The 72,089-nt window shown below is 41.4% G+C and overlaps 2 protein-coding genes across 3 annotated transcripts; one reads left to right on the forward strand and one right to left on the reverse strand.

The window, feature by feature from the left end:
• Positions 1 to 15,725: 15,725 nt before the first annotated feature.
• Positions 15,726 to 19,382, reverse strand: LOC113189932 (hibernation-associated plasma protein HP-20). Its single transcript, XM_026398984.2, has 3 exons — positions 19,251 to 19,382; positions 18,233 to 18,370; positions 15,726 to 16,208 (listed from the first exon to the last, which is right to left on the reverse strand). The coding sequence occupies exons 1-3, from the start codon at positions 19,255 to 19,257 to the stop codon at positions 15,763 to 15,765; spliced, it is 591 nt and encodes a 196-aa protein (XP_026254769.2). The 5' UTR covers positions 19,258 to 19,382; the 3' UTR covers positions 15,726 to 15,762.
• A 1,999-nt stretch (positions 19,383 to 21,381) lies between these two features.
• LOC113189294 (hibernation-associated plasma protein HP-25-like) lies at positions 21,382 to 28,519 on the forward strand. 2 transcript variants are annotated; one of them, XM_026398032.2, is made up of 4 exons: positions 21,382 to 21,438; positions 22,449 to 22,662; positions 23,996 to 24,142; positions 26,896 to 28,519. In XM_026398032.2, the coding sequence occupies exons 2-4, from the start codon at positions 22,620 to 22,622 to the stop codon at positions 27,351 to 27,353; spliced, it is 648 nt and encodes a 215-aa protein (XP_026253817.1). In that variant the 5' UTR covers positions 21,382 to 21,438; positions 22,449 to 22,619; the 3' UTR covers positions 27,354 to 28,519. The 2 variants fall into 2 exon arrangements, with proteins under 2 accessions (XP_026253817.1, XP_026253815.1); XM_026398030.2 differs by lacking the exon at positions 21,382 to 21,438 and having other exon boundaries at positions 22,417 to 22,662.
• Positions 28,520 to 72,089: the final 43,570 nt, after the last annotated feature.

Raw genomic sequence — 72,089 nt, forward strand, 5'->3', positions numbered from 1 at the left:
ATAAATCAAAGGCATTCCTGTATATCAGCAACAAAACTTCTGAAATGGAAATGAGGAAAACCACCCCATTCACAATATCCTCAAAAAAAAAAAATACTTGGGAATCAACCTAACAAAAGGGGTGAAAGATTTATACAATGAAAATTACAGAACACTAAAGAGAGATATAGAAGAAGACCTTAGAAGATGGAAAAATATACCCTGCTCATGGATAGGCAGAACCAACATCATCAAAATGGCGATATTACCAAAAGTTCTCTACAGGTTCAATGCAATGCCAATCAAAATCCCAACAGCATTTCTTGTAGAAATAGATAAAGCTATCATGAAATTCATATGGAAAAACAAAAGACCCAGAATAGCAAAAACAATGCTAAGCAGGAAGTGTGAATCAGGCGGTATAGCGATTCCAGACTTCAAACTGTACTACAGAGCAATAGTTACAAAAACAGCATGGTACTGGTACCAAAACAGGCGGGTGGACCAATGGTACAGAATAGAGGACACAGTGACCAATCCACAAAACTACAACTATCTTATATTTGATAAAGGGGCTAAAAGCATGCAATGGAGGAAGGATAGCATCTTCAACAAATGGTGCTGGGAAAACTGGAAATCCATTTGCATCAAAAAGAAGCTGAATCCCTATCTCTCGCCATGCACAAAAGTTAACTCAAAATGGATCAAGGAGCTTGATATTAAATCAGAGACACGGCATCTGATAGAAAAAAAAGTTGGTTATGATCTACATACTGTGGGATCGGGCCCCAAATTCCTCAATAGGACACCCATAGTGCAAGAGTTAACAACTAGAATCAACAAATGGGACTTACTTAAACTAAAAAGTTTTTTCTCAGCAAGAGAAACAATAAGAGAGGTAAATAGGGAACCTACATCATGGGAACAAATCTTTACTCCTCACACTTCAGATAGATCCCTAATATCCAGAATATACAAAGAACTCAAAAAATTAAACAATAAGATAACAAATAACCCAATCAACAAATGGGCCAAGGACCTGAACAGACACTTCTCAGAGGAGGACATACAATCAATCAATAAGTACATGAAAAAATGCTCACCATCTCTAGCAGTCAGAGAAATGCAATTCAAAACCACCCTAAGATACCATCTCACTCCAGTAAGATTGGCAGCCATTAGGAAGTCAAACAACAATAAGTGCTGGTGAGGATGTGGGGAAAAGGGTACACTTGTACATTGCTGGTGGGACTGCAAATTGGTGCGGCCAATATGGAAAGCAGTATGGAGATTCCTGGGAAAGCTGGGAATGGAACCACCATTTGACCCAGCTACCGCCCTTCTCAGACTATTCCCTGAGGACCTTAAAAGAGCATACTATAGGGATACTGCCACATCAATGATCATAGCAGCACAATTCACAATAGCTAGACTGTGGAATCAACCTAGATGCCCTTCAATAGATGGATGGATAAAAAAAATGTGGCATTTATACACAATGGAGTATTACGAAGCACTAAAAAACGACAAAATTATGGAATTTGCAGGGAAATGGATGGCATTAGAGCAGATTATGCTAAGTGAAGCTAGCCAATCCTTAAAAAACAAATGACAAATGTCTTCTTTGATATAAGGAGAGCAACTAAGAACAGAGCAGGGAGGAAGAGCATGAGGAAAAGACTAACATTAAACAGAGACAAGTGGTGGGAGGGAAAGGGAGAGAGAAGGGAAATTGTATGGAAATGGAAGGAGACCCTCATTGTTACACAAAATTACATATAAGAGTTTGTGAGGGGAAAGGGGAAATAAAAACAAGGGAGAGAATTGAATAACAGCAGTTGGGGTAGAGAGGGAAGATGGGAGGGGAGGGGAGGGGGGATAGTAGGGGATACGAAAGGTTGCAGAATACAACAGTCACTAAGATGGCATTATGTAAAAATGTGGATGTGTAACTGATGTGATTCTGCAACTTGTATTTGGGGTAAAAATGGGAGTTCATAACCCACTTGAATCAAATGTATGAAAGATGATATGTCATGAGCTTTGTAATGTTTTGAACAACCAATAAAAGAAAAAGATCCAGGGAGCTTGGTGGGCACTGAAGGTGCAGGAAGGCCCAGTCCAGAGGTGCCCGAGTCATTCTATGTTAGTCTGGCTTGTTGTGCTTCCTGCAGGCCGAGGTGCCATGGTCTGGCTAGAGACGCCTATAGCTCAACAGCTTTTCTCCCTGAACACTGTGGCCACAGGTGCCCTTCCATGTGTAGATGCTCCTAGAGCTTGTGCAGTGCCTAGAGCTGCTTCTCAGACTCAGTGAAGTTCGCTGATTCTCCCTTCTCACTGATGACTCCAGGAGTTCCACTCCTCTCTTCTCTTTGCTTTGCATTATCACCAACTACTCCATCCTTTGGTGGATTGAGAAAGTGGCATTTACTTTTGCCTGCTAGACCAGGTGTGACTCTGGGCCCTGAAAGTTCTGGCAGTCCTTGAGGTTTACATGGCTGAGGATGTACCAAGGATCCAACCTCAGCCACAAGTTCAGGGACAAGTAATTACCAAGTCTGGAAACATGGAGCAGAAGATTAGGAGATGATCGGCCACTCTTGTGGGAACCGCATCACCAACTTTATCAAGTAGCAGTATATTTTCTAAATTCTCAAAAACCAGTTATTTTGGAGTTTATTTCCATGAAATGCCACATGAGTCAAGGCTGGGGCTCACCCAGAAAAGATCATGAAGTACTTTGAGTTGTTTTCCTGTTGGACACAACAAAATCCAAGCAAACCAGCAAATACATATTGTTGGAAAACAATGCTGCTTTCTTAAACTCATGCCGACTCTAGTGTGTTTCTTGTGGGCACAGAGCCTGTTGTCATCTGTTTAGCAGTCATATTTAAATAATAATTGGAGTAATCTTATTCTTACGACAATTATGCACCTCCTTTTCCCAAGTGTTACTCTTATGTAAGTTTTATTGCTAATGCTGGCTCTCTATCTCAGTGGGCTTGCAGCAGAGCAGATGGGTGATGAATAGTTCTTTGATGGTAAATGAATAAAAACTACCAAACATTGAATTAACCATGATTCTTTGCCACTGATCTAAAAATTTTTATTTAGTGCAGTGTCCATTTCACTCTGAAGTATTAAGTCAGTTAGACCAATATACCAGAATTACACTTGCTCACTTTAATACATTTATTATATTGCCTCCTTTGTGGGACTACCAGACCCTTAAGGGCAACTCTCAATCTCTTATCTGTTCTCAATAATCTACCTAAAACATCACAAATTTTGTAACAATTTGTAACAATTATTGGAATTTATCTGAGGAAACATAATCAACTTTTGCATGATATATTACACTCTTGCTACTAAATGTTAACCTTTTTGTCAGTAATCATAATTTTAGAATATACCTTCAAATTCAAACAAGCCATCAATCAAATTTTGGGGTCACAAAATCTGGTCCTAATTTGTGATTCAAGTGATCTTACAAAACTGAAGGGAAGTCATGAATGGAGAAATATCACAATTATTGATGAGTCTGTTTTTAAAATTAGAGGATGTTGGATTCAAATCCCTGCTTTGCTACCTCCAAACTAAGAGACCTCGTCAGTTCACCTCACTTCTCTCTTGACCACATATGTACAAGAGTTTTGGGTTAATTATTTAGTAATTTTAAGGTTGAAAGATGATATCTGTAACTTTTTAATAAAGATAAGTGATATATATTTTAATTTCTCAAAAAGTTATTTCTTATTACTCTCATTCTTTGCTGCCATCTATGGAAAGTGCTATTCTAATTTTAAAACTGGGGAGGATATTATTTCCAAGAATTTTGACAACCTATCACATAAAAACCAAGGACACATCTCAAAATAACTTTAAAATGACTCTGAGAATATTATGAATGCTTAGACACATTCCATGATGTCAGACTTTCCAAACTCTTCCAGAAAATAGTGAGGCACTTGGCATTAATGAAACAACAGGAAAAAAGCGGGGGGGGGGGGAATGCAGAGGCCTAGAAGAGAGATGACTATACTTTCTCTAAACTTAATTTTCAAGGGTAGAATCAGGGCTGAAATGCACTTCTCCAGGCTTTTATTTGGTTTGTAATTTCATACCAATATGGTGCTGGGTTGCCTATGACTTGGTGGATATAAATGGGCAACGAATTTTGTTCTCAGTCTGACACTCTAATCCCATTTGAACTGTTCCCAACACACATATGCACACACACACGCACACATACGCAAATACATAATCAAACTTGAATCATAAAGACCCCTCAGTTGCAGAGGAAATATTTATTTTCCTGAACTAATAACAGCATTAGTCTCAAAACATACGATGTTAGGACAGTACACTGACTATAACATGAAGTCCCTCATTGATTTTATTGTAGGAAAGATGATTAGGACTTCAAGGTTTACCTTACTCATTGTCCACAAATGAAAATTTAGCAGGTTTTCCTTTTGACTTAAGTTCAAAATCTTCAGAGAAAAGGCAGACATGACCTTCACAGAAAATATAAATTGTCTTCTAATGACCGTATTTCTTTCCACGTTGTTTCATTACCAATCTTGGATCCAAATTTTCATGTAAATTTCTAAAGCTATCTTTACAACTATACTTAACATACATGTTTTAGGCTTTTCTGTAATGGATGGGTGTGTGTGTGTGTGTGTGTGTGTGTGTGTGTGTGTGTGTGTGTGTGTGTCTGTGTGAATGTGTGCTCTATTCATGCTTAAACTGTCAAATGATAATATGTGAATCCATATAACTCTCTAAAATACACAATTCACAATAGCTAGACTGTGGAATCAACCTAGATGCCCTTCAATAGATGGATGGATAAAAAAATGTGGCATTTATACACAATGGAGTATTACTCTGCATTAAAAAATGACAAAATCATAGAATTTGGAGGGAAATGGATGGCATTAGAGCAGATTATGCTAAGTGAAGCTAGTCAATCTTTAAAAAACAAATACCAAATGACCCCTTTGATATAAGGGGAATAAACAAGGACAGGGTAGGGACGAAGAGCTTGAGAAGAAGATGTACATTAAACAGGGATGAGAGGTGGGAGGGAAAGGGAGTGAGAAGGGAAATCGCATGGAAATGGAAGGCGATCCTCAGGGTTATACATAAGGACATACAAGAGGAAAGGAGGGGTAAGACAAGATAATACAAATCGAAGAAATGATTTATAGTAGAAGGGGTAGAGAGAGAAAAGGGTAGGGGAAGGGAGGGGATGGGAGGGGGGATAGTAGAGAATAGGACAGACAGCAGAATACATCAGACACTAGAAAGGCAATTTGTCAATCAATGGAAGGGTAACTGATGTGATTCAGCAATCTGTATATGGGGTATAATTGGGAGTTCATAACCCACTTGAATCAAATTGTGAAATATGATGTATTAAGAACTATGTAATGTTTTGAATGACCAACAATAAAAAAAAAGAAATATTTAACCTTCAAGTTAATCTACTGCAGAAAAAGAAGGCATGTATCAATATCAATTTTTTAAAAATCAGAAATCATTATGAAGCAGATATAAATAAACACTAAACAAAGATATCCTCATGAAAAAAAAAGTATAACGGACATCATTCATCTTTTTATTTATATCTTAGAGACACTGATTTTATTAGAATGATTTGACATTAATTCCTTATTCTAAGAGTCTTGATCTTCCCAATTGGGCTTCTATTTCTTCTAATCCTTTCTACAGGACAGATAAAATTGGTAAATTTAAACAGGTCTCTCTTTTTAGTCCAGCATTATGAGATGAATAATTACCCTTTAAGGATGTTCTAATTAAAAAATAGAAATCACACACAAGAGGAAAAAAGTACTTGGGAAACTGCTGTGTTGATACCATGGGTCAATTTCCTCAAAACAGACATTAATAAAAAACATTCCCTTCCCAGGGAGAGAGCTCTTCCTCTTCCACTGTGGACGCTCGTTCAATGATCACCTCCTGGCTGTCTTATTCCTGACTTCTCTGCTCAACCTTTGAAACTTTGCAGAGATGGTGATTTCTTATCTCAACTTTTGATTTTCTGTTCTCCTGGACCCTGAAGTCAGGGTAAATTTTCTAACCAAGCAGTGAAATACTCAAATACATAAAGGAACATAAACATGTGGACAGTCCAACTAAAACACACCCACTCTCTGGTAGCTCCTTTGATTATCATGGCCAAGCCTGGACCTCATAGCTGATGAACTTTGCTTGATTGTTCCCTCTCTACTGATCACTCAATCAACATCACCCTGAGAGTTCATCTCTGAGCTCAATATATCCAATATTCTATCGGTTCGGTTCACTTTGATTATGAGCATCATGGTTTTAAATATTAATATTGAGTTGGAAATAAAATATAATGGGGCTGGGGTTATGGCTCAGTGGCAGAGCGCTTGCCTAGCATATACGAGGCCCTGGGCTAGATCCCCAGCCCACAAAGTAGAGATATGGAACAGCCCTGATTTCCCCTAATCTAAATCTGTAATTTTATAGACTTAGAAAATGAGACGCAGGAAGAAGGGAAAACTCAGTGAGTGAAATGAGTGAAATCAGCATCAATCAAATCAGGACAATGGAGAGATTTTCCTCCTAACCTAGAACTCCATATGTCTTTTCCTGATTTTCTTTCTTGCTATCCATATTTTCATACCTTAACAATTCCTCCACTGATAACCTTGCATGTGCCAGGCAGCCTCTCTGTGCTTGCTGAGGTGAAATAAGTTAATTAAAATTCAATTAATTGAGGATGAGATATTAAAATGGCTGGGTAAAGAGTTTAACAATCCTTTTCTCTAAAAATAAAAATAAAACTGGACAAAAATAGTTAAAACAAACCTTTTAAACTTGGGAAAATGGCCAATCGTATACAAAAATGAGTATTTACTCAAAAAATTCCACTTAATCTCAGTAAGAACAGAGGAAATATGTACTTTCTTCACCTGGAATTATACTCGCCTAGCCCAAAGCTCTGTAGTACAGATATCCTACTAGGGTGTGATGGGGTGGGAGAACTAGTAGAGGTTAGGGACAGGCGGAACTTTGACCAGTAAGTAGAATGAATAATTCATCCCAAGGGCACTGTCAAAAATAATGTTTTTTAAGTATCAAACAACCAGGGAAGGCTGAACTTTTAGTTATCCTGAGATCCTGATACTAACTAGGTCAAGCAATAGACCAGCCATAAATTTAGCAGGGAGATTTGGGAGAGGGGGGATACTCAAAAATGGCTTTGAGAAGACCCCATCTATCTAGAAGGCAGTCTAGAGAACTGTGGACATAAACAGACTTCTTTCCAGCTCAGAAAGACCTGAAAGTGAAGTACCAAGCCAATCGTTCCTGGCTAAATATGAAAGTTTAGGGACGAGCAAGTAAAATCAAGGTCAGACCTGAAACTTGTCTGAACTTGATTTAAGTACAACTTCTAAAGAATCATTGACTGACTAGTCACCAGTTCTGACCCAGGGACAATCCCTAGAAACCCAGGCTTAGGAAATAAAAAGAGTTGAGAAAAATTGAGTAGATATCAGTGGCAGTACAGAGTGAGATACACTGTAATGACAATCAATCCCCAGGGGAGCGAGATCAGAATCCAGAATTATGGCAATCTCTTAGTGATAACATCCATATGCTAAAAAATCTAAAATGAACAAAGAAACAGGAAAGTGTGATCCTTACACAGGGAAAAGAAAGAAAAAAAAAGAAAAAAAAAAGAAGTCAATAAAAGCAGTCTCAAAAGGAGCCCAGGTATTTTAGACCTAGAAGATAAAAGTTAGAGAAGTAATTATGTTCAAATTATTAAAGTAACTTGAGTTTTAAGCATTACAGGAAAGTATGATGACAATGACCCATCAAATACACTATGTGAATTGGTTGAGAAGTTATTTTTAAAAATAACCAAATGGAAATTCTGAACCTTCAAGATACCACAACTGAAATAAAATATTCACCAGATGGGTTTACCAACAAATTGGAATTGTAAGAAAAATCCATCAGCTTGAGAGACCGAGAGACCTCATCTTATCTGAGAAACGTAAAGGAAAATAAAGAAGGAAAGAACAAAGAGCCCCAGAAACTAGAGAGACACTACCAAGCACACCAACATACATGAGACAGGAGTCCCAGAAGGAAAGGACACGTAGGAAGGGGGGAAGATATTTGAAGCAGTAATGGCTGAAAGCACCCAGATTTGCTGGAAAACATTGATCTGCATCTCCAAGGAAGTCCATGGGCTCCAATGAGGGTAAAACTAAATAGATCATCAACAAAACCAACTGTGGCAAGTTAAAAACTTTTTTAGAGTTCTTGAAAACACGAAAAGATTATTAAATCATCATGAAAAAGCAAACCACTATAATATGAACAGCTGTCTTGTCAGAAGAATCTTGGAAACCAGAAGACAGTAGAATGGCATGCAGAATTCTGAAGGAAAACTATCATTTCTAAGCTTTTGATTTGAAGTGAGAATGTGCAACTCTTCCTTAGAGACCATTATAGGATTCTTACTTGGTCTAATTTCAATATTATTGTATCTCAGGGATGAGAGGAGCTGGGGGAGGAGGAGGAAAGTGGGGAAACAGCTCATCGGTGTAACATCAACACACACACACACACACAATGTTTATCAGTTAAGTTCTCCATTTTACATGGGTGACAATTTGTGTTTTCCCCAAACAATTACAATATCAAAATCAAAGATATCCTGAGCACATGTCCCACGACAGTTACAATAACAATGAAGAAGTTTGAAATATTGTGAGAGTTACTGAAATGTGGTAGATGTGAAGCAAGCACAAGATGAAACAATGGCTCTGAATGAACTGCTAGATGCAGGTTGCACAAACTTTAAATTTAATTTTAAAAGCCCCACAAACCCTGCTAAGTACAATAAAGTGAAACACAATAAAATGAAATATTTATTTATTTATATTTTATTATACTATGATCTGAGTTAATCAATACAAGTTGTAGGTTATAGATTAGAAATATAGATTAATAAAATAGTATAGTCACAGCCACTCTATCTTTATGATTCCTATGTAAAACTGTTATATGAGCTATTTTTAAGATGATAAAAAATTGTCTTTCTGCACTTTGTGCACCCACAAATGTAAAGTCCCCAGGATGTGGTGGTCTGTATTTGCTCTGCTCACTGCATTCTCAGCCCCTGGACTCTGCTTGCTTACAATCTGCATAATTCCATAGGATGTGGTTTTAATATTTAAATATTTGGACCACAAACAGCTAGAGGTGCTTCTTTCAGAGAGACACTCAGACTCAGTCAGAAGCATTGCTGGCCAGGAAAAAAATAAATAAAATAAAATTCTTTGATTTGTTTCAAAATCAAACTTAGTGTGTTTTCTGAGCAGTTGCCTCATAACAATTATTTTTATTGTTTTCAGAGTTTGGGATTCATCATATAAATCTCATACATATTTTGTTACATTCATACATAAGTACTTCAGTTTTGGGAGTGCTAATGTAAAAAGAATCATGCTGGTCTAAATGTGTCCCCATATTCATGTTGAAACTTAATCACCAATGTGATGGCATTCACCTTCTTCAGGAGGTGATTCTTCATGAGGGCTGTCCTCATGGATGGGACCAGTGCCTCATAACTGGTCTTGGAGGTAGGGCCTGTTCCTTCTTCTGACAGGTGAGGACACACATTCCCCGTCCCTTGCCCTGCCACGCTTCTGCTAGGTGAGGATGCAGTAAATGTTTTGTCACCAGACAAAACATTCCAGGCCCTTGACTTTGGATTTCCAGGCCTCCAGGACTGTGAGAAATAGATTTCTGCTTTTTATGAACTACCCAGCCCAAGGTATTTTATTAGAGAACCCTGAACAGACTAAGGCAGCTGATATCCAGGTACATTCCCTTCAACAATGGAGAGGAAACAGACACCTTCAGACCAACCCAACCAGAAACACTGGGAATGTTTCTTGCCTATACAATTGCACTCAAAGAAATGCTTTCTTTAAGGTGGAAGAAAAATAAGAAAAATTATTTCAGAAACATGAAAATAAAGCAAGTAATAGTGAACAGCCTGATGGGGTAACTCAGTACATGAATACAACAAACACTGCACAAATTAATGTTTATTCATTTATTAAAATGCGTGTTCTAATATTCTACCCTCATGTAATAGGAACTTGTATTAAACTAAAGCGTCAGCTCCTTCCTGAGATGTGTCTTTTTATCTCTGTTTTAATAGCTGCAACTTGCTGGTTTCTGCTTCTGTGATCATGTTTGCTCAGTCCTTGTGGCAGGAACCAGAGCCACCTGGAGAAAGGGGGAGGAATCAAGGCTACTTTCTAAAGAAAGTCTTGAAACTAAGTCTGTACTGTATAAGAAAAGATCCTGAGGATAAAGCGTGGTAGAAGACTTGGCTGAGCCCACACCAGCGCTGAATAAACCTTGCTCTTTGCATCTCCAGGCCTGTTTATCTCTTTCCATTGCCATAATTTTCCATATTTTTTGTAACAAAAGTGTAATAAATAAAGCATGTTTGCAGTCTCAAAGAATATACTACATAAATACTAACAGGATATACGTCAACAAAGAGAAAACAGATAATCAGGCATATGTGATGGATTCAAAGAAAGGAAAACAAAATACAAAAGAATATAAAAGTAAAATACATAGAAACTGATGTGGATAATACAAAATAAAAATAATACCATGGATTTAGACAAAATTTTATGAGTATGTTGAATATAAATGGACACAATACTCTGATTTTAATAAAATGCTACTATAGAAAGAAACATTAATGATCAGAAGACACAGTCTCCATATAAAAAGATGAAGATTTATTGATATTTAAGGATAGAAATTATATACAATATAAATGTAAGTGTAACATTGATAAGGCTGTGGTGACGGACAAAAGGCACTAAACTGATAAAGAAGAACATTCCATGTTTTAGGGACTCCAGCTGAACCTACATTAGACCTTTCAATGACCACAGACCACTGATGGACCACTGGTAGTTTTATTTCTTATTTTCCTATTTGTTCCAAATCCAGCAGTCTTTTCTTCTGTAATATTTAATTTACTGCTAAACCCCTATTTTTTTTAATTTCATCTCTAAAAGACAAATTTGGGGCTTTTATAATTTCTTCTTTCACTAATTATGAACCTATGGAGTTTAGTCCTAAAAAACTGTCTTTTTCTATACTGATAAAGTCTTTAACTCCAGTAAACATTGTTTCTAGTTTATATAATAAACTCTTGTTTAAATTTTCAGTTGATTTTTGTTCTTTGTTTCATCCTGACATGAAGATCCTTCAACTTGCATTACTTCCTTCCTGCTTGAAGGACAGCAGTTTGTTTGTCTGGGTGACAAACGCTATGTTGACTGTATATTTGCTTGCTTAGGAATGTGCTTCCTTGCTTCTTTGAGAGATAGTTTTCATTTATTTTTTTATCTAATATCCAGTTCACTAACTCCTTTCTCTAATCAATTTACTGTAAAATGAGTTCTCTGAGTTCGTTGATGTTTGTTATATTTATTTTCATTTTTAAAAGTTCTTTTTGGATAGCTTACTATTTTTTATTTCAACTTTTATAATTGCACATTCCCACACTATTTTCCAACTCATTAACCTGTCTTTAACCATAATAAATTTAGATTTTTAAAAAACTGAGCTTAGGCTTTTAATGTTTCATTTTACTTTAAAAGCTCTATAGCATGCCCATAGTATTTATAAAATTATATTGTTTTAGAAGCACTTTCAAGTTTTTAGTTTTATGCTACTGATCTCATAAATTTTCATTCTGTACTGACTTTTGATATTCATTTTGTTTATTTATTTTTTGACTGACACATAATATGTGCACATATTTATGAGGTACAATGTGATGCTTTGATTATGTAAAGTTTTCTTCTGAAAATGTCCACATCTATTTAAATGCACAGATTGATTTCTGCTTTTTTTTTTTTCCCTTCAGTCACCTCCAACTCCTCGGCTCTTCTTTGCTCTTTATGTCCATCAACCTTGAAATTCTACTGACAAATCATTAGTTCAATGTCCTCAAGGTCTAGGAGGCAGGTGACTTCCTCCAAAGAGGATCATATTTTGCTTCAGCCAAATGCCTGGAGGACTTCAAGATCAAGTTCTTAATTTGGTGTCTGTGGTACCAGTTTAAGTGAGGCCAATCCACAGCTGGAGCTGTGCAGGGGTCTTCCTCCTCTGTCCTGTTCTCTCCCATCCCCATTTGCATTTGCTTTTACTTAAACCAAGGTAATATCCTCTTCTCATTTTGCTGGGGTTTAAAGAAGTCAGAAGGAAACTTAATTCTGCTTCTTTCTTATCTCATCTGGCTGTTCAAAGTGTTGTGGGCATCTCCTTCACATTTTGGGTAGTTTCTAGGTCTTGACTATCTTGCTGCCCTATGAAGCCAACGGTGGTTGCTCATATGCAGACATATTAGAAATGTCCCCTGGGAAGAAAAGCAGCCTCTAGAGTAGTTTTGTTTTTTTCCTTTCCTTTTCACTTCTCTAGGATCAGGTTTTCATTCACACCACAAACAAATATCAACTCAAATTGATATTAAATACGTAAACAAAAATCCTGGATATTTAAAACTCCTAGTGGGGGGAAACTTAGAGGGAAGGTTGAACTACGTTGGTGTGGGCAATCATCTCTTGGATACAACCCCAAAAGCATGAGCAACAAAAGCGAAAATACACAAAAGGGGTTGCATTGAACTAAAAAGTGGCCGCACAGCAAAGGAAACAATCGACAGAGTGAAAACCCCACAGATTGGGAGAAAATGTTCGAAAATCATGCATCTGATAATAAGCTCATATCAAAAATATCTAAGGAAGTCAAACAACTTAATAGTAAGAAAAAACAACCAATTTTTAAAATGTCCGTGGATACACATTTCATAAAAGAAGACATAAATGTCCAATAGGTATATGAAAAAATGTCCAACATCACAATCCTCAGAGAAATGGACATTAAAAGCACAATGAGATATCCCCTCAGACCTATTAGAAGGACTGTTGTCAAAAAGATGAGAGATACATGTTGGCAAAGATATATAGGAAAGGGAACACTGGTAGACTGTTGATGGTAATTAGTACAGCCACTGTGGGTAACATGATGGCGGTTCCTCAATTAAGAATAGGGGCTGGGGTTGTGGCTCACTGGTAGAGGGCTTGCCTTGTACATGTGAGGCACTGGGTTTGATCCTCAGCACCACATACAAATAAATAAATAAAGATATTATATCCATCTACAACTTAAAAAATATTTTTAAAACATTGTTTTAAAAAATTAAGAATAGCACTACCGTCTGCTCTAGCAATTCCACTTCTGAGTATATATACAAAGTATTTGAAAGCATCAGTACATGACCTATACCTCCCTGTTTCTTGTAGCATGATCCACAACGGCCGACCTAGGTACCCAGGGTAAATGGGTATAAAAAATGTGGATACACACAAAATGGAACACTAGTCTGCCTTCAAAAAGAAGGAAATCTGTCATTTGTGTCAATGCAGATGAAGTTGGAGGACATACGCTAAGTAAACCAGCCAGGCACAGAAAGACAAACACTCCACCATCTCACTTGTATATGAAATCTAAAATGTTCAACTCACGGCAGTAAAGAACAGAAGGGTGGTTCCAGGAGGCTGGAGGTGGGGAAAGAGAAGATGTGGATCAAAGGATAAAAGCTTTAGTCAGACATCAGGAATAAGTTTCAGGGGCCTGTTGTTATGTTAGACAACCTGCCATTGCTGTAGGGACATACCTGAGACAGTCAACTTGTAGAAGGGAAAATGTATTTTAACTCACAATTTCAGAGATTTCAGTCCTTAGTCTCTGTTGCTTTGGGCCTGAGATGAGGCAGAATATCATGGCGAAACGGTGTGGTGGAGGAAAAATACTCACCTTAAGGCAGCCAGGGAGCAGAGAGAGAAAGAGGAAAAAATATATCCTTTAAAGGCACCCCCTGTGATCCACCTCTCTCCAGTTTCCACCACCTCCCAGTAGCACCACCAGCTGGGACCAAGCCTTCAACATTGAACCTTGGGTTCACTCAAGAACCAAACTATAACAATTGACTAGCATAGTTACTATTGTTAATAATAACATATGTTTCAAAAATGCTCAAGAGTTGATTTTTACATGTTCTCATCACAAAAAAAATATGTGAGATGATGATGATAGTTAATTTACTCGATTTAGTAATTCCACAGTGTATAAATATATGGCAATGTTACATTGTATCGCATAAATATATGCAATTAGGTTTTGTCATTTAACAAAAGCCTCTTGAACTTAACCCAGGGACAATATGTCAGGAAATAAAAGACTCCAACATTACATATGTTAGAAATGTTTCAACTCAGTGATTCATTTCCCTTGTAACTGAAAAATACAAAACGAAACACAAGTAGTTTTTATTTTATATTTGCTGTACGGTTGAATATGTCTTATGAACTGAATAAGTCCTACCAAAATGAATAAGTGGAATCTCTTTGTAAAGAGCATAAGTAAAATTCAACCAGAAATGCAGAAAATGAAAAATAAACCCGGCATTTATCTATGTATCATAGAGTTAGCTTTGAATTGCTAATAAGGTGGAGATATCTATTTGTATTCATCTACCTAATCCATCAACATCTGATTATTTGATATAGATTGAGATTAAGTATCCATCTATACCTCCACCTTAACAGCAGTGTGACACCAATCAGGAAGGTCTGATTCCAGAGAAGTAAGAAAGAGATTAAGCCAGAGAGTCTGCCTGTTTCTCCCCAAGGACATTTTCCAACATAGACCCACAATGAGCAATCTTCACTCTGTTTCTGTCTCTCTTTCTACCTGTACCTCTGCCTCTGCTTCTGCCTCTGTTTCTACCTCTATCTGAGGCTCCCTGGCTGTTCACTGAAACTCTTTCCTCTTTATCTTAATTCCATATGCAAACTCCACTTTGGAGTTAGGAGGGACCATGCCCCTAATTGACCTCTGTCCCATATGACACAGGCCATAGAATGTGAGCCGCTCCCAAAACCTTGCTCACAGATTTCTCCTGGGTATTGCTATCTATGCTCTTTTCTCTTTTGCTCCTTTGAACTTGGAGACCTTCAAAGCATGTGTGGAAGAAGACTTCCATGTGTGGAAGTCAGGATCTTGGTTCTCCCACCTCTTGGAAGAGCTTCATTCTTTGTTGAGAAATACCTGTGGGTTTCAGGTGCACATGGCATTCAGCCACTGAAATCTGGGTGCATCCCTTGTGTTTGCTGCTGTCCCCTTTTCTAATACAGTGTTTCAGATTATCCCCATGTTTCTAGAAAAGGAATGGTCAAAATTAGCCCTGTCTTTGGAAAGATAAAGTTACAGCAGGGCCAACAGGTTTAACAGAGCCTACGTATAAATAATTTAAAGGAAGAAGGTGTAAAAAGTAAGGTCTCCAGGCAAGTTTAAAACTCTTTAAAAGGGTGAAATGCAACGAGATGGCATGGGTTGTGTGCACTGAGTACATTTTCCTAAGACATTTGTATTGGGGTCCATGGGCCCTAGTCTGGGTAGTCTAAGAAGGACCTTGATTGTGAAAATGGTGTTTCTTGAATAATTTTCTGATTTTGACGGTACAAGGCCCAGCTCTAATGATAATGCCTTATCTTATACAATTATATTTCTCAGATGCTGGAAGAAATAAATACAAAATTTCAAGATCTGGAAACTAGGTTTATTCTTTTCAGGTGGAAGAATCACACAAGGCTCAGAGTTTTAGGAGGTAATCAGAAAACCTGAGAAATAGATAATGACTTCTGCTTGATTTGGTTCCTCTGTTTCAACATCTGCTTCTAGCCACACCTTGTCCCCCTGTCTCAGCGGCATAATCATGGCACCAGAAACATTTTCATATTCTTCTTTGGAAAGCTGACGCTTTTCCATGACTTGGGCTTGGTTCTTCATCAGCCCAACCTTCACCTTGCAGTGGTGAAGCTCAACATCAAAGCTGAAATGGTAATTTCCAGGCTTCCTGCAGTTAAAGATTCCCGACATCTCGTTCAAGTCCATTTGAGCATTGTACAGGACCTCTGTGAAGACGACAGGCTTGGAAGGTGGCGGGAGCCTTCCACTGAGCTTTACAGTGAAAGCTGACCTCTCTCTGCAGCGGCACTTTACATTGTTCCCTTTTGGTCCTGGGTGTCCTGGTATACCCACAATGCCTAGGAAGGACACAGAACCATCTGTGAGAAGCTGATGCCTTCGTGGGAGCATGTACCCTCCCAGGAATGCACTCGGGGTGTCAGGAGTTCACTTGCTGAATTTGAGAGACACTCCAGATTCTGTGCATATCCCAATATCTCAGAGTTGGAACCCCTGTTGTAGTTTCCACCAATGCTAACAGAGCTCTCAGGGCAAGGTTATAGAGAAAGCAATACTTGCTCCGTTTTCCCTAACATTCCTGGATCTCTATGTTTTCCCCTCCCTGGAGCAGACATTCCAAGGGTGCTATGCCATACTGGATGGTACTGAGCACCCCAGCACAATTTTGACTTTGCACAACGTGGCCTGTCCAAAGCTCAGGAACTCAGTTTACTACCCATTAGATCTTCTTTGACTTTCATCTGAGCAAGTCATACATCAATCAAAATTATTGTACTAGTTTACACCAACCTCCTACAGGGATTAAGTTACTGCCTTGGCTAAGAGAGTGAACTTCAGGCTTATACAAGAAATAAGTAGAGAGGGCTGGGGTTGTAGCTCAGTGGTAGAGCGCTTGCCTTGCACACATGAGGCACTGGGTTCCATCCTCAGCACCACATAAAAATAAATAAAGAAAACAAAGACATTGTGTCCATCCACAAGTTAAAATATATATATATATATATATATATATATATAGAGAGAGAGAGAGAGAGAGAGAGAGAGAGAGAGAGAGGTAATATTTTATCACTTATTAACAGTATTTTTCTACATATATATATATATATAGAGAGAGAGAGAGAGAGGTAATATTTTATCACTTATTAACAGTATTTTTCTACTCAAGTTCCTTAACAATTTTAAAGATCTCTTTCCTCAACTATGCAGCAACCCTTAATAGTACTCTTTTAATTGTTCCTGAATTAGTTAGCATTCCGTGTTATATTCGCTGTTGTTATTACTACTATTGGTCTCTAAGTTGGGACTATGATCTTTGTCCCCTAAAAAATCTTAGGAAAATGTGATAATAAAAGAATGATGACATTTTTCTGTGATTTCTACTCCTGTGGGTCTGCATTTACTTGATGACACTAACCTTGAATTTAAGAGGTTGAATCTTTTTCTCTGAGGACAAGTGAACCATGGGATCACAAAACCTGAGTCCCTTTGATCCTAGAATATGGACCCATGGATGCTCAGTGATGATGATAGCTGTATAAGAAACTTTTCAAAATGCATGGAATTGTCTCCGAGGGACCCTTTTGGCAATCTCATTTAGGTGCCAGCAGCAATGCACGAAGCCTCCTCGCTGTGCACAGTTCTAGAGCCTCAGCGTGCATCAGAATCACGTGGGGGCTTGCTCAAACACAGGTTGCTCACCAGGGACCTTCTCAGAGGAGACCTGGGGTGGAGACTAAAATTTGATTTTATAAGAGAATTTCAGGTGCTGCTGCTGCTGGTCTGAAGACAACCCTTGGAGAACTGTGTCCCTACCTGGCAAAGGCAAGAAGCACACTAGGAATCTGGTGCAGCCCGTGAGTAGGACCTAGGGTGCATCTAGAACCCAAGGGTATACAGGGCTTACTGGGCACCAGTTACCCCAATAATGCATGGACTTGGCTCAGACATTACTATAATCAAATGCACATCTTCTCACAAGCATGCTGTGCTACTCAGCCCTTGGGAGCCCTTTCTCTCCCCTTAACTAGAAAAGTTATCCTGATCCATGCTTCCACCTCTGCAAATATGAATCTTCTTGGTAGCTCCTCTACCTTGACTTACCCTTCTGGAGCAGCATGGCCTTCAATCACCACCTGAGCCTGGAACTGGGCCAGATTCCTAAGTCTTCATAAGATCTGTGATTTGGGCTAATGAGCATTGTGCCAAAGAAGCCCTATCTGAAGCTAATGCTGGACCTCAATTTCTTTCTCTCCATTCTTTCTATTTTTTTACTTGCTACTAATAATCCTATGAAAACCATGACATTTCACCCAAAGGTTGAGAGGGAAGGGAAATTAAGGAACAGAAGAAAAGACTTTCTTACCTGGGAGACCTTGGAAACCAGGGGGCCCCATCAATCCAGGAACCCCTGGATATCCCCGAGGTCCTGGAGGTCCATAGCAGTCGACCTGATCATTGAAGACATTCACCAGGAGAACAGATATGGCCAATCTCCACACATCTAGAACAAGAAGCAAAGAAGAATTATTCACTAACAATCTGTGTAGGTAGAATTAAAGCTGTGTCAATCAAAATAACTTCATACATGCTTGGGTTCAAATGATAGCTGTACCTCTTATCAGTTTATGTTAAACCCTACATTGTAGCTGGCCCTTTTTGTTAACTTCTTTATCATGAACCACCACCCTGGAATTCAGTTATGACTATATTCAAGATTGTTAATCTCTCTTCTTATGCATATCTTTGTCAGATAATAAATACTTAAGAAATAGTGTTGAACTGTCGAGTGAATAATCATTAATACAGGTTACTAGTTATTGCTTATCATGCTCAGAATACAATGCTAGAAACATTATTTCATTGAATTTTTATTAAAGTTTGGTAAGAGATGAGCTCTTAACCTATAGTTAAAGATAAGGAAGCTGAGATTCCCCAAATTTATAGTTATCAATGCCAAACAAGAAAACCAGAAAGAACAAGAGGTAGGATTTGAATCCTAGTCTCAGTCCAGACCACTATTCCAGTGAATTTCAAGTGAATTAGTGTGTATACGTGATCCTGCTTCTTGACACCTCAAGATGCTGAGTTAGAGGTTTTTAAAATTTGCTTGTCTTTGTTTTGTTCTTTACTTTTCTCAAACCAACCTTGTGTTTAAACAGGGAATATAAAGCAGAGTGGACTATCATTTACTCCCATGTTTTCCTGTTCCCCAGATCAGCAGCCCCCAAAATAATGTGTAGAGAATAATAGGGTTATCAACATTATCCACACTGAAGTTTTCGGTCCCTATTAAGACTGGCCATTTCCAATCCACCTCCTTCCGGACTGGAAGATTGGATCACACCCTCCCACCACTTGCATCACAACCCTACTGTCCCTACCAGTCATTCTCAGGTAGAAAGGCCAAGTTCTCTTGGTGGGCTTCTTCCAGTACAAAAGGTTCCTGTGTTGCTTAGCTCAAGAGCCTGAGGCTTGGGTCCCTGTGAGGGCTTCCCTGTAGCAAGGACTCTTAAAATGTTCTGCAATCATTTCTTCAATATTGAAATATTTTCAGAAGGTCCAACCTGGGTCCACAGCAAGGTTAATGATTAACCCAAAGCAGGACCTTTCCAGACTTTGGACAGGAAGATGGTCAACTCCAGACTTTCCATCTGGAATGTCTGTAATGAAAAATAGCTGTGACAGGTAAAACCCAGCCTCCAAGATAGATGATAGCAGTTAGAACCCGTTCAAGAGACCCACTGACAATATATGGTATTCTTGACAGCTGTGGAGAGTGGATGTTACAGTTCTCACCACAAAAATAACCACGAGTGGTAACATAGTTTTTTTTTTTGTTCTGTTTATTTGATGTTTTTTTGGTGCTGGAGATGGAACCCAGAGTTTCATACAATGCTACGCTCTGCCACTGAGCCATGTTCTCAGCCTCAATGCATTTGTTCACTAGTTATATTTAACCCCCACACAGTGTATATTTACTTCAAAACACATTATACACAATAAATACACACAATGTGGACTGTCAATTTTTTTAAATTAAAATGCTAGAATGTGCCTTTCCTTGCTTTCCTACTATTTTCTGAGTACTTATTCACTACATCTAAGCTCAGTCCCAGGGCTGTGAAACCATTTCCCTGGATAAGAAATCTTTATAGACAGAAGAACTTCTCTGGGCTCATTGGCAACTCATTGTTGGACAAGCCACCACCATTATTTGAAGGCCAATGTGTGATACATATAAATCGTGTTGTTAAACTAAGAACATCACACAAGAAGAATGTCTTCTCAGCTGTTATTATTCTTCATATGTCATCTCTTTAAGTCCTTATTACATTATTATAAGAAAAACACTACTATGACTTGGTGACCTAAAGCTGGCTGTCCTTGGTTGCAAATCCATTGTGCAGTACAAAACATGACCCTGTTCTCAAGGTCATGATCCACTCATTAGCAGACAAATCCAGAGGCTTAGATCAGTCTCAGGTTCAACCTCGTTGACAACACGAGCCATGGTATTATTATGTCCCTCTCTGTGACGTTAGCAGGTGCTGATGCTAGATGTCTACTGTCATTAAATTGCTGCTTTAAAATAGTGATATTCTAATTCTATAAATTCTTTTCCATGAGTTAGTTGTAACATTTTGATAAAGAGACTTTATGTCTCATCTACTATTATTTCTACCCAGGGGTAAAATTCATACAAGAAACTTAGAACAAATGTTTGTTTTTTCCCTCTCTTATTTGCCAGTTTCATTGATTTCCTTTCATCCTCCAAAGCTCAGATTAATTCAGTAAATTCCTAGAAGCATAATTGTTGGATTGCATAGTTGAGATTATGTTTTGTTTTATAAATGCCAAACTGCTCCCAAATTAGGTGACATTGCATTTCCACCAGCAATGAATGAAAATTATTTTGCTCTGCATCCTTGGCAGAAATTGAACTATTTTTTTTATCTATTCTTTTTTTAAAAAAATATATCTTTATTTATTATTATGTGATGCTGAGGTTTGAACCCAGTGCCTCACATGTGGTAGGCAAGTGCTCCACCATTGAGCTACAACTCCAGCCCTGATTTTAGCTCTTCTGATAAGTATATAGTCACTGGTAATTTAATTTACAATCCTTTCTGGCCAATGCTGTTGGACATCTCAATATATGATTAGGTACCATCTCCACAACTTCTTTGGTGGGATGTGTATTCAGGTATGTTGCTCATGTTTTCAGGGGGTTGTTTATTTTCTTGTGGCATTATTATTTCCTTGTATATTTTGTCAGACGTGGTTTTGCAATATTTTCTTTCCATCTTTCAAGGGTCAAGGTTCAGTGGACTTTTGATTATTTAAACAGCATCATTTATGATTTTGGTATTATATTTTAAATTTTGCTACCAAACCAAAATCACTTAGATTGTCTCCTATATTTTCTTCTAGAATTTTCTAATTGTGTGTTTCTTGTAATGCATTGAAGTAATTTTTTTGTGAAAAGTGTAGGGTCCGTGTTAGGTTTGTGTTCTACATAAAACACCCAATTATTCTAGCAGTTTGTTGAATTGCCGTAGCTTTGTCAAGGTAAGTTGGCTGTTTTATGTGGATCCATTTCTGCACTCTCTATTCTGTTTTGCAGTATGTGTTTCCTTCTGTAGGTACTTTACTATGATTTACTGTAGCTTTATATTAAGTCCTAAAATCTGGGAACCTGTGTCCTCCTTCTTTGCTCTTCTTCTTAGTGTTGTGTTGACCACTCTAGCTCATTCAAGTTCCCATGTACATTTTAGTTCCATTTGTTAATATCCATAAAATAGTTGCTGATTCATTAGTTATATTTTAAGTTGGTATTGCATTGAATTTATGTATCCAGTTAGAAAAAATTATCTTCACCACATTGAGTATACCAACCTACAAGCTTAAAATATATCTTCTTAGATTCTTTTATTGGAATTTCATTTTACAGTTTTCTTTATATATACCACATACAAATTTTGTTAGCTTTGTACTTGAGTATCTCATTTTTGGTGCCATCGTTAAATTAAAAAAAAAATCCACTTCCAATTGTTCTTTGCTGGTACAAAGGAGAGCCATTGACTTTGCATGTTACTCTGTGTCATGCAATCCTTCTGTACTCACTGGTTCCAGAAATTTTGTAGGGGTATTTTTATTTATTTTGGGGGAAACTCCTACATCACTATTTTCCTTCTTCCTTCCCAATCTCTATTCCTTTTCTTGTCTTATTGACCCAGGTAGGCCTTTCTGCATAATGTTGAATAGGGCTGGTGAAAAGCAACCTTCTTACCTGATTGCCAACCCGAGGAAGAGAGCATACTCAGGTCTTCACCAGTGAGTCTAAATATTAGCTGTAGCTTTTACCTGCGTAGTTTTTATTACCAAATTGGATCAGCTCTCTACTATTCCTGGTTTTGCTCAGATGCTTTGTTGACCCAGAACGTTGGGAGCAAGGTCCACTGGATGAGCTGGGACAGTGACTGTGTAAGGGTCAAGGTTCATGTATTAGGAGCAGAGCCTTGACCACCCACATAAAGGGTGGTCGCTTGTGAATGCCAATTGCTGCAACTTTCCTCTAGTTAAAATTCAACTAGGACACCCCAGGAAAGACCAGAAGACCAAGTATTCAGAGAATTCATTTCAGCAAATCATCCTTCAGCAAATTAAGCTTCAAAATCAAACCAAGTGAGAGAAAGGGACTAAAGAGGTGAGCAGCCCACTTTCAGTAGGCTTCTTCCCACGCTGTCTGAATGCCTCAGCAAAGAGGAGGAGCTCTCTCCAGGAGAGCTGCGGGTAAGTGCGCTCACCACTCCTAATTATGATAACGAGATATTACAATTCATTACTGCTTTGCATTGCCCAATCTCTTGCTTTCCATGCAAAAATATTTTTTCACTGAATTAAATCTGGGAGATCAAATGCCCATAACTCTGTCAAAGGTGCAGGTTTTCTTTCTGCCTTAGCTCTGGTGAAAATGGATAAAAATGAAACTCATTATTTAATTAACTTTCAAATTAATATGGAGGAATTATGTCAGGCCCATGATGAAACCATCCTATATGCATGCTTTTGGAATATATGTTCAACGTTCATACTTGATGCTCATACTCAAAACCAGGAGCATAGTGCTCAGGAAAACTGTTTACCTTTCTCTATGTTCATCAATTCGGCCCAGATTTTTCATCTCTGAGTGTTCTTGTGCCTCATCCTGCGTGGGATGGTTTGTTCGTTTATTTCTCCATTAAATAATTGCCACGTCTCCCTCACACACATCTTATCACCACCTTGCACCTGTTCTCTCTTTTACTACCCTCATTATTTTACTGACTGTGATAAGATATTACAGTTCATTATTCATTACATTTATTTACCGTCACAATGATCCCTTCCACACCATGATTCGGACCAAAGCAAGTCACATAAGTAACCTCCAAGTTGAGGGACAGAGAAGGACTCTGATCAAGATGAGGCTATGGAATGGGTGTGGATGGAAGGAAGGGTGGAGAACTGCAGTCAAGAATTCCCTCTGCCACAGAGAATTAGCAGGCTCTGGCAGGACAGCACCCAAATGAAAATGCCCTCTACTGTTTAATTAATCAGTGGAAACAATACAGAAGTAAATAAATGCATATTCTTTCAAAGATGTTGGGGAAGTTTTCTTAGAATGAGTGACATTGAAACAGGATTCGACAAAATAAAAACTTTTTTTTTTTTTTTTTTTTTTTTGGATCAGGGAGCTGTGAAGTCAAGGTGTAGGGGAGGTATACTGTAGTGTTTCCAGAAACCCTAAAGCCTAAGTAAGAAAACCCTATATATCTTATCATTAGGCCAACACCAATTATTACAATGTGGCGGCCAGAAATGATTTCCTGACTAACAGAAGCAGGAATTGGAACAATCAACATTGGATTCCTATAGGAAAGATCAGGCTTGTCTGTGCGCCATCTAGAGGGCATCTGGAGAGGGTGCGGCAGCCTAGGATGATGCCCCGAGTTGATGTCATAGGAAGGAGCACATGGGATTGGGAGAGCTTGTGTCTCTGACAATATTAGGAACACAGTCTCTCAAGAACAATGGCATTTTCCTCCAATCTGTGTGAACTTTTTCCTGTAATCCTCTGCTCTAGGCGTCTGGATTTTGGTCATGGCCCTCACAGCTGCCCTGGCTGATTTCAACAATAAAGGAAACTCTGAACCCTGTGAACCTCAAGGTCCCCCAGGCCCTCCAGGCATCCCAGGCTTTCCAGGCCCTCCAGGACCACCTGGTCCAATAGGTGAGCTTATTTCCCTGTGACTCCCTTTCCCTTTGGTTGTAGTGTTTGTTGACCCATATGAGATCCCCAGTGAGGCTGGCAATCAATATTGTTGAAGCAGGTGTTTCTTTTCAATGACTCTGCGCTGTTTCTCAACTCTTGATTGTCCATCAGAATGTCAAAACCTCAGCCTGTAGCTATGGAATCAGAAGTTCGGGAATAGATGCAAATAGTCTAAGTGCTTCAGAGGTTCCTCCCAGGATATTTGATGTACCACTGGGTCAGAGACCCCGACTATAGCTCTGGTTGGTCTCCACACATGACATGGTAGGGTATTTTGGTTTGCTTTTTCTTTGCCATGACCAAAGACCCCCACAAGAACAATTTAGATGAAGAAAATTTTATTTCAGCTCATAGTTTCAAAGGTCTCAGTCCATAGATGTCCAACTCAATAGCTCTGAAGGCAGAATATCATGATGAAGGATACGGCAGAGGATAGCAGCATAGGACATGACAACAGGAAGCAGAGAGAGAGAGAGAGAGCTCTCCGCAGTGTGACTACCACCTCCAGCCACCTACCTGCCTACTGTTACAGCCCAGTAATCCATGTCACTGGATTAATGCACTGATTGGTTAAGCCTCTCATAACCCCATCATTTAATCTCTAAACTTCCTTGCATTGTCTTACACATGAGCTCTGGGGAGGCCACCTCATATCTTAAGCATAACAAAGGAGCAAGAACAAAAGCATGCATTAGCTGGATGCAGTGGTGCACATCTGTAATCCCAGCAGCTTGGGAGGATGAGGCAGGAGGATCACAAGTTCAAAGCCAGCCTCAGCAATTTAGCAAGACCCTATCTCAAAACAAAATATAAAAAGGCTGGGGGTATTGCTCAGTGGTTAAATGCCCTGAGTTCATTCCTGGTAATCCACCAAAATGCATTAAGTTCACTCGGTATATAAAAACTTGGAAGAAGTGCGAGGAGCCTGCATTCACCCTAAACCTCCCCATTCTGCTGAAAAGCAAGTCGGGCAGGAAGAGGTTGCTTGCACTTTAAAAAGTCCAAGATAGGGACTCTACTTGCAGATTGCTGTTTATAGTAGGTTAAAATTTCTGCTTTGTAAGGGAAAAATCAGGCAAATATAGACATTGTGAATATTTCAATCAGCTACACAGTTGACTCTGTAACAAGAGGTGCTTGCCAGCTAGAGAACTGTGATGGTGAAGCTGGAGCTTAGTGAGAATTCACAAACCCACGTTGTAGCGCTGAGCTAGAGAACCAGTGTGTATCACTAGTTAACTTTTAAGCTGGAATTGGCAAAATGAAATAAATTTTAAATTAAGATCAAATTGATTCCCGTGGTAGGAAAAAAATCTTACAATTGCACACATGTGCACACACACACACACACACACACACACACAGGTGCATGCAGCCACAACACCTACATGCAATCATGACATGAAAAATAACTATAAGCATTTAAAGGCAAAATCTACATTGCTAACTTAGAAGGAATGGTATCAGGTTGGGCCCAATAAATTTACAGAGTGTATCATAGAAAACATGCATATACACTTGCTTTGTTTATCAATTTTAAGTTCAATCATGTATTGAGGGAAATAACTTTACATTCTTTTTTTAAACCGGGACTGAAAGGGGCACTTCACCACTGAGCCACATCCCCAGTCCTTTCTATTTTTTTATTTTGAGACAGGCCTCACTAAATTGCTGAGGGTCTTGCTAAGTTGCCAAGGCTGTCCTTGAACTTGTGATCCTCCTGCCTCAGCTTCTTGAGTTACTAGAATTACAGGCATGTACCACAGCACCCAGTCATAACTATATACTCTTACAAAATACTATTGATTGCAATCACATAATTAACTTGATAAACCAAGGTAACTTGGAAAAATTAGCTTTAAAAAACCCTTTGAATAACACTCTTATGGACAAACTCTTACAAATATTGTTATTGTAATGCTCATTGTGGCTGCACATATTTTATATTAGAGTCATAATGATTCCTAAAACATCAGAGGCAGGATGGGGCATGGAAAGACCAATTGTTTGGGTTTCGGAGATTTCCATTTGACTCTGAGCACTATCTCTGAAAACTGAACAACTTGAGGGACAAGTTGACCCTTGGGGCAGCAGTTTGTGTCAGACTGGCTCATTTACATCACTAACCGTGCAGGTATCCACAGATAGAGATGTACAAGAAACCGTATATTCATCAGTGAGGTTTGGGAGTCACCCAGGACTATGGCATTCTTGAGTTTCTGTGCCATCGACCTGTGGCTTTTAACCATGGCACAATATAATTTCTTCTCTGCTTCAATTCCCAAAGAAAGTGATTTTTAGTTATAAGGTTTGTAGTAAAGAAAATATGTGCTTCTGCCTGAAAGATATGTTAGATATAATTCAAGCATTTATTCCTTCAGAAAACATAACTTGAGTGTTACCTACAAGCTGGATACTTTAATAAGGTACAGCCCTAGTGCAGGCACAGGCATTGAGGAGGGATGGCGATTTAGTGTGGTAAAGGCATGATCAACATAAACACAGGGTGTCACTGCTCTAGAGCGCGGAGGACAGGATGTTTCTAAATCTGTGGTAGGAGAGTAAACTTCCAGTTAAGGGTTTAAGTTCAATCTTAAGGATAAGTAGGATGGAACGAAAATTGGTGGATGGGAGACAGAGAAATATATTGATCATCAAGGGCACAAGTTCAAAACTGCCTCTTCCCTCTATCTGCACGTCTTGGACTACAGGACCTCCAGGTTTACCAGGAATGCATGGATTACAAGGTCCTCCTGGAGACGTTGAGAAGTGTCCATCGCCACCAAAGTCTGCCTTTGCTGTGAAGCTGAGTGAGCGTCCCCCAGAGCCCTTCCAGCCCATTGTATTCAAAGAGTCTCTGTATAATCAGGAAGGCCACTATAACATGACCACGGGACAGTTCAGCTGCACCAACCCTGGTGTGTACAATTTTGGCTTTGACATCGGACTGTTTCAGAGTTCTGTGAAGATAAGTCTCATGAAGAATGGTATCCAGATCAGAGAGAAACAAGCCCAAGCCAATGACGGCTACAGATATGCAACGGGGACTGTCATTGTGGCCCTGGAGAAGGGGGACAAAGTCTGGCTGGAATCCAAGCTGAGTGGAACAGAATCTGAAAAAGGAATCACTCAGATGGTGTTCTTTGGGTATTTGCTTTATAGAAATTAAGTTGGCTTGAGCTCCTCCATCCCTCTTGTCAGTCCTATTTCACACACTGCTCATCATGGAATGAGGGAAAGTCTATAAAAACTCAAAAGTTCTCAGTTGAAAAAATAAAATTTAACACACATCCAAGAAATGTGGAAATGATAAATATAGTTTGCAAATAGCATGATCTCCACCACTATAGCAGACCCTGATGGGGTGGGGGGGGGTCTTTCAAGAAGTCAGAGAAAAGGATGTAGGAGCCCAGTGAATGGATTATGGGGAAGAAGTTCCCACAGACTCTTCCAGAAGCAAGAGCCTTGCTCTGTCCCAGCTCCTTGCTCTCCCCAGGTTTACTAAGGATTAGCCAGTGAAATGAGTTTCCCTGCAGACCTGGGAAAGTCCTTTGAACTCTAACAAAAATGTGAATGCTTAACATCAGTTCCTTCCCTGGGAGGATATTTTGATGGATGGATGGGAAGAGGACTTCGAGTATGGTTAGAGGAGGGTGTGTACCATCGCTTACTGTCAAGGACTGGATTGTGCACCCCCCCTCCAAATCCCTGTGCAGAAGCCCCAGCCCCTAAGGCTAACTGTATCTGGATGTAAGGTCTCGGGAAGATTAAGGTTAAATGAGGTCATAAGAATGAGGCCCTGTGTTAGTCAGCTTTTCATTATCGTGATCTAAACACCCAACAAGAACAACTCGGGGGAGGGATGATTTATCTTGGCTCGTGGTTTCAGAGGATTTAGTCAGTGGTTACTGACTCTGAGGCAGACACATCATGGAAGAACATAGAGCAGAGAAAGCTGTCAGCTCATGGCAGCTGGGAAACAGAGAGAGAAAGAAAGGGACTGGGAAGAAGATAAACCCTGGAAGGGGACCCCTACCCCACCACCCCAGTGATCTACTTCCTCAACTAGACCCCACCTCCCCGTAGTCCATTCAGCTTTCCGTGTTGGCCGATGACATCAGAGTTCGCACAACCCTGTCATTGTCTAAAGGCCCCAGCTCTGGACCTTGCTGTGTTCAAGGCCAGGCTTCCAATGCATGAGCTTATGGGGACATGCCAGATTCAAAGTGGCCTTATAAAAAGAAGACTTGGGTGGACACAACAAGAAGGAAGCCATCATCAAGCCAGAAGGAAAGACTTCCCCAAGAACCAAATTGATCAGCACCTGAATCTTGGGCTTCCCAGCCTCCAAAATTATAATAAATTTCTGTTGTGTCAACCACCCAGTTGATATGATATTTTGTGATGGCCATAGCCAACAAACACAGCCTTCAAACCTTGCCAATGACATAGCTGGTTTCCATTTTACCATTATTCCTTGCTTTTTTACTGAGACCACTTCAACTTAGTTTGGGGTAGCATTGAACCCAATTAAAATACCCAGCCCCCCACTTCAGCCCCATTCTCTCCTGGGGACAGGGGCAGTCATGTGGCACCCTGCTGACAACAAAGGCTATTGGGAAGTCTCATCCAACGGGGACTCAGTTGGGCTGATTCTTTGACTCTCAGCTTTGTCCTTTGTCCTTCCCTGGTCTGCAGATAATAACAACAGGAGTGGCACCAATCATGTCTTGATCATGAGAACTAAAGCCCAATGCTAAAGAGCTTTATTTTTAAACCATGAAACATGAAAGCCGCACATAAATATCAGTACAATATAAAGAACAAAATCAACATCTGTTTATCTAACATTCAGATCAATTAGCTGCAATTTCATTATATACCCAAAGTATCTTTTGTCCCCTGCCTGAAAGATGATTGAGCATGAGCACAGAGACAACCTGGCTTTTTAATGACCTCTTTGAACAGCTTTTCCAGCCCTGGATTTCCACCTTCAGACATGATTTTGGTTAGTTTTCCACTATTATGGAAAAATTCTGGAGCTAATTGCCTTAAAAGGAACAAAAGGATTTTTTTTTTTGCTCATGGTTTCAGAGGTTCAGTCCACAGTTGGGTGGCTCTGGGCCTGAGGCAGAACATAATGGTGGGGAACACAAGGTGGACCAAAGCCACTTCCTTTTTGGTGGCCAGGAAACAAAGAGACAGGGAGGGACCAGAGTTCCATATCCCCTTCTAAGGCATAGCCCCATGGCCTCACCCTTTCCACTAGGCCCCATGTTCTGAAGTTTCACACCTCCCAATAGCACTGCAGGCTGGCAACCAAACATTTAGTACATTGGCTTGTTCTCCCCTGCTCTCCAAGGCTCATGTCCAACTCCTAATGAAAAATGTATTTAATCCATCTCCAAGAGACCCCCAAACCTTAACCATTCCAGCAATGCTCCCAGGTCCATATCTGAAGTCTTCTCTGAGTCTCAAAGCAAACTCTTAGCTGTCAGCCTCTGTGAAAATCACGTTTATCTAATATTCAAACAGCAGGTTATATACTTCCAGATACAATGGTGCATTCCCACTTCAAGTGGGAATAATAGGAAAATAACGAGGAACTGGATCAAAGCAAGATTGAAAGCCAGCAGGTCATACATTAAATTCTGTAGTCCCCTATCCAGCACGGGGTGGGGGGTGGGTACCTGATGGCAGGATGTGGGCCCAGGGAATGAACAGCTCCCTATGGTTTCGATGTAACTCTTCCCATATTTTACTTATTTATTGTTTTTATGCAGTGCTGAGGATGGAACCCAGCGCCTCACACGTGCTAGATGAGTGCTCTACCACTGAGCCACGGCCCCAGCCCCACCTCACAACTCTTACGTTCAGCATGTCTGCAAATCCAGCACCACACGCATGACCCCAGGCCCCACCTGTGAGAGCTGAGCCGCAGCCTGCGTAGACCATGGCTGTAGCAGACTGTGAGTGCCTTTCTGCCTGTAGCTGGGACATGAATCTCAGGGAAACAACTCCAGGTGGCCCTGCGGCAGCACAGTTTTTGGGGCTCTCTTCCCCAAAGAAACTCTGTGAAACAAGTTGACACCTTTCTACTATGAGGCTGGGATGGGTGAGGTCCTGCTGGTTCCTGAGATGCCTTCGAGGCGTCTTTCTTACTGTCCTGGTGTAAAGTACTTGGCTTCTTCTAATGGTGCCAATCCCTTTAGCAACTGCACCCTCCTTGGCAGCACCTTTAATTGTGCTCCTTTTTCAGCCAACTGCAGATTTTCCAAATTTTTTCACTCTGTTTCTTTTTGCTTCTGATTTTCATAATAAATTTGGCTGAAATCATCCAGTCATACCCATGCTGCTGCTAAATGCTCTGCTGCCTTGAAATTTCCTCTGCCAGACAGACAGTCCTCCCACATAGTAACAGGGCATGGGTGTAATGCAGCCAAATTCTTTTAAACAGTATAAAATGACAGCATGGTGTCCGATTCCCAGTGGCATCCTTATTACCATCTGAAACCTCATGAACAGAATTTTTACTGTCTGCATTTCTATCAGCATCTGGTCTTCTGATCTCTCACCAGAATTTCCCATTAAGTCCTATTTATAACATTCTACGGTTTCTCTAGTCTGCTCTTCCAGATTTTTCAAAACTCCTCCCACATAACTAGTTCCAAAGGCTCCTCCACACACTTCAGGCATCATCACAGCAACAACCCACTTCTTGGTGCCAATTTTCTGTGTTAGTCAGCTTTCCATTACTGTAACAAAATACCTGAGGTAATCAACTTAAAAGAGAAAAGTTTTGGGGGGCTTACAGTTTTGGAAGCTTTAGTCCATAGTTAGTTAGTTGACCTATTGTTTTGGGACTATGTTGAGGCAGTGCATCATGGTAGGAGTACATGGTGGAGCAGAGCTGCTTACCTCACGGCAGCTGAGAAGCAAGGAGGGAGACAGAGGAGAAGCCAGGGTCACAATACCTTCTTCAAGGGCACACTTGAAATTGCCTAACTATTCCACTAGGGCACACCCCCTAAGTGTTTCACCACCTACCTCAGCACCTTGAATTGGGACTAAGCCTCCCACACATGGACTTTTGGGGGACATTGAAAATCCAAACTATGGCAGTCTCCCTGAGAAATAACCTTGCAACACTGCCAAAAGTTTATACAGTTAATATCTCTCCCAGCATTTCAAAGGAACCTGTGGCCTTTTAACAATATGATTATGCTCTCCAAAAGGGAAGTAATCAAACTGTTAGTGGATTACTTAACACTCTCTCTAAACAGGCACTAATTCCAGGATGCCCAGAATATCACTGTGGTCCCCCCGGTCAAAGTCAGAACTTATGGAGACCAGATAATCAAGTTTAAGCCAGGTCCTATTTACAGTGGGTCCAATGGAGTCCCAATCCAATCATGCAATTATTTCCTCAGTTCTGGAAAGCATAATTGGAATAAACATATGAGAAAATCGTAGGATCCCTGTATTGGTTCCCTGACCTATGAATCACGGGCCTCTATTGTAGGAAAGGTCAAAAGGAAGCCATTACAACTGCTTGTACCTAGGAAAACAGTAAACCAAAGGCAATACAACACTCCTGGGAAGAATTTTAGGGCATAGTGCCACCTTCAAGGACTTGAAACATGCAGAAGGGTTGCTTCCCACCACATCCCATTCAAATATCTATTTGACCTGTGCAGAAGAAAGATGGATCTTAGAGAGTGACAATGGGTTATTGTAAGTTACCCAGGTGAGGACTCCCATTGCAGCTATTATATTAGATGTGGCTTCATTCTTGAGCACATGAACCCATCTTCTGGTATTGATCTGGACGATGACTTGTTCTTCATCCCTGTGGGGCCTACTAGAAGCAGTTAGCCTTCAGCTGGTGAGGACAGCTCACTCCCTCTCCTACCTCAGGGGTATGTGAACTCTCAGGCCCTACGTCATAGTTCAGTTCACAGATATTTTAATCATCTTTTCCCATAAGCTATGGCCCTGGCCCGTTATACTGATGGCTGTAATTATTCATTTTGGCTGCCATAACAAAATAGCACAGACTTGTTAACTTGTTAATGACACAGAAAAATTTGTTTTCTCAGTGTCCTGGAGGCTAAAAGTCCATGATTAAGGTGCAAATAAATTTGTTTCTGATGAGGGTTCTCTTCCTGTTTCCAGATGGCTGCTTTCTCTGTCCTCACATGACTTTTCTTCAGTGTGTTCATACAAAGACAGGGAGTAATAGCTTATTTTTTCCTTATAAATACATTAATTCTATGAGATAGAGTCCCATAATATGACATCATTTAATCTGAATTACTATAAAGTCCTTATCTCCAAATAAAGTCACACTGGGACTTAGGGCTTTAACATAGGAATTATAGGTAGGAGAGAGGAACATAACCTTCATCCCAAACAAGGACATTATGCCAGTTGGGTCTAGGGAGCAAGAAGTTGGAATAACCCTATTTATTGATAAGATATTTGTGTTCCAAAGGGTGGGAAATAAATACAACAGAAATCCTGGTCCTTCTACGTCAGTGGGATTTCCAGGAGTCCATTGGTATGGGACCTCATGAGATATGCACACATGTGTCCCTCCTACAACCAACAAGAAGGTACAACATCTAGGAGGCCTCTCTAGATTTTGGAGGCAACACTGCCGCAGTCCAGCTGCAGCAAAACAACCGGGGGGTGACAAACAACTTGTATAGATTGATACAGCTGGAGTGGGAGCCGTCTATTGTAGGACAGGAGGGGTATATATACATTACACACAGCTTATCTTAACTAACATAAACTATCTACAGCAGTCAACCAATAAGGAATCTCCACACTTAATGGCTCGCTGGCATTACTTCACAAACCACTCCCTCTGCAAAATGCCAGGCGCCATCTTGACTTGTTTACAGACTCTAACAAACAAGTTCCTTATTTGGACCGTTTATTGTGTGACTGGATAAGTGGTTATGAGCTGAGCCCTCAACAAGAGAAGGTTCCATTTTACTCAGCTTCATGCTGCTGTGACTAAATGATGTGACCAGCACAACTGCAGAGGAGAAAAAGTTTATTGAGGGCTTCTGGTTTCAGAGGTCTCATCCATAGAAGGCTGGCTCTCTTCCTCAGGGCTCAAGGTGAGACAGAACATCATGGCGGAAGAGTTGAACCAGCTCACATGTTGATCAGGAAGTAGGCAAAGAGAGGCTCCACTCACCAGATAAAAATATATACCCCAAAGCCATGCCCCAATTCCCACCTCCTCCAGCCACACCCTACCACTTCAGTGCCACTCAGTTAATCCCTATCAGGGGATGAATTCACTGATTGGGTTAAGACTCTCACAACCCAATTATTTCTCCTCTGAACCTTCTTTCATTGTCTCACTTGTGAGCTTTTGGGGGACATCTCACATCTAAACCATAAGAGCTCACAACAGGTTCAGGGTGCCCTGCAAGCTTCTCTGTCACTTGGGCATATGACTTATCTGATACAATAGTTCCTGGGGTTACAGGGACAGACACAGCCTGATGGAAAGACTTCCTTGAATCAGCCGGTTGCTGGGTTCCCAGCTCATTTCACGCTCAGGAGTGTTCCCATCTCCCTTCACTCAGCCCAAGTCCAGCTGGTTCTTGTCCAGTTCCCACCTTCAGTGAAGTCAAAGGGCATGGAAATGAGAAAACACTCAGAGAAATGATTCCTGAAATTTCCCCAAATTTGGCAGAAAATGTAAACCTCCTGATTCAGGAAACTTAGCAAATCCCAGACATAAATACAAGCATAAGAAAATCTACACCGGGACCTCTCATAATCAAATTTATGAAAATTGGAAACAAGAGGAGAATTATGAAAGCAGCTGGAATGGAACAGTGCTGTAGGGAGTGTCAACTTGACCAACGGAAGACGGGTCTTCAGAAGCCAAAGTCTAGGCCAGCAGCACAGGGTTTGTACAAGAGTTGAACAATAAGAACTCTCAACGCAGAATTCTTTACTCAACAAAAATGTTCAGGAATGCAGGTGATGTCAAGATATTCTCAAATGAAAGAAATATAAGTGTATTTGTCACCAACTGAGTTACATTTAAAAAATTGAAGAAGTTCTTCAAAAATAATAAAAATGATTGAGAAGGAAGCTTGAAACATTAAAAAGAAGGAAAAACAGAATAGATACACATTTAATATAATAGACTATCCTCCTCTTAAGTTTCCTTAAATTATGTTACATAGTTGAAAGCAAAATTATAATACTATAATACATAGTTCTCATTGCATGAAAAGAAAATATTTCAGACAACCAAATTATAAATTGAGAATAATAAAGGAACCCAAATGGTGGTAATTTTCCTTCAGTTCACTTGAAGTTACAAAATGCTGGTGCCATTAGACTGTGATAAATGATACTCTAATTGCTGGAGCAACCATTAAAATATCCCAAAAAATTTTATCAAAAATACTACAAATAAAGCTAGATGGAATATTGAAAATGTTTGAGTCACTCACAGGAAGGCATAAAATGGAAACAGAGAACAAACAATAAAATGAGTAATTAAATCCCAACAAATCAATAATTACATTACATGCAAGTAATCTAAATACTACAATTAAAATGCAGAGTCGATTTAAAAATAACCTAGCTACCTGCTGTCTATAAGCAATAGAAGCATTAATAACATTATATTTAAACATAGTACTGGAGATAGGTTAAAAATAAGTGACTAAGCGGGTGCGGTGGTGTACACCTGTAATCCCAGCAGCTCAGGAGGCTGAGGTAGGAGGATCGTGAGTTCAAAGCCAGCTTCAGCAATTTAGTAAGGCCCTAAGCAACTTATCGAGACCCTACCTCTGAATAAAATATATAAAAGGGCTGGGATGTGGCTCAGTGGTTAAGTACCTCTGGGTTCAATCCCTGGTGCAAAAAAAAAAAAAAAAAGAAAAAGAAAAGAAAAGAAAAGAAAAAAAAACAGAAAGAAAGAAAAAAGTGACCAGAAAAAGATTTACCATGCAAACACTAACCAAAAGAGAGCTGAACTAACATCAGAAATGAAATTCAGAGCAAAGAAGATTTTGCAGAGGCAGACAGGGACACTACGATATGATAAAATAGGGACTCCACTAAAAGGCACAGCAGCCATAAATGTGTGTGCACCATATGACAAAGGTTCAAAATACATGAACAACAAGTATCAGAAATGAATTTTAAAAATCCAAATCATAATTATAATCAAGACTTCAATAGCCCTCTTATGGTTATCGACAGAATTCCTAAACATAAAACAGCAAGAAGATGGAAGAATTGAGTATCATCATCAGTCCATAGGATCTAAGTGACGTCAGCAGAACACTCCATCCAGCAGCAGTCCCGTGCCCGTCCTCTCCTAGTGCACATGGAGTCACCAAGTCCAACTGTGTTCCGGATCATAAAGTGGATCCGAGAGGTAATAATTTTTTTTTTTTTGATAGCAGAAAGTACAGTTTCTATACTCCAAGTTCTTGCTTGGTATTTTTATGCAGATTTTCTACAGAATTTGACCTCAGTTTCCCATTGTATTATCTAATCTCTTCCCATTGTTATGGTAAATCTGTGATAATATACTATCTTGTCATAAGGGATCTCCTTATTAATGATTATTATCCCTAATAACTCATTATCTTCTTTCTAATCACATATATAAAGCATCTTTTTCATCTTCCCCTACCATATAATATGGCCATATAGCTGAGCTCAACCCATGGACTTGAGTGGAAGTAATGAGTACTAATTCCAGGACTTGCCCTGGAAAAAAATCTTCCTGTATTCTGTACAGGTCTCTTTTATACTCTTTTGACTTGACACTGAACCCCATTAATTTATACAATTAATACATGTTAATCAGACACTAAAAAAATTAAAACATATATATGGGAATATTAGGAGCCACATATTGAAGATAACAGAGTTGAAAGGTTAAGGAGCCTGGAACTGGGGGTCATCCTCAGAAGAGAGTCACCTTCCAATCAGGAACATGCATTTGGAATTCACATGGGTTAAGTTAAGAAATTATATTGTATTTAGCTCTTGAGACTTGGGGGTTTATCTATTTCAGTGGATATAAATACAGTAAACAGTGTGTTTTTCTGACTTTATTTGTTGTTCCTAAGGGATGGTTGGTTCAAATAAGCTAGCTTACTAGTACTAAAATAGAGACATGGTGGCATGCTTACTCAGACAAGCTTGATAAAATCTCAAGTACAAGTGACAGAAGATAATTACTTGGAACACAATGCTGTTAAGAGAAATGAGGTAGAAATCGAACCGGTGGAGAGATAGAAATTGAGAATGTTTCACACTGATACATGTAGCGCCAGACTAGTGTCCTCCAAGGCCATCAAGACAAGGGTCTCTAAGTAACTCCATTTCTTGAATTCAAAGGTCATCTTTCAGCACCAGGTTTTAGTGTGACCAGTGATGCCAGTAGCCTTGGATCATATAACTTTGATGTCCTCAGAATGTGGAAGGAAAATAAAACCCAAGATGGCCTGGAACAAGGCAAGACCATCAACTGGAAACTTATTCTGCGGCATCACTCTTGGAGTTACAAGATTTCTGTCAGGAACTGTGAGAAATAGATTGATATTTGATCTTTCATGAGTCTGGATTACTTCACTTAGCAGGATGTTCTCTGGTTTCATCCATTTCCAGCAAATGCCATAATTTCAATCTTCTTCATGGCTGAGCAAAACTCCATTTTGTATATGTACCATAATTTCTTTATCCATGCATCCATCCACGGACACTTGGATTAGTCCCATAACTCGGCTATATGCACAAGCTACAGCAAAATAAGAAAAAAAGAGGGGGGAGGATTCCATGAAGATAAAGGGAGATCACGTAGCACAGGCCTGATGTATTGTGAACAATGCATAAATGTTAGATGAATGATGGGCACGTGGTCTCTGAGTTCATGACTAGATCCACTATGATCCCTGGGAATTTCTTCAAAAATACTACAACAGAACTTCAAGTTATCATTTTGCTGAACAATATTCATTTTCTCCCAACTTGAGTGGGCCTAAACTTCAGGCAGTAAGACTGGACTTCTGTGAGTATAATTAAGTCAATAAGTGATTTTTTTAACCATGTGGACTAGTGAGCTTTGAAATCACTAAACCCAGGGACACTTGATCTAAGGATAGGGGACCAAATAGCTCTTGGGCCATGATTATGGCCTCAGGAGACATTTTGCAGAGAAGCCCTTCTGCAAAGCTGCTCTTGGCCTGGTGTCAGACACCTGTGAACAGCGAGGCATGGAGCCCACCCAAATAGGCTCCCGCATCTCTACACTTGCCTGGCAAAGACAGGCGGCACACCTTGAGCAATGACTCAGAATGCTCTGGGAGGGACTTAGCGGGCACCCCAGGTGCTAACCAAGAGCTACCTTTCCCATGATACATGATCTTGGTTCAGTACTTTTAATCCAATGTAGTTTTTCCTCACAAGGATCTAAGTTCTGCTAAGGCTAGGGCCCCTCTTCCTCCTCTGAATTATGGCCATATAGCTGAGTTCTAACCCATGGAATTGAGTGGAAGTTATGAGTACTAACATCAGATCCATGAGAGTGACACTCTGCACCTGACTCTAATTAGCATCTTTTGTTGCCATAATGTACCTATGGCTGAGTGTCCCCTGGACAACAACCAGCCCTAGGGTAGGCTGGATTCCCTAGCCTGCACCAGAGCTTCAATTGAGCCCGTTCTGGAGCTTATTACTGGTTCATCTCGGCAAGAAAGGATCAAATAGCACAAAATCAAATATTTACCTTTATGTCGAATGGAAACATAAAAGAGATTAATATTCAATATCTGCTCAAGTTAATTCATTCACTCTGGCTGGTTCTAACTGTAGGAGAAGGAAGATGGCAGCCCTCTAGGGTTGGCCATCAGGAAATCTGTTACGGCTGCAGTTTATACAACAGAGAAAACCAAAAGCAGCTTCCACTGCTCTGTAAATGTAACCCAAGATCATACAAAATGTTTTCCAGACCGTGATTTCAGCATAGATCAAACAGTCCTGAACTGGGGACTTCTTCTTATGATGACACATTGAAGCTACTATGAATTGAATATCTGTATTTGGTATTCTTTATTCAATGTGTTAATACTTACAAATGAAATTTTCAAAAGTAACTAGAACAGATTATTTTCCCATTGTGGTTAGCAATTTTTTAAATATACATCTTCTTTTTTAAGGCCCATAAAAATGCTATGAGAAAGTTTTACTGTCATATTTTCAGATGGGAAATAAGTCTCAAAGGGTGAATTAAAAAGCATAATTCAGCTATTTGGAGGCAGAGCTCCTCAACCCGTGCATTTTCCACTATAATCTGGATTTATTTTAAATGTTTATAAATAAATGCCTGCTAAATGGAGAAATATAAGCCAGGAAAAAGGCTTTCCCATATGTTGTTTGAGAATAGATCTTTAGACTGAAGCCAATAGGAACATAAATTACTCAAGAATCCAGAATAATGTAGTGTGTTTTGTTTAAGATATAAAGGGATGCTTTTGTTTTCTTGACCTGAGGAAAATTCTTTATTTCACATCATGATTATTTACATTTAGAGATTATAGTTATAGACTCACAACAATTATTTTATACCCAGAAAAAAACCAATCCAACTAAAGTACCTTCTTTGAAGACAAGTTTGGACATTGGAACATGAAACTTAAGCAATAATACTCCTGTCAAATTCTGTGCTGTAGGTGTGCTGGGCGGACTTTGGAAACATCTTCAAAGAGACAAAGGTGTACTGTAGAGTTAAAAAAAGAATGGAATTATTTTCACCACACTAAAAAATATATATATTGGACTTCTGGGATATTTATTAAGAGAAGGCAATACTTTTTAAATCTTCTTATCATGAAATAAAACACAGATACAAAAACACACAGGCACCCTCAAATTATTATTAAAGGGCAATCACTGTTTGGATTCTCACCAAGTCAAGAATTAGAAAATTTCTGGCTACATCAACAGTCCCTCCCCTTGTTCCTGTCAGTGCCACCCATCACCTCCTCCAGGAAGGTGACTTTTTAGTAATCACTGTCTTACGTTATTTGTAGTCTAATCAACCAAGTGTGCATTCGTGGATACTGTGGTTTTATTTTGCTGCTATTTAATTTGGCTAAGTCATTTGCATCTCCTGTACTCAGCAGGTGTTCGGTCCATCCTTTCTTTCACTTATACCAACTCAGCTGAAGAACTCAGGCTACTTGATCTGTAGCGTTTCCCACAGTCTGGTTTTTGTTGAGTAAAGAATTTCCTAGACACCAACAGCTAGATCCACAAACTATCCCATGGCGTTTCAATCCCTTTGTCAAGCTGGGGGGTTTATTCACTAGGGGCGCATAATATATCATTTTCTCCCCGTATAATATAAAATGATAGCTCAATTTTATATCAATTAATTTATTTATTATTGGGAATAGTTCTATAAATACATTCCTCTTCTCATCTCCTATTTGGATAAGTCATGATAAAGTTCATGTAAAAATTAGAATAAATGCTTAATTACTTTCCCTTACTCAACAATTTCCAAAGTTGTTAATTCATTTCCTATCATCCTCAGAATGTGATTGATTATGTTGGTTTGGTTATCATTATTAACTATGGGTTAATAATGAGGGGCTGGGGTTTTAGCTCAGCAGTGGAGTGCTTGTCTTGCACTTGTAAAGTACTGGGTTCAATCCTCAGCACCACGAAAGAAAGAAAGAAAGAAAGAAAGAAAGAAAGAAAGAGAGAGAGAGAGAGAGAGAGAGAGAGAGAGAGAGAAAGAAAAAGAAAGAAAGAAAGAAAGAAAGAAAGAAAGAAAGAAAGAAAGAAAGAAAGAAAAGAAAGAAGAAAGAAAGATGTTGTGTCCATCTTTAAAAAGAAATCTTTTAAAAAATGCATCTGGGAGCTGGGGTTGTGGCTCAGTGGTAGAGTGCCTGCCTAGCACGCAGGAGGCACTGGGTTCAATCCTCAGCACCATATAAATGTAAAATAAAGATTATTGTGTCCATCTAAAACTTAAAAATAAATATTTTTTTAAAAATGCATCTGATGATTTCCAATTCACTGAAGTAGTCATCTTGCTGAAATCCCTGTCAACTCATCTTTTTTTAATATTTTAGTTGTCAATGTACTTTTATTTTATTTATATGCATACAGTGCTGAGAATTGAACCCAGTGCCTCACACACGCTAGGCAAGCACTCTACCACTGAGCCTCAATCCCATCCCTTCTTTGACCACTGTAAGTCATTTTCTTACATTTATGTTCTGAAAATTTTTGACATGACTCTTTAGATATGACAAGATATTCCATACATCTATGGATTTCCTGCTCAAAAACTGGAATCAGTCACTTATTTACCAAGGCTTGGTTTCTTTTAGGAAAGCGATGTTTCAAGAGCACACTCTGGCACTAGGGATGTCCACTGCGAGTGTAATTACCTGTATCAGTGCTCCTGATTTCTTCATGCAAATTGAGTTAACATCTAGTGTCATTTCCTTTTTGCGTAAAAATTTTCTTTGGTATTTCCTATGTCCTTTTTATGACCAGTGAATTCATCAGATATTGTTTACTTGAGAATGTATTTTCAACTTAATTTTTGAAGGATAATTTTATTGGCTAAATATAAAATTCCTGGTTTACAGCTTTTATTCTTACAATACTTTGAATACATAAGCCTGGAGCTCTGACTTCATGGTTTCTGAAGAGAGGCTAGTCCCTTAATCTTACTAAGGTTCCTTTAAACATTGTTGCTTTCAAGATTTTTGTCTGTCTTTGGTATTAAACATTTTGACTCTGATGGGTCTGGACGAGGATCTCTTTGAACATATTCTACTTGGAATTCATTGAATTTTTGGATTTGTAAATTAGTGTTTTTCATCAATTATGGAATATTTTGGCCATTATTTCCTCAAATGTATGTTTTTTTCTCTCCTCTCTTTCTAGGATCCCCCTCACACTATAATATGCTCGTTAGTGTCTCCTAGATCTCTGAGGCTCTGTTAATTTCCTTTTCGTTTTTTTTTCTTTATTGAGTTTCATTTTAAATAACTAGTAGCTTTTAATTTATATTTTTCTATTTGGTGAATCATTTTTTGTACTTTCCCTGAATTATTTGAACATGACTTCTGTTAGGTCTTTGAACATATTTCCTTTGGATGTGAGGTGTTCCATCCTAGGTGGAATGGATCCACAGGCTGGTAACTGCAGGCAGGTGGGGCGTGTTGAAGGTGGGTCGCTGGGGGCACTGAAGGGTTCATCTTTCTTGTGACCCCTGCCCTCTCCCTTTCTTCTGCTTCCTGGCTTCCAGGAGGTTAGCAGCTTTCCTCTCAGGCCCTTTGGCCTTGATGCTCTCTCTGCCCCACCGTTTTAGTGAGATTTTGTTGCCATGACCAAAAGACCTGACAAGAACAACTTTTGGCTCATTGTTCCAGAGGTTCAGTCCATGGTGATTGAACCCATAGCTCTGGACACAAGGAGAAGTAGCACATCATGGTGGAAGGACTTGGTGGAGGAAAACTGCTTAGTTCATGACAGCCAGGAACCAGAGAGAGAGAGGGAGGGAGAGAGAGAGAGAGAGAGAGAGAGAGCGCATTAGTGCTCTGTTCACCAGAGACAAAATATGAACCTTAAAGTAATGCCCCTAGTGATCTATTTCCTCTAGCCATACCCTATCTGCCTACAGTTACCACTCAGTTAATCCATTCAAGTGGATTAATCCACTAAGTTATGGCTCTCATAATCAAATCATTTTACCTCTGCACCTTCTTGTGTCATCTCACACATGAGCTTTTGGGGGATACTGCATATCCAAACCATAACACTCACCTTGGGCCCAGAGCAGTGGATTCCACTATCTATGGATTGGGACCTCTGAAACTGTGCATCCCAGATAAACTTTTCCTTTTCTAAGTTGTTCTGGTCAGATAGTTTGGACACAGTGCCTACGAAGTCCAACATCTAGGCCCCCCAGAGATAGCATCTATTGACTGTTTGTTCCCAGTAAACAAGCTATACCTTTCAGAGTTTTGCGATTTTTATTTTGAAAAGTAGGCATTTTGGAAATTCATTGCAGCAACTCTGGGTTCTGATTCTCCCCCAGGATTATTATATGTTTTGGATTTGCTTGTTAATTCATTCAGTGACTTTTCTAGACATATTCTATGGAGTCTGTCTTCCAAGAACCATGCACCAGCTAATTTTGAGAATTTAAAAAAATTTTTGTTTTATTTTTAAACTCAGATTCTTAGAGATTGTCACTTGCTTTGCATATTTTAGTAGTCTATTATAGATTGAGTTATGTCACCCTCAAGTATATATTAAAGCCCTAGCCTCTTAGTACTTCAAAATGTGATATTATTTGGAAATAGAGCCCTTGAAGATTTTATATGGCTGGTATCCTTTCAAGAAAAGAGAAATTTGAATCCAAATACAGACATAGAAGGAAAATGGCATGTGAAGACAGGCAGAGATTGGAGTTATGAGGCCACAAGCCAAGGAATGTCTGAAGGTACCAGTAGCTGTAAGAGGCCAAGTTCCCCCCCCCCCCGGAGACTTTGGAGGGAGCACAGCTTTAAACCACCTACTTTGTGGTACTTTATTATGGCAACTCTACAAAACTAATACACAATCAGTGGATGGTGGGTCACAGATTGCATTTTAACATTTGGAGCCAATAGGTCTGCTCTTTGCCGAGGGGATATGAGTGTGGGTTCAGGTATACCTTCTGCGTTCACGGTCAGATCGTCAATAAAGTGTTCACTGACATTTGGTAACAGCTTCCCTTTTATTTGCTTCCCAACCTTCCAACAGTATTACAAACTCCTAACTGACTCACCAAACTATGCATATCTCGAACAATGGAATGGCATCTATTTCACATTTCTATATCGTGTTTCATGACCAAACATTTATGTGTTAAGGTTTACATCCTAGATGTCTTGTGGCCTTTTTGTGTGTCGCTCTTTCTGTCTCTCTGTGCTTCACTGTATATATTTTCCTCTGATATATCTTTGGTTCAACAATCTCTTTTCCACTGCTATTATACTCTTCTGTTGAGGTATTAATTTCACTTATTGCCTCTCAAAATCTCAAGTTTACATTTTATTTTTTCTATTTGTTCTTTTTAGTTGTATGTGACAGTAGAATGTATTTCAGCATGCTATACATACTTGCAGTATAACTTATTCTAATTAGGATCCTACTCTTGTGGTTGTACATGATGTGGAGTTGCCCTGGTCATGTGTTCAGATACAAGGCAAGGAAAGTTACGCCCCATTAATTCTACTGTCCTTCCTATTCGCCACCCCCTCCCTTCATTTCATTTCCCTTTGTCTAATCCAATGGACTTCTATTCTTCCCCTCCCCGCCCTTCCTTGTTGTTGTGAGTTACCATCCACATATCAGACAGAACATTTGTCCTTTGATTTGGGGGTACTGGCTTATTTCATTTAGCATGATATTCTCCAGTTCCATCCACTTACCAGCAAGTGCCATAATTTCATTCTTCTTTGTAGCCAAGTAATATTCCATTGTGTATATATACCACATTTTCTTTATCCATTCATCCATTGAAGGACACCTAAGTTGGTTTCATAGCTTGGTTTATTTGTTTTTAATTCTCTGCTGACATTTTCCATTGTGTCTTTTAATTTCTTAATGACATTGTTGAGTGATTTTCCATGCTAGTATATTATGCAAAGTGAATTCTACTAAAGCACAAATAAAGTCAAAAAAGAGTGATTTAACATATATGTCTAATAATTCCAATAACTAAATTCCTTGTATAGGTGAATTGATCATGTTTTTCTCACAGTTTTAAATTAATTCTTATCATTTTTATGCATGCCTATTTTTACTTGAATGTTAAATGTTGTAAACCTTAAAATAATAAACAGTTGGAGGATCTAAGCCAATAGTTCTCACTCACAGGTGACTTTCTCCCTTACCCATTTGGTGGTGTCTGAAGCCAGATAGGTTGTCACATCTGAGAGTGGCCAGTGGCATCTTATGCATGGAGCCCAGCAATTGCACCAAACAACCTACCAGATCCAGGGCAGACCCTGTGACAAAGAATCATCTGTTCCAAAATATCAGCACCTTTAGTGCCAAGACTGAGAAATCCTGCTCTAGATGATATTTTCTCCCTCCAGAATGGATTTGATTTTTCTTGGGCAAAGAATTTAATTTGAAGCAGATCATCTTAATAATTTACTAATTGTTTTCAAAATGAGAGAGTTGGTATCTTCTTTTGTTGAGGTTTAGCCCTGGAGTATAAACATTTAGAGGTTCTAATTAAAAGTCTGCCAAATTTACCAGGAATATCCACCTTTGTGGGCACCAAATTCCAATGTTTCTCCCTCTATTCCTAGATGCTGGAAAGATCCACTCAGCTACTCAACCCTCCGCCAGTCACACTTGAATCAACGAGTACCCTGACTGTCTCTGCCTGCCCTGTGCCCGTTCTCACCAGACTCTGGAAGGTACTATTGTACTTGCAGATCCTAAGAGATTCCCCCATGAGTGAGATCATGCAGTATCTCCCTTTCCGGGCTTTGCTTATTTCACATTGTACCCCATAACTACATGGCCCTGTTATGTGTCAATGAAAATGTTTAAGGGCCTGAAAACAAAATTTTACCCAATATTTATCTCAACTCTCTGGAATGCCATTCTTTTTATGTTTTTTTATTAGTGCATTGTAGTTATATATAAAATAATGGGCCCATTGTTCCTACGATATTGACTTCTTAAGGTCTCACTACCTTGGAATCTCTCTGATGTCTTGAAGCCAATTGTGGGGTGGGGAGAAGAGAGGGGATGAGTAAAAATCATATTTATAAAACATGTAAACATATATAGAAAAATCTCAGATTTTCTAGCTGCACTGAGAAGGCCAGTTTGAAGATATTAAGCCCACCTCCCATGCTCACAGTTATGTTTTCTTTGGTATCATCTCTTGCTCTTTCCAGTATTTATTTATCTCCAGAAACTGTCTACACAGATTGTTCAAACCGAGCTCCCCTCCAGATGATGGGTTCCTCCGTGTGGGTCTCACGCCCCTTGAGAGCATAGACTACCCTCCACTTTTCCTTACCGCCTGGTGTGCCTGATACCCTTCGTGGTCCGTGCATGAGGGTAACTAAAGTGAGGTGTTGTGAATTAGAAATCTGAGTTCACCTCCTGGACCCATCTCTTTCCTGATTGTGACTCTTGAGGGCATCTGTTTTCTCTTCTGTAAGGTGAAGATGATGAAACAGATGTCTCAAAATTATTTGGCAACTCTTATGAAAATTGTGAAAGGCACATTTATCATAGACCCCAGAAAATTCTAAATGCTCAGTAAGTCAGAGTAAATTATAGGGCTTTCTGAATTCAGGCTAATGGTCTTAACTACAGAAATGAGGTGGTCCTAAGTTCAGATGCTCTACGAATTCTACCTCCTAGTATCTCGTTTCTTTAGGAAATTTATTTCATCTTTTTCTTCCAGAGAAAGGTGAGAATTCTGACTTTCTTAGTCAATAACTTTTGCTAATTATCCAGGCATCACAATCCTGTGGAAGTGGGTTTTATCACTGTTCTCATGATGATCTGTCCTTGTCCTTCATGGTCTTCTCCTTTATAATGGTAACAGAAGAACTATCTTTCCTTAGGTTTGTTTAGAGGCAGGAAGGATGTAGAATTTTCAAAGAGTCAGGTAGGAGAAAGAACTGGAGATGAAATGTTTAAAGAAAAATGATATTTTTTTCTGTGATTCACTGTGCTTGAGTAAGTTCTTCCCTGCTTCCGATAATTGAGTGGGACACATCCCTGGATGGCCAGAGGACTCAATCGAACCCTGGACCCGAGCCATTGGCCTGTTCACCATTCAACAGTGATGGGGTTATGATCCCTCACTGCAGCTCTCAGCCGACCACCTGTGCTCAGGCATAGAAGGGAGTCCTTTCTCTGAGCCCTGGGCCGCTCACTGTCTGCGTTTGGGGATTAGATTTTCAAGAAGGCAGCAGGAGCAGAGGTAGGGACTGCCGGGTTTAGGGGAGCTGGATTTCTCCCCGCTGCCGGTCCCCTCCCTCCACATCCCATTTGCTTCTGGGGCACTTCACTGGGGCCAGCAACTGCTTGATGAAAAGTCTGTCCTCTCAAGAGGGACAAATCCCTCTGTTGTCTCTAGAGGGTGCTCAGAATCCACAGATCCAAGGACAAGCAGCACAGGGACCCAAAAGCTAGGGAAGGGATACTGCAAAGAACCAGCAGCAAGAGCCAGAAATCAGGGCAAAATCCTTTCCCCTCGGGCAAAGGAGCTGCTGACTCTGATGCCGTCTCTGGTTGGGCCACAGTATTCGCAGTCAGCATTTGGCCTTAACCCAAATGCTGGGGACAGAACTGATCTGTGCATTCCACAAGGCCAGGTGCCAAAGGGGGGCAGGATATAAGAACAGAACAAATAATTAGTCTTAAATGTACTTTCATTTTTTTATGAGTTATCCTGTTCAAGATGATGTATCCCACACATTACATCCTATTCCCACAGTGAGGCAACAGGATAAGTTAAATTCTATTACTTTCATTTTATAGATGTGGAAATTCAGCTGCAGAGAAGGGGAGTAGCCTGTCCCCAAAGGAACCCTGCTCTTTGGTTTTAGAACAAATTTCAAATTCATGATTTTTCCAGTCTGTGACCTAGCTCCTTCCTTGGGCTCTCAGAAAACCAATGTGTCAGGTTTTTTTTTGTTGTTGTTTTTGTTTTATCACTGTGACCAAAATGCCCAACAAGAACAACTTAGAAAGTAGAAAGGGTTTTTTTTAATTTTTAAATTTGTTCTTTTTAGTTTTGCATGACAGTAGAATGTATGTAGGGATGGAACTGAGGAACACTTAACCACTGAGCTACATCATCAGCCCTTTTTTTAAAAATAGATTTTATTTAGAGACAGAGTCTCACTGAGCTGCTTAGGGACTCACTAAGTTGCTGAGGCTGGCTTTGAACTCCCGATCCTCCTGCCTCAGCCTCCTGAGCCACTGGGATTATAGGTGCATGCCACCGCACCTGGCAGTAGAAGTTATTTTGACATGTGATACGTACATGGAGTATAACTTCCCTTTCCTGTGGTTGTACATAATGTGGAATGACACTGGTTGTGAATTCATGAACATAGGACAGTTGTGTCCATTCTACTGTCTTTCCCATTCCCATCCCCCACTTCCTTCCCCCCTGTGAACCTCCACCGGTGAACCTCCACCACCTCCACTGCCCCATCTATTGTGAGTCATTTTGGCTCAGTTTAGAGGTCTCAATCAACGGTGGGATGAGTCCATTACTGTGGACCCCAGGTGAGGTGGAGCATCATGGGGGAAGGGCATGGCAGAGGGAAGCAGCTCAGGAAATGGTGACCTGGAATCAGACAGGGAAGGGGAAGGGGCCCCGGGCAGGTGAACCCTTCCAGGACACTTCCCTGAGACTCACCTTCTCCAGTCAGGCCCCACCTGCCTTAGGTTACCACTCAGTCCACTTAAACTAGGATGGGCTGGTTAGGTTATGGTCCTCCCCATCCAGTCATTTCACCTCTGAACATTCCTGCATTGATGCAGGAGCTTTGGGGTGACACCATACCAGTCCACACTGAATTAGGTAAGTGATGCAAATAAAGCAAAATATCAATGCATAATGACCGTTTTAAAACACAACATTTGAAAGTTCATAAAATAGGAGAAATCCAGAGCTAGCTATGACCTCAGTGCATTCAGTCCAAAACACAAAGGTCTGGGTGACCCTTTCTCACAAGTTGAAAGGTGCCCCTCTAGCTTCTGCTTGAATGCCCCCAATAGTAGGGGCGTCTCCTGCTTCACGAATGCATCTTATAAACCACTTGGACTGCTTGAAGATGTTCCTGTGTAAACCCTGGTTGATGCCCTGAAAATTCCAGCTGTACCTGAACTCCATCCTGTCCATGACCATTCTTCATTCTTCATAACAACTTCTCACATATTTCGTACCCAGTAAGTTTGGGGATTTCTCGTCTTCGGGTTAAAAAGCAAAATCCACATTCCTTACTATTACCTTGTATGATACAGGTTTTAGGTTTGCCCACAATTCTAGTTGCCTTACTCTGGACAATTCAGAGGTGGATACCAATGAAGAACAAATATCTGACCATTGCATGCATAAAAAACAGAAAACCACCTAACTTTGTTCCATTTATCAACCAACCAGCAAGGTAATTTTGGTTGGATTTGCAATGATTTCCTCTATTTGGAGCTAATTTTACTCCTCTCAGAATCACTGTGCTTTCTGGAGCATTAATGGCATGTAGCATTTCTGCATGGAGGTGTTGTATTTATATCTTCTTCTTTAACAAGAATTCGAAGGCAGGAGCTGTATTCATCATCACAACCTGATACATATTGAATGCTCCATAAATGTTTCTGTTCCCCGTGGCAGAGATTTTGTCTATTTTGTTTGTTTATGTGCACCTAACCAAAGCCCGACTCTAGTTCTCAAAAAAAAATATTTGTTGAATGAATGCATGAGCAAGCAACTCAGCATAGCATTCCAGGAAAACACAAATTCATACACCACTTTAAATAGTTCCTGTTAAGCATACACTATGTGCCTGACACAGTTCTATTCAAAACAATTCTATGTATGCAACCCAAAGTGTTGTTTGATTATTTTGAGAATTCAGTGTCATCCAACAGTTGAAGGTTGTTGGCAATAAAGAAAAGACCTTAGCCTTTTCTCAGAGACTCTGCTACTAAGCCATCTCTCAATTCCCCTCACTTTACCCTTTGGAGGTCGAGAGGTGATACTCTAGGTTTCTGTCTGGTACCGTTCTACTTGTTCCGTTCTGTCCTTTATGCCCAGCTCTTGGTGGTGTGGTGAATCCTGATTCAATTATACAATCCATTTCTTTTCCTCTCAGCCTTGGTGCATCCTCAGATTTGATTAGAGAGCTACTGATGCTCTTAAGTGAAAAATTGATAAAAATGTTGAACCAGACAAGAACAAAGCCAGAACCCCTTTACAGAGACTGTGCTTCCAAGTTGATCCAGGTCCATTAGTCAGCTTTCTTAGAACACAGTCACTCCGCTCTGATGTCCCTAGCAGGAACGCCATAAATATTTTTCCATTTGTTCACAAAGTCATAAAAAGATTTTTGCAAATGCCACATTATAATCCAATGTCCTTGCCTCCAGCAACCCCCTCCTTCATTTATAAACAAACACATAAGGTGATTTGGGTTCGATTTGCTCTTAGTAAGTCTCTGTTGCCTATTTTCTCCCACGTTCTTATGTTCCATCTTCCCGATTCTTCTAAAAACTCTGCCAAGTTTCCATCAAGCTCACCAACTTCAACAACCTTTTAACTTCCATTTTCCTCCTCTATTTGAAAATGGAAATGTTGTCATGTACCCTGACCATCTCCCATCTCCTCCATGCCTCCAAGACCCCTAAAACTGTCTGAAGAAATTAATCTTTCTTCAATCTCTCCCATTTTAAAAAATAGTAATAATCTGGGGTTGGGGCTGGGGCTGTAACTCAGTGGTAGAGTGCTTGCCTTCCATGTGTGAGGCACTGGGTTCAATCCTCAGCACCATATAAAAATAAATAAAGATATTTTGTCTGTCTACAACTAAAAAATAATAAAAATTTAAAAAATAGTAATAATCTGAGAAAAGTATTGACAATCTCTACAACCAGAGGCACTGTATGTGTGTTTCTCCAACACCTCTTGCCTGACAATCTGAACCAGATTATGTTTGCAACTCAATGCCCGCCTCTCTTCTATGTTTTACCCTTTAGCATGGGCCCAGAACCTATGAGTGGAAGTTAAACAAATATTCTAGACTCTCTGACAGTTACAATCTGATAATGTGATGAATTTACACAAGTTTGGAAGACCAAAAGTAGAGAGGTAGGTTGTTGTAGTCAGCTTTTTCCCTGCTGTGACTAAAGGACCCAACCAGCATGATTGTACAGGAGGAAAAGTTTATATGGAGGCTCAGTTTCAGAAGTCTTAGTCCATAGAAGGCTGGCTCCATTCCTCGGGGCTTGGGGTGGGGCAGATCATCATGGTGGAAGAGTGTGGGGACAGAAGCAGTTCTCATGATGGTCAGGAAGCAGATATAAATGTCAGATATAAACGTTTATCAAACGTTTATACCTCTTCCAGATCCGACCTCAGGTGGAGAAAGGAAATGAGAATTTTCGGGTTACCAAAAACCTTCACATAAACCAAGGAAAGGCACATTGATTTAATTCCAAAAGCTGTGGGAGGGTTTCAGGGAGCAGGGCAATCAGATTGAGAAGGGTCACTGCTGTCGTGTGGAGTATCTATTTTAAACCACCAGGTCCACCTTAAACCTATGTGACAAGGTTCTGTTACAAGTGCCTTAAAATCCTCACCATTGTGCTACGAGATGGATACAATGACCCCCATTCTGCAGATGAGGAAACCGAGGTCCCAAAGGCAGAATTCACACCCACTGGGTTTAACCCACAGGTAAAGGTGAATATTGCATAGAAACAAGTTAGTATTGTTGTTTCCAAAGTACAGAAGCACATGCACAGATCCACTGACAAGTGCTACCTCTGGACGAAGAGGTTTATTTCAAGCACAATAATATAGTGGAGTGGAGCGCTCTTGCTGTGGAGTAGATCACAGTCACCCTGCAGCAGGGGACCCAGTGGCTATTCTCCAGGTCCAGTTCTGAGTGTTCTTGTGAACCTTAGCTCCTTTCATCCTCGGAATGGATCTGCCTGCCCTGGAAGACCTGTTTTCCCCACTCTAATGAACTTGGTCAAGATAAGTTATGCTATCCTAGCAAAACAGGCTACAAATAATGCCAACCCCAATATCAGCCGGCCGTGTTGTCAGCCCTGAGCCTCTATTAGATAATTTAATTCTCCCAGAAACTATAGGTACTGCTCAGATCCCCACAGAAACGGAGACACACACCTTTGTGACTTCAAGAATGAGCTTCCTAAGCAGAGTGTGGCTCCAGGGTCTGATCCTCCTCAGTTTGTGAGGAGACTTCAGAGCTAGGGGCACCAGAACAGCAGGCTAATATCCTCCTTAAACAACTGAAAAAAACTACCGAGTCTTAGGGAGATTAAAGGACTTGCCCAAACTAGAAAGTCACAGAGCTAGCTAGACAACTCTGGGGGAGCCACTTATTCTCCCTTGGCCTCAGTTTTGCCAGCTATAGAATGGGTTAATAATATCACCTATGCAAAAAGCTTGGATGATACATAAATACTATGCCAAGCTCCTACCACGGGGTGCTCAAAATTGTCCCTGTTGGTAGTTTGAGCATTTTATAATGAGAATGCATTCCTTTAAAACCAGCAAAAAACAATGAAAACATTCCCATCTTGAGAGGAATCTTTGATACCACCTGTCTGAGGAATGAGTCTTAAGTGCATTTAGCAGAGAAAGACCTTCTCTCACCTTCTCTCCTTCCCTCCTGTAATCTTATTTCCTCCAACCAATTTCAACATCCGTCCTCCTGACATGATGATTAATTTTCCTGGCAGGGAAGACAGAGCAAAGAATGCGGGTGGGTGGGGGGCGTGCTGCTTCTTCTGTAGACTCCTTGTAATAAACTAAAAATAGCCTTTCACAGACTGGGCAGTTTGAGGACTTTTGTTTCCTAACCCTCTCTAAAGGGTTCCAACCTGCCTGCTGCCCCTGTCCACCTTCTGGACACATCGCCATGTCCTCACCCTCAGGAGAGCGCACCAAGGAGATACGTGTGGCTGCCGGGACACACCCTCTGCCTTTTTCTTTCTTCTTCCCCTGGTTTATTGGTCCCTTTAAACCAGGGGCTGCTCCTTGCCCTCACTGCTCATTTGCAGTATCCCCTGAATGAACCCTGTGATGTTTCCAAGACTCCAACTTCCACCGAGAATTGTAACAATGCTTCCATCCAGTGGATAGTATGTGACAGGTGCCACGCACCCCACATTCATCTTCTCATTTAACCCCAACACTTTAGGATGCAGCCACTAATATGGTCCTCCTTAAATCATAAAAAAGGAGATTGAACCCAGTTAGTGTACATGGCTTCACTGAGGTTCAGTAACTTCTCTGAAACCAAGGGACTGGCCGGTGGCACAGGAGTCCACTTTCCTGTATGCCCACCCCCACCTCCCTGGTCCAGGTTGCTACACCATCACCTGATCTAGATCCCCAGCCTCCCTCCCGAACTCTCTGCAATACGTTCTCTATGTGACAAAGTGAAGTCTTAAAAACACGAATAAGTCCGTTATTCCCTTTCTTCCATGGCTCTGTAGGATGATGCACTTAGTCCTGTGGCTTTGAACTTGCTGGATTATCCTGACTCCCAGACCCCTCCCAGGTTCCAGGTTCCAGCTCACTTGGACAGTCCTCTGTCGCTGGGCTTTGCACTCTACCTCCTTGGCTGAATCCCTCTTCCGGGCATCCCTGGAGAGCAAATAAAGGCCTCTCTCTTGCTTCTCTGCCTCGTGCTTCCTCCAAAAGCACAGGTAATTTCATGCATTTGCAATGTTTCTGCATCCTTTGGTGCATCTCAGCCCACGATGGATGAGGAAGCTGACCTCAAGTGACCTGCTGGAAACCAGAACTGGAGGAAGAGCAACGCAGGGGGTGCAAGTGCAGACAGACACCCGCGGACTCCAAGCCCTAAGCTTTCTCTGAGCTTCATGGCCATGATGGTTTTCCTAGGTTAAAAACAACAGCAGGTGAAGGCACTGGAGGGAGGCATTGTCTAGGAGACTGAAATTAATCTGGGGGTGGGGGTAGGCTTGAGAGAGGAAGGAATCTCAGCCCTTGCCTCTGGGGGTGGGAGGGACAGGAATGGGGCACCAGCTGGAGTGTGGTGAGTGGCTCTTCTCCTTGCCTACCTTTGTGTGGCTATAATCACAGGAACTGTTTTATTAATGTCCCTGGCAAAGCCCTGCAAGATGATCTCTCCTTAGCACTGGAGCGGTCACTGGGGTCAGCTCTAGGGAGTCAGAGACTCAGAAGGGACCCTTGCAGGACCGTAGGGAGGAAACTCACCAAGGCCACGGAGATCCAGTGTGCCCGAAATGGATTCAGAAGCGTCTCCTCCCTCTCCCCATTCTTCCTGAACCGGCCTGCACCCACTCACTTGCAGAAACTAGGGAGCTTTGATACCAACCACGACCAGCTCTTCCTAATTAATTATTAGGTCTCAAAAGTCACCGGCACTTTTGCAGGAGATTAAAGCCTCAGAGCCTCACTCTGTCTTTGAACCCAGCTTTGCATCCTTGAAAGCGTGTTAAACACCCTCCATCCGGTTTGATCTTTATATAATCCTTCCTTTTCAGCAGAGCCTTTTTGTTTACTTCTGCCTCACATGGAATTTTCCCTTTGTTGCTTTTATTATCTAAGCAATACATATTTATTATGGGAGAATTAGACCAACAGAAAAATAATGACTCAAACCACCGTGAGGTTGGCATTGTGAGCGATGACCAAATCTGCCACCAGCGCAGCATGCCAAAAACCTCCCGCCAGATGGTAAACTACTTGAGCAGAGGACCCACATCTGCAGCTGGGCGTGGTGGGAAGTCAGGGAGGAGGGTAGTGCCAGTTTGGACTTGGGCTTGAACCTGAGTTCCTTAGATTTCTGGTTTTGCAGAAATCCTTACTCGGGCTGGTTGGAGCAGTCGAGACACCTGTTGGCTCATGTAACTAGAAGCTTCAGCACTGGCGGGTGGTCTCTGTGATTCTCCCTGCACCAGTGCATCCCAGGCCAGGGCCTGTAACATTCCCAGTCCTCAACTCCATGCACCAGTGTCAAAGGATGAGACTGCCTCCTGCTAGGGCTTTCTCTGAAGAGAAAGGACAGTATTTCCTGAAGTCTCAGGAAACTCTCACTTGACATTTTTGATTGAAATGCATGCCTTCTGAATGTACCCCTGTGGCCAGAAGGACTAATTAATGCTCTGCGTTAATTTGCTTAGGCTTGGGTCCTCCCATGGGAAACAGAGCTATGAATTCTGGGATTAGCTCAGAAAAATCAGGCCCCGTCTCTGAAGGTCATGTGCAATTTGGGAAGTCAGCAGTAATTGTGTGGTCTTGGGCCTGTTATTCAATTCCTCTGACCATAGTGTCCCCACATATAAAATGGGAATAGCTACCTACATTTTGCGGTGGAGCATACCTGAAATAATTTATGTGAAACAACAAAATACCATGCTTGACATTTAGTGGGAGCTCAGAAATGAATTAATGTTTGATGAATCCATTAATTAATTAAACAGAATCTTGAAGGTAACCAGGGTGGACTGGCTGCATTCCCTTCTGGCTGAACATTTTGGGGAAGATGATTTTAGAAAGTTGTTGAGACAGAGTTAAGCACATCAAAAGTTTACCCCCCCCCCAAAAAAAAGCCACGCTGAAGTAGCCAAACCTGACTCCGTTCATGGTGAAGAGGCCTAGCTGTATGTTAGATTTCCTGGGTTTGAATCCAGGAGTCTCAGTTTATTTGCTGTGTGACCTTGGAAATGTGACCTCCTGTCCCCAAGCCTCAGGCTAGTCCTCAGTGAAATGGGTCAATAAGAGGAAACACCTTTAAACATTAAACTCCATGATTGGGGCAAATATTATTTTAAATACTGCACAGGAAGATCTCACTTAATCCTCTCCACAACCTCATCATTATGGAACTTTTGACCCCACTATAAAGACAAGGAAACAGAGGCCTGGGACGGTCAAGCTGGTTCCTCTGTTCCCACAGAAAAATGTCCAACTCTATCCTGATTCCTGCCCCCCAACTGCCCTGCCCACTGAGCACTTGGACAAACCTGGCCCCTGAGGCCCCCTGGTCTCAGTTCCCGTCCCAGCACCGGTGCAACCAGCTCTCTTCCCACCCTGCTCCTTGGCACACTCCATAAGACACATCAGTCCCTCCTCTCTGCCCCATAGCCACTCTCTGAACTCCCCACTAACACAAATGAAAACCAATTCAGACGCATGTGTTTCTGTGTCTGTCTCTCTCCTGGTTCTGGGATGGCCACACACCTGGTCCATCTTCCTTTTTGCAGTGTGTAATGCAGAGCTGGGACATAGTATGAACTCAGTGGTTCAATGACTCAGAGACGAAAAAGTAGAATGAGTACAGATTGAGCTCCAACTGAATACAGGTACCACTCTAGGGTTCCATGGACTGTATTATAGTTGTGATTACAAATGACAGATGAGCTTAGATAAAAGAGGAGGGAGTCTATAGGACCATACAACATGGTTGGAGTTAACATAGCGTTTGATATATGTGTGTGTGTGTGTGTGTGTGTATGTGTGTGTATACACATATATATGTGTATATATGTAAAACATTTTTATACATCTTCTGTGCATCCTCAAATTTGCATGTTTACTTTATTTTGAAGTGTAAAAAAAAAGATTAGAGGCAAAAAAAATTCTCAATGAGAAATTATAAAATTAAAAGAAGCTTTTTAAATATTTAATTATTTGAAATAATTTAAACATATACTTAAATCTCAATTTTTGTTTTAAATGTAGCTTAAAATGCAAATGTCATCAACTAATAATTTTTAGTATTCAAAAGACATTTTGAAAGCACTGGCTTGGATCAATCTATGAATGGAAGAATGTAACTGGAATACAACATGTACTCTTTTCTTTTTCCTTCTTTAATTTTTTTTAATTTGTTCTAAGTAGTATACATGATAGTAGAATGTATTTTGACACACTATATAACTTCTTACTCTTTCAGTCGTACATGATGTAGAATTACATTGGTCGTATATGTCAGATCAGGCTGGGCAGGCAGCAACCAAAGTTGGCAGATTTAAAAGGGCCGCTGAACAGGCTTTATTGAGATATCACTCCCGGGCGGAACTCGATCAGACCCACAGAGGGGACAGGGGAAGGGTCTGAGGAGAAACCGAGTGGAAGCTCGACCGGACTGGACTTTTATGGGGCTTACAGAAGGAAGGGAAGGGCTTGGGACAGGAAAAGGTGTCTCTAGGGTCCCTTGCCCCCTTGGAGTTGGTCAGGGGAGTTGGCTGAACTCCAGGATTGACCATGGGGTCCTGTTGATTGACAGGCATTAGTCAGGAGATCTGGCTGATTGACAGGCGTTTCTGCCGGCATCTGATTGATGTTCAAAGCAGCTCGGGCTGCTTTGTTGTAAGTTGCCACTAAGTCGCCACCAAGTGCTGCCACCGACCTAACAGTATATTCATATATGCACAGGATAGTAATGTTCAGTTCATTCTACTGTCTTTCCTATCCCCATTCCCTCTCCCTTCTCTTCATTCTCCTTTTCTACTTCTGTTCTTCCCTACCCCCCTCCCGTATTGTGCAACCTGGACTCTTTAGGAATTATTATCTCTCCTGCTCTTGGTATTGTCTTCAACTGAGCGGTCCCCATCGCTGTGTGTGAGTGATTCTTCTCTGAACTGCAGAGAGACTGAGTGATAACCAACGCTGACCTGCTCTTGCTGTCTGGAGGCTATCTGGATATTAACATGTTAGACCATCTAAAGAAAATAAGTTGTGACCTCTCTGGTCATTTTGTTCTAACCCCTTTCTCAGTAAAACATCTGTTTTACTGAGAAGGAGGGGAAAGTCTTGAAAAGAAGTGAATTCCCAGCTAAAGTCACCTCCACTGGGCTACTGTCCTCCTTCGGAGCTACTGGCCCAGATCATTCATTTAGGGCTTAGCAAAGGAGGCTGTGTCATTGGTCATCTTGCTGCTGTCCACAGCTTCACCTGCTTGACAGTGGGTCCCTGAAGAGCCTCTCTGCATTGCTCTCTGTTCTCTGGATGCCTGGCACACAGGAGGTGCCCAACCAGTGGGCACTGACTGAACCTGGCTCAATGGAGCAAAGGCCCCACAAACTCCACTGGAATTCCTTTCTCCACCTTCACATCCCACCTTCTTGTGTGGTCCTGGGAGTGAGCTTGGGGACGGGGCGCTCTGTGAGCTGCTCAGATACATCAAAAGAATGCCAGCTCCCAAGAGACACCAGGAAACCATCTAGGATTCGTCTTCATTTTGCAACTGAGGAAAGGGAGACTCTGGGGGCTTGAGGGGCCACCTCATTGGATATGCCTGGTCAGCAGCAGAGCTGAAGGAGGCTGCTTGCAGCCAGCTCCTCCTTCTTTGTCACCAGGCTTCCCCTGCTCAGAGGGATGCATGTCACTTCTTGCCTCCTGGCACAGAAAGTTTCTACTGAGCCACATCCGGGAAAGGGATCCTGCCCCCAGCCAGTCTTAGAAGAGCCCATTTTGCATTTTCAGCTCTTGGCATAAATAACTCTGGGCTCCTAGGGAAGCTTCTACAAGGAGCAGCCCTGCAGCGATGGTTCCACCCCGAGGGCTCTGACTCACCCCTTCCCCAGCTTCTGGGCTTATTTTAGCCCACATTTCTGAAGGAGGAAACAAGAACACGAGCAAGGATCCCGTGGGAGGAGCCTGAACCCTCCAGCTCTCTGGGGAGGGGGGCGCTCAGGAAGCTCCTCACAGCCCCAGAGGCTTTAGAAATCCAGAGCCAAAGGCTCCTGCAGAATTGGGGCTGCCTGTTGGGCCCCATTATGGTGGGCTAAGAAAGCCCCATATGGAAATGATGATTAGGGCAAAAAGTTAAATCGAGGTGGCGCAGTTTCTTTCCTGTCCGTACTGAATGTGGACACGTCGAAAGAGCAGAGCTATGGGAGTCCCAGCTGGGAAACCCTGGCTTTGGGACTCACCAGCCTTTCTGAGACTGGGAAGTGGGGGGCTTGTAGGGGTGGGCCTTGGGCTGGGTCGTGAGGGGCAAGTGGGGAAGAAGAACAGGGAGTTAGAGGCAAAGAAAGAGTGCATGTAAACTCCTAGAGGTGTGACATCTTCAGGGAACTTTCTGGAATGGCTGCAGCACAGAGAAGGGAGACATGCGGGGTCCACAGCCCCCTCCTCGATCTTCCGGGAACACACGTGGCAAAATTCTGCTCACACTCTTGCTTAAATCGCTCCCTTTGCCTGAAGACTGTCCCCGAGCTCTCCAGCTACTGGGTTCCACCATCAGTTCTCTGTACCTGAGCATCTCTCCCATGAGCCTTTCCTGCTGCCCTCGGCCACAGGGTCACCTCCAGGACCCCGACAGTCCTTCCCATCAGCGCCTCCTTTTCAGCCCTGAGGCTTTGCTCTCTCTGTATATGGCTAGTCATATTTTTATCAAGAACAGAAACTCTTCACGTGTGAGTTTTCCTTGTCCATCTGCTCTCGCCTTCTCCCTGCGTTCATTTTCTCCTGCTGGAGTAACAAATGGAAAACTGAAGAGGTTTAAACAGCACTCAGGTGCTATCTCACAGCTCTCAGGCCAGATGTCTAGCCACGACGTGGCTCAGCTCCCTTCTCAGGGTCTCACGAGGCTGAGATCAAGGTACCAGTCAGGCTGTGTTCTTTTATGGATGCTCTAGGAAATAATCCACTTCTAACCTACTGAAGTTGTTGGCCAAAATCAGCTCCTTGAGCTTGTAGGACTGAGGTCCCCTTTTCCCTACCAGGGCTTCCCTTACCTCCTAAAGGGTCCCCATGTTCTGCCACATGGCACCTATAGGCAGTTCACAATGTGACTGTTCCTTCTTCCCCCAGGGCAGCAACAGCACGTCTCTGGTGAACGGGAGAAAATCTGCTTTTAAAGAGCTTGTCTGATTAGGTCAAGCTCACCTTGGATGATCTCCCCTTTCTTCCAGTGAATGTGTCATAGAAAATAACCTAATCACGGGAGTCATCCATCCCATTCAGTCCCGGGGATTAGGCAAGCCACACGCCTGAGCCACAGGGATACTAGGGAACAGCTTAGAATTCTGCCTACTTCATCCTCCAAGCTCCTTTTCATGGAGGAAGAAGTTTTGCTTTCAGGGTCAGTTTCTGAGTCTTTGTTATCTTGGAGAGGAGCAGATTTCTCCCCAGGAGCCATGAGATGAGGAGCCACGCTTCTCCTAGGAGATCGAAAGCTGTGGAAAGAGAGGGGAATCTGGGAACATTGGGAGTGGAGAAGAGGAAGGAATAGGATGGGGGATGGGAGAGGCAAACTTTGGGGCTCTTGCATGTGTGTGTGAAACTGAAGAAAGAAGAAGGAAAGAATAACACAGGCTTTATTTCTGGAAAAGATTTGGTAGGAAAAAAGAAGAATGGCAAAATATAATCGAGAATGGGAGTGGGAAGAGTTTAAGAAGTACTGCTTTGAAATATAAATGGCACCCTCTGGGATACTTTTTGAAAGAAGTCAAGTAGAGACAGATTTGCTTTTAATATTGTCAGTTCCTGGACTCTCTCTCCTTGAATGTGACACTGGGCAAAGACAGGACAAGCGACACATCTTCCAGGTACATACGTAGATACCTTATCTTACTATAAGTTACACTACAAGCAAGATTGCCCTGTAACGTCAACAGAAAAACCAAGTAGCAAGTTAAAAGAGAAGACAGATTTTCACAGACATGTGCCATCTAACACCATGAGGCATCCTTCCTAGTTATTAAGCAAAATATTGCATCTCAATTCCAAAGACCTGTGCCAATGCCAGGAATCTGGAATTCTCCTTGGGAGCCCTTCAAGGTCAGGAACTGGGTCTTGATGATCTCTATATTTCCTAGTCCCCAGCGCAGAGCACGTACATGAATGAAAATGAGGCTCTTAATGAAATTGACTGATTAGTAAAAATAACAGCTAACATATACGGAATTTTATAAAACATTTTAAAATGTTATTTTTCCTTTTTTGATGATGGAAACTAAGGCACAGAGAGGATATGCGACTGCTCAATGTCACCTAGCAAATTTGAAAGCCAAATATTTCATACAAGCATCCTGGATCCTTAGTCCATGCTCTTGTTCGTAGCTACTGCTAATAAGGGACAGTGGAGTCGATCTTTCACCGTGAAGGGAGAAATAAGACCCTGGAAAGGCGTGGAAGGGATTAATGTAGAAGCTCCCCAGACAGCATCTATTTTTTTCACAACCACTGAAACACTTGGTACAACCTCTAACCCTTCTACCTGGTGGCTGAGGAAGCGGCAGAATCCAATCAACAAGGAGCTCCTTAGAAATGCAGAACCTCAGATACCACCCCCAGTCCAATAAATCGATTAATAGATTAATCACCAGGTAACTCATATGCACATGAAAGCTTGAGCGGTACTGAAAGCCATAGCATTTAGCCCCGTGCAGCCAATACAACTTTCCACAGTGACGGAAAGGCTCTGTATCTGCATTGCCCAATGCAGTAACCAGTAGCCACAGGTGTCTTGTAAGCGTTTTAGACACATGGTGTGGTAATCAAGCACAGGTGGTTAGTATAAATGAGGAAGTAAATTTTTCATTGGATGCTATTTTGATCAAGTTCGATTTCAGTTCCTCAGAGGGCTAGTGGCTAGCCTTTTGTCCAGCAGACTCTAGACCGATTGATCTTTGTGTTTATTTCCCGATGACTCAAGAACCCCTTTGTGACGTTGGTGTTGTGGGAACACAGTGAAGGACTGTGTGTCTCCTCCTGACTCGGACCAGAGCACTGGGGAGAAGGGAATCAGCACCCCCTGATCTGGCCTGTCTCTTTGCTCGCTTGATACACCCATTTGCTTCCACAGAAGTCTGAGGGTTTCCCAGGCTCACAGAGTATCATCATCTGCTGACTCAACCAAATTGCCAAAAACTGCACACTCTCCAAGACCACCACAAAGCTGTATTAGGAAGTTCCATATGACCTTTGGATGCCCTCGGTTATAAGTAATTGGAAAAGTGTCCAATAGAAATTACCTGGCCAATCTTCCTATTTTAACTCAGCATCCTCCTCCTCCGCACGTCTCGTCTATCCTCCGTGCCTCATTTGTGTCCCATTTGACAAACGCTGGGAAGGAAAATAAACTTTCTTCCCCTACCCTCTGATGCTCCATGACTTGGGCCCTGCAAGTTGGACTGACAGAAGACTGATGAGTGACAATAGAAAAATAGTTTGTGAGTGTGTGGGGGACACCTGGGGATGAGTAAATCAAAGGCGTGGTTAGAGCTTGGGCTTCAGTAGCATCCTAACAAAGAACAATACATTTGTGGAGAAGTGATAAGACAAAGGAAAAAGCTTTAGACTCCTAAAAGTGGTGGCCACAGGAAGGTAAATGTAGAGAGGAGACTAATGGAGGAAGGCTTGTGTGTGCGAGTCCACCTTAGAGCCGACTTTCTGTCTTCTTCATGGCCATAAAACTTGCCTGGAGAGGGGATTCATAGCAATCCTGATTTTCAGAAGCCTGCTTGCATTTCCTAGAGAAGGCAGATTCTCTGCTTGCAGGTCCTCAGAAGGCTTCTTCCTGCATCTGTTGAATCTCAAAAGCCTTCAGCTCAAAATAGTCCTTGTACCAAAGTGGCCACACTTGGGGGTGGTGTATTTTGATCCCCGCCACATGCCATATATCTCATTACATTGTTTGTACAAGTTCTCACCTCAGCAAAAGCTTTAGGAAGGCAAATGCTAAGCACTTGAGATAGAAAAACGAAAAATACACTCCAAGGGGTTCACATATTTAATTATACAGTAATAGCTGCCACATAATTGATATATTCCAGGACTATTCAAACATTTGACAAACATCGTGTCATTTAAGTTTTAATTTTCTCAACAATCCCAAGAAAGTCATGATATTGCACTCATTACTTTAGTTGAAAAGACCAAAAATAAGCAAAAGTACAGCTGTCCCTCAGTAGACATGGGATATTATTCCAGGACCAAAATCCACAGATGCCCAAGTCCCTTATATAAAATAGCATAGTATTTGCATAGAACCTATACAATCTCCCTGTATGCTTTAAATCATCTCTAGACTACTTACAGTACCTTGTAAATGAGATGTAACTGTTATATTTTTATACTCTATTATTAGGGAAAAGAGTTTGCATAGTCAGGTACAGGTGCCATTTTCTTTTTTAAATATTTTCAATTGTGGATGATTGAATTGGTGGATACAGAACCCACAGATACCGAGGCACTGATGTATATCCACTTTATGTCCTCTTGACCGAAACTCTTTATTCTTGCTTGTTTGTAACTCTTAGCTATAAACATATTAAAAATAATTGGGATAATAAAGGAACTGCTAATGCTAAGATCCAGAAGAAAATGAGATAGTGCTCTTGGAAAGAGGTGTCTTCAGAGGCTAAGATACAGCACTTTGCACTGACTTATGCTTTTCTTGGAAAAAATCAAATTAAACTTGATTGTCTCTTTGGTGCTTCCTTCCTCCATATTAATAGTTGAATGTGCATGATAGGTGTTGGATGTGAGCCGTGGGGCTGTTTACTGCACTTGGTGAAGTACTTAACTTTCTAAAGAAATTAACTGTCTGGTGAAGAGCACTCCAGAGGTCTGGAGACAAGATGAACACAGGATACCCGATGATTCTGGTGCTCTTCTGGAAGGACAAATGGAGTAGTTTTCTCTTGATTCTCCTCCTAACTTCTTGTTCTCTCGTTTTCTTTTAGTGCTATTGCTTTCTATGCTGACCCCTTGAAGGTAGCTCTTCTAAAGGTTTATCCTTGGCCATTCCTGCCTCTGGGGCTATTTTACCTCCATGGGCTCTCTCAAGCCTCTGGTATCTCAGGAGGGAGGTAAGAGGACACAGCTGAGGGACACAAAGACCCAAGATGCTCAAGGGTGGATTCTAAACACACCCCCACTCCCTTCCTCTCCTCTTCTGTCTTCTCCTCTCCTTCCTTTCCTCTCCTCCCTTCTCTTCTCTTTTCTCCTCATTCTCCTCTCCTCCTCTTCCTCCTCTTTCATGGAAATTCCTAGAATTCCAGCACCAGAAATCTCTGGGAGCTTCTTTGGGGGCACCCCAGCTTTGCCAGGAATAACAGCCAGTTGGCTGAAGAATATGGCCAGTTATCCATTGAATGGGCCCAGGTATTTTGAAACCTCTCCAGATCTTCCAGAAGACTCCAAGACAGATGAGTCTGGAAGCCTCAGGAGAGTTCCTGGGGAGGCCTTGGTCTTGCTCAGCTCAAGTTCTGTAGCTATGCCCTCTGCGTTTAGACAGACTGACAAAATAACACAAGTGAGGGCATGCTTCCACCATCTGACAGAAGGAGAAAGGAAAACAGGCCAGGAATAAAACCAGCCTGGAGGGGTCAGAGCAAAGAGTAGGAAAGGGAGACAAAATCTTGATTATATCTTCAGTGATTGAAAAATCCATCTGTGCTTGTGGCAAGTCTCGTCTAGGACTTTCCAGCAACATTGTTAAAGTAATTTAAATCTCCTTCTTTTTTATTGTTTTGTTCTGAGCTAACTTGAGTTGGATTTTCTATCAATTACCATCAGATTCTTACAAATTTTCCACCTGTGCATGGATTACCTCCAGCTTGATGTGTGTAATCCATATCTCTTTCTGGGCCTTCAGATGTGGATGTCCAAATACCAGCTAATATGATTCCTTTCTGGAGTTCCTCAGTGGCCCCTCAATTTAACATGGCACAAACTGAGACTGTCCTCCATTATTCCCAACCCTTTCTCCTATTCTGTCCCTTGCTTCCAAGGACCTGCTTCTTTCCAGACTTTACTGGTCCAGTCCCAGCTGAATTGATTGTCCAAACTAGGAAACGTGGACTCTTTGTTCTTTCTCATCCCCATATCCAATCATTCCTTAAGTCCTCTTGTGTTATGGTTTGGACTTGAAATGTCCCCCGCAAAAAAACCCTTCTGTTAATGCAGGAATATTCAGAGATGAAATAGTTAGATTATGATAAACTGTAACTTAATTGTTCCATCCTAGTTTGAATGGACTGGGTGGTAACTGTAGGCAGGTAAAGCATGGCTGGAGGAGGAAGGTCAGTGGGATTGTCTCCCCCATCCCCATCTCTTTCTCTCTCTGTTTATCCTGCCATGAGCTCAGCAGCTTTCCTGAACTAATTGCTGCCTCACCTTGGTCCCCGAGCAATGGATCTGCTATCTAAGGACTGAGCCCTCTAACACTGAACCCCAAATAGACTTCACCTCCTCCAAGTTGTTCTTGTATATTTTCACAGTGATGGAAAAGTCTGACTGAAACAGAAATAGGTACTGAGAAGTAGGGTCATTGTTGAGACTAACCTGATCACAGGGTTCAGAAGCCTTTGGAGTTGGTTTGTGGAAGGAAGCTTGAAAAGTTTAGAGTTGCAATTTAGAAAAGCTTTAGAATATTGTAAGCAGAGCTTAATGGAAAATTAACTAGAGCACCCTACATTTCTTCAGGGAGCTCAGAAGACCAGAATGAGACCATGTTTATGAGGTTTTAGAGGGAAATCAGGACTAGAGGAATTGGACTAGAGGCTGTACATGCTATATCCTGGCAAAGAACTTGTCTACATTTTGTCCATTACCTGAGACTCTGTGTTAGACTGAATTTAAAAGTGATGGACAGATTAATCTGGCAGAGGAAATTTTAAGGCAGCTCAGCATTCAGCCAGTTGGAATCTTTTAGCCAGGTTTACTCTGAGAATTAGACTTTAAAACTTGCAGTTAGGCCCCAAAAGTGCACATAAAACTGGGGCCAAGGAAGGTGCCCTTGTTGAAGAGATTAAAGCTCCTAAAGAGATGCTCAGTATATTGCATGGAGACAGTAGGAACGTTGTCTTGAGGGCATCTTAGGAGTTGGAAAGAGTGTATGGGAGTGCCCTGCTTCCAAAGGGGGGATTAGGAAGTTGTTTCATTAGGATGAGCCATAAAGGTACTCAGAGGCCACAAAATTTGTGATTCTAAAGGGTTGAGATATTGTGTGAGCTGAAGCAGAACCTGGCATTATCCACGTGGTGATGGATCTGCAGAAATGTAGGATGCTTGAGGTAAGGGGACAAAGACATTGCCATTAATATTTCAGAGGAAATGGGTCCCTGGGGGTGTGCCCTGGAAGCCAAAATGTAGCAGGGTTGGAGTCACTGCAAGCTACCCCTGAGAGGGTGGGTCATGAAGCTGTGAAGGTGATGCAGACGTTGGAATGGGGACCCCAGGAATTAAGAGATGCCAGTATTCAGGGCAGTTTTTCAGGAAAACTGCTGGCTGTGAAGATAGCCAAACTAAAAGGGAGCCCATGTGTGGCCACAACAGACAAGGTCAAAGGGATAGGGCTACCCAAACCCTTTTGAAGTTGAAAGGTGCAGGCCAGGCTGAATTAAGTTGTCTGCAGGGCATGCCAAACAAAGTTAGCTGCAGGGTGACTTGGCCACTCAAACCCTCTGTTTGGTCCTTTATCACCTGTTTGTGTCAAGTCTGAACATTCAACCCCACTCAAGGCTGAACACTCGACTCCCACCTGTCTGGTGCAACAGAAACCCACATCTAGCCCCTGCCCCATCTGCCTGAAAGCAGAAGAAGACACCCTTAGCAACTACAGCGTGATCCAATCGCTGTACTCCAACAAGGCAGCTTGCAGATCCAGAGACCCCATTAGATTTGGGCTATAAAAACTCCCTCCTGCCGGGCCCCTCTTTTTTGCTCTCTCTGTCTCTTACTCTTTCTGTCTCCCTCTCTTGCTTTCACTCTCCCTTGCTCTTTCTTCTCTCTCTCTCTCTCTCTCTCTCCTCTTTTGCACTGCCGCAATAAAGCTCTCTTGGTCACTCTGAGTGTTGTGGTCACTTTCCTTTCAGAAGTAACATCTCAAATTCATGCACCTAGATGTTGTTTGAGGAGTTAGGGGCAGGGTTCCAGGACCCTGTTTGTGTTTTGGTCTTACTTGATGCCATCCCTTCTTTCTGTGACCCTATTCCTCTCTTTTGGAAAGGGAATGTTTACTCTGTGACATGGTATATTACATATATTAATTTGCTTTTGGCTTTTTATAGGGGCTCATACTGAGAGCTTGCCTTGAGTTTCAGAGGAGACTTTGAACTCATATTTTCGGGCAATGCTGAAACTGATTAGACAATAGGACTCTTGGAGATGGACTAAATGTATTTTTCATTGTGAGATGGACATGATATTTTAGGGTACAGGGGTATGATGCTATGGTTTGGATATGAGGCATCTCCCCAAAGCTCCTGTGTTAATACAAGAATATGCTAAGAAAATGATTAGAATATGAGAGCCATAACTTAATTGGTCCATCCTTGTCTGAAAGACCTGGATGGGTGATGACTGCAGGCAGGTGGGATATGGCTGGAGGAAGTGGGTCCCTGGGGGTGTGCCCTGGAAGTATGCATCTGCTCACTGACCCTTTACCCATCCCCTTTCTCTGCGTCCTGATCCCATCATGAGCTGAGCATCTCTCCTTCTCTGTGAATTTCCCCCATGATCTGTGGCCTCACCCTGGGCTGTCTATGGAGTTGGCTGTCTATCGACTGAGAGCTCTGAAACTGTGAACCACAAATAAACTTTCCCTCCTCTGAGCTGTTCTTGTTGGGTATTTTGGTCATGGTGATGGAAAAGCTGACTAAAACATCCCTTAAAATGGTTTTAGAATTTATCCCCTCTTTTCCAGTCCTGACTGTAATTCCTCGAATCATCATCTCTTCCTTGGCAATAGCCACCTAATTTTTCACCCATCTCTGTTTTTCCCTCTCTAATCCTGGTCTGCAATACTTCTGCTTTTTAGATACAAAATCCCATCTCTCTGTCCCCCTCTCTGCCACGTTAAAATCTTCCATGTCATCCCATAAAATTTCAGTTTTAATTAGCTTTTTCACTGCTACTAAAAGACGTGACAAGAACAATTATAGGAGCAAAAGTTTATTTGGGGAGCTTACAGTTTTAGAGGTTTCAGTCTTTGGGGCTGGAGGTAAGGCAGAGAAGGGTGACAGAGGAAAGCAGCTTTGGACACGAAACCAGGAATCAGAGAAAGAGACAACTCCACTCACCAAGAACAAAATACACATCCCAAGGGCATGAAAAATTTCAGGTTGGATTTTAAATTCTTTATCATGATATTCAAAGTCACGTATAACTTTCCAGTCTCCATCTCTGACACTGGTCCTCATCCCCAGCCTTCATTCTCCTATGATCCTGTTGTCCCCAGAATATCCCATGAAGATTGATGCCTTGACGCCTTTGTGTAGGTAAAACATCATCTGTCACCAGCACCTTCTCTCTGTAGCTTTTCTCAGTGCGCCTTAGAAGATAGAGTTAATTATTCCTGTGTGCTTCCCAAAACACTTTACAGGAAACCTCTCTAGAACTTTTCCCACTGCATTACAATTAGGTTTTGTTGCCTGTTTATCTCTTTCACTAGACTTCTGAGACTCCTTGAGCAATTAGACCAGGACCTAGTCACCTTGGTATTATGTGCTTTATGAACACCTTGAACCTAGCACTGAGGAGATGCTCAATAAAAGCTTACTAGCTTAAATTGAGATAGATGAGCCCCTGAAGCCGCCTCTCAGCTTGTATTTCTCCTGTTCCCTATTCCTGATCAGCCCTTATTGACATTTCTGTCAGCAAATTAGGACACAAACGTGTTTGTCAACATGTAATGTGTCACACACATAATGCAGAATTGTGATTATAATACATTGAGTGATTTTTAAAAAGACATTGACCATTATTTGAATCCTTCTTAGATCTCTCACTAACAACAGGAGACTGAATAATCTCCAGCTCCTCTCCCATAGTTCTACTCAGTAGTGTCCCCGATTGTAAAATGAGACACAAATTTTGATACACTGTATTCTTGCTCCTTTGGAAAGTGATCTTGCAGAGGTGAAGGTTACTTCTTGGCTCTTTGACTATAACCTTGACCAGTGCTTTGCATGGATCCAAGACTGAGTAACCCTTGAACATGATTTCTTACTCTGGAGGTTCTTGGAAACTCTGCAACACTTGCCTGTGTGAATAAGCCCAGGTTCATCTCCTGGAGACATATGGCCCAGAGACCTCAGTTCCCCCAGCTGACAGCCAGCACTAACAGAAAGATAAGGGAGAGGCTCCTGGAATGACCAGCCCTCCCCGATCCATCAGCTGATTGCAGCTGTATGAGGTGCCACTTGTGACCCTCTTAAGAACTGCTCCCGAGGATCTCATGTTAAATTGCCAAGCCACAGAAGCATGAACTAATAAATGTTCATTATTTTAAGCTACCAAGCGTTGGGACAGTTGCTGCACTAGACACGTGACCTTGAGCAAGTCACGTTACCTCTCCAGCCTCCTATCTTTATAAGTGAGAAGATAGAATCTAGGACCTGGCTCACAGAACTGTTGTGACGGTGAGCCAAAGTATGAGTCTTAAACCATTAGGAAACTATAGATTTATTCTCTCTAAATATGAGAGTAAATCCTCATGGTGTCGAGTGGTAGCAGGATCCAGCTACCATAGGGGACGGTGTCCCAGCTGGACCCCCATGGTCCTAAACTCTCTGCCAGGAAGGTCCTGAATTATCACGAGCACTCTTATCAGATACACTGGACTTTCTATTTAAAGCCCAGGACTCAGGGTGAGCTGAGGACTGCAGAGGCACATCAGGGGAAATAAAGAAATTGATTTTGAACTTGTACAGGGTGCCAAGCAACGGCAAACACATCAGACCATTCAACTCTCCAAGGCTGATATTATCGTTGTCATTTCAGACAATGAAAGAAAAGTTCAGAGAGTCTAAATCATCCTTCCTACAATGTTAAAGGGGCAGAGCTGGAATCTGAGCCCTTGACTCTCTGATTCCAAAGCCTTTCTCCTCTACCACACTCCTGCCTGGAATCTGGCCCAGAGCAGGGCTGGGATGGCTCTGGCCTGGTCTTCCCTAGCCAGGCTCATCTGGGCTCCCTTCTGGTCTCCAAATAAACAGACCTGGAGCACAGACAGAGAGAGATCTGAGGCTGGGCATAACTGTCATAGGAGAAATGATAGAAGGAACCAGAACAGATACACTGGGGAAGAGAAAGCTCCAGGATGTGGCTGCGATCTTCAAACATTTGAAAGGTTGTCATCAGGAAGAAAGATGACGCTTCTGAAAGCCTCCAGGGTAGAAGTAAAGGTGACGATGGTAATGACAAGCAGACAGATGTCAGCTCAATAAATGGAGCCTCTTGTACCAGGAAGAGCCATAGAAAGGGACTTCTTTGGGAAGATGAGAGTTCCTCATCCTCACCAGGGTGACCGAGAACATGGCAGTGACGGTATAGTAGCACAATGCTGCCAATGGAGCTCAAGGGTTGGTGGCAAGAGAACTCAATTCCCTTACAGCCTGACAGCTCAGAAACTCTAACTTGGTGGTCTGCCTGTATTCTTAATGCCCAAATCTGACTTGAAACAATGATGCAATCAGGACCTCTACCCCCCCCCAGTGACATCTGTGTCTCCATGTGGTTTCACAGGAAGAGTTGTTTTAGTCAGCTCTTGTGCAGCTGTGATTAAAAGACCTGATCAGAACAATTGTAGAGAAGAAAAAGGTTATTTGAGGGCTCACAGTTTCACAGGTCTCAGTCCATTGGCAGCTGGCTCCGTTCCTTGGGGTCCAAGGTGAAGCAGAACATCATGGCGGAAGAATGCGGTGGAATGTGGCAGGGGAAATGGCTCACATGATAATCAGAAAGTGGAAAGAGACTCCACACATCAGATATAAAATATATACCCAAAGGCTGCCTCCACGACCCCCTCCTCCAGCCACACCCACCTGCCTCCAGGCACCACCCAGTTAATCCCATCAGGGGATTAATTCACTGATTGGGTTAAGGCTCTCATACCCCAATCATCTCTCCTCTAAACCTTCTTGCATTGTGTCACAAGGGCTTTGGGGGACACCTAATATCTAAACCATAACAAGAGTCATAGTCAGTCATTGCTGTGCCCTACAAAGCCCTACCTGCTGTGGCCCTGTCTCTCTCTGGCCTCTCCAGGCACCTTGGTCTCCTTGCGGTGACTTGAGTGGGACAGACACCTTCCTACCTCAGGCCTTTCCCAGTGGCTTTCCCTCTGCTGGCTGCCTTCTCACCCAGACAGCCCCCCAGTTGTCTCCTGAGCTCTTGCCGTGGGCCCTCCATCCTAATCCCAATGAGAACAGCTGAGAATTCTCTTAGTTATTAGCCACCCCTACCTCTCCCACTTCCAATCCCCCTTAGTCTGCTCAATTTTTACCCTGGGGCTTATAAGTTCATAACATACTAAAAAAAAAATGTGTTGATTATGCTGGGATTTTCTGTTTACCTTCCTTCACTAAGAGGAAGGACGGGGAATATTTTTTTTTGTCATTTTGGTCCCAGTCGACTCCCGAGCACATAAACAGTCATGAAATGAGTATGCAAGAAAGATTTGTGAGTAAAGGAATGCGATGCCCTTTCATTCTCACTCCCCCTGGGAGGAGCCTTTCTGGAAGTCTAAGTAAACAGGCTGGAGCTGGTCTCAGGATAGCACATCCAAAGCCATCTGGGAGAGGACTCTGATGGTCAGAGCCAACCAAGGTTCTACCCCAAGGAGTCAGGAAGACGAATTGGCTCCTCCAGGGACAAGCTGGAGCTCAGCAGCTGTGATTTCCTAGGTGACAATGGACAGACGGATTAGTGAGGAGGTAGAAACAGAGGAATGATAAAAAGAAGGAAGTTCCCGGAAGCCTGGATGATAAAAAGCACTGACCTTCTATTGAGAACTTACCAACACCAGGCACTCTTTCAACACTTTAACAGAATTATATCTCACTGTCTAATCAACCCTAGGAGATAGGACCCATGGTTAGCCCCATTTTACAGATGAGAAAAATAAGGTGTAACAAGTTCAATACTGTGCACATTTATATAACTGCTAAATCCTAAATATAGAGCTCCTAACAGCTGTGGCTTCAAAGTAGGTAATGTGAATCTCAAGCCCACAGTCTTACCTATTATATTCTGCTGCCTGAAAACAACAACAACAACATTTAAGTTCTAGACTCTGAATTGCATGTGTAACTGTGATCAACCCCTAGTCAGATATCTTTCTGGTACTGATTATGCCCACACCTGTTCTGCCAGTGACATGGTCTATCCTGACTCTATACAAAGGCATCTGCTTCCTGTGACATGGGTACTTTCTGAATGGTGTGGCATTCAGCCCGAGACAACTTTGCTCCTGGCACAGACTAGATAAAAACACGAGCATTTGGACTGTGTTTTAAAACTTACTAATAGAAATATTTTTATTTGATCCTCATAGCAAATGTGTGAAGTCTCATAAGCAGTCTCTTTTAAACAAAGGAATTCTAGCACACACAGCTAATGAGCTCTGACTGGAGACTCCAAACCCAGTCCCTTGGCCCAAGGTCCAAGGCTTTTCCCCAGGACACCATGCCGCTTGACTACTGAAGAGTGTCTGCTGCATTCCAACCTCTGGTAGCCCCCTGTCCATCAGAAATAGACTATTATCTCTGGGTCACTGATATGAGATCAGAGAGGAGTTGAGCCTCATGCAACTCTATCTAGGTTTTCACTTCCAGGGTGCAGATGCAAAGTTAGGAAAAAGTACACATCAGGCTTCATTTGTTGACTGTATACAATGTGTTAGGCCAGTGCTGTCCAGAATGGCAGCCACTGGCCACGTGTGGCACTGGAGCAACTGACACGTGACTATTGTCACTCTTCAGTGAATTTATTAATTTAAATTTAAATGAATTTATTAATTTAAATTTAAATTTTAAAGCAGAAACTGTGCAAACTATTTTTCCATTAAACAACTCTTTTATTTTGGTAGAACTCAGTTTCACTTTGGCCTTTGAATTGTGTGAGATAATGCAGTTGTATAGTAATGTGACTGCTCAGTACACGTACTATTTCCATCATCCTGTCTTAACACATCACTGATCTAGTCAGTGCCCACAGATTGATTCAGTTTAAAGAATTTCTTTTCTGCATAACAATATAACACTGTAATGTGTATCTTTGAATAGTTTTTGCTGACAATCCCAATTACTGTGATAACCATGTAAATTGTAATTGGTAATTAAATTGAAGTTCGTA

Source organism: Urocitellus parryii, chromosome 5, assembly GCF_045843805.1.
Source record: "Urocitellus parryii isolate mUroPar1 chromosome 5, mUroPar1.hap1, whole genome shotgun sequence".
NCBI classification, from domain to species: Eukaryota; Metazoa; Chordata; class Mammalia; order Rodentia; family Sciuridae; genus Urocitellus; species Urocitellus parryii.

What these genes read in the sequence shown, in the direction of transcription:
- LOC113189932 (XM_026398984.2), bottom strand. An exon ending in TGGTTTCCAAGGTCTCCCAG is followed by an intron (nt 16,209 to 18,232) that starts GTAAGAAAGTCT and finishes TGTCCTTCCTAG; the next exon opens with GCATTGTGGGTATACCAGGA.
- LOC113189294 (XM_026398032.2), top strand. Translation starts at nt 22,620, where the DNA reads ATGCCTCAGCAAAGAGGAGGAGCTCTCTCCAGGAGAGCTGCGG. An exon ending in TCTCTCCAGGAGAGCTGCGG is followed by an intron (nt 22,663 to 23,995) that starts GTAAGTGCGCTC and finishes CCTCTGCTCTAG; the next exon opens with GCGTCTGGATTTTGGTCATG. An exon ending in AGGACCACCTGGTCCAATAG is followed by an intron (nt 24,143 to 26,895) that starts GTGAGCTTATTT and finishes CTTGGACTACAG; the next exon opens with GACCTCCAGGTTTACCAGGA.